At 44.3% G+C, this 72,089-nt stretch overlaps 1 protein-coding gene and 1 pseudogene across 5 annotated transcripts; one reads left to right on the top strand and one right to left on the bottom strand.

Annotated features, from left to right (window-relative positions):
• Positions 1-27,572: 27,572 nt before the first annotated feature.
• On the top strand, positions 27,573-40,260 carry LOC142365576 (serine/threonine-protein kinase NIM1-like; annotated as a pseudogene).
• A 213-nt stretch (positions 40,261-40,473) lies between these two features.
• Positions 40,474-53,956, bottom strand: LOC104337695 (hydroxymethylglutaryl-CoA synthase, cytoplasmic). 5 transcript variants are annotated; one of them, XM_075446468.1, is made up of 11 exons: positions 53,835-53,956; positions 49,513-49,731; positions 48,573-49,030; positions 48,108-48,233; positions 47,438-47,602; positions 46,540-46,708; positions 46,259-46,429; positions 44,641-44,747; positions 44,181-44,306; positions 43,733-43,896; positions 40,474-43,316 (listed from the first exon to the last, which is right to left on the bottom strand). In XM_075446468.1, exons 3-11 carry the CDS (start codon positions 49,018-49,020, stop codon positions 43,224-43,226), a joined length of 1,569 nt encoding a protein of 522 aa, XP_075302583.1. In that variant the 5' UTR covers positions 49,021-49,030; positions 49,513-49,731; positions 53,835-53,956; the 3' UTR covers positions 40,474-43,223. The 5 variants fall into 5 exon arrangements, with proteins under 5 accessions (XP_075302583.1, XP_075302582.1, XP_075302581.1 ...); XM_075446467.1 differs by lacking the exon at positions 53,835-53,956 and adding an exon at positions 50,292-50,974; XM_075446466.1 differs by lacking the exon at positions 49,513-49,731.
• Between the last annotated feature and the right edge of the window lie 18,133 nt (positions 53,957-72,089).

The raw sequence follows: 72,089 nt of genomic DNA, 5'->3' as shown, positions 1-72,089 counted from the left end.
TGAATGCTTCAATTTATACCGAATTAAACTAATCAGCTAAAGCAGTGGGGTCTAGGCAGTGAGAAATGGAAAAGTAGGAATGAACAAAAACCTGTGAGGTGTGTCTGGATACAAAATTAAAAGTGAGCATTAAATTGAGACTGAGGTTAGGGGTAGACTTTTAGATTTATATATAATATTCATGAGAGGCCACAAGCTATTTCTGAAAGAAGGACAGGGAGGGGAAAAGGAGCTGATCAGTAGTTTGAGAGCTGCTGAATTATTCAGACAATATAAGAAAGGATTAGCTGCTTTTTTCAAAATCAGTTGCCAAAGCGCATTTCATCTGCAGGCTTATGAGGATGAAATGGGATGTCAGTCCTGTGTGAAATGGTCACCAGAGGAGGATCCTGCAGCCTTTGCTTTGTTTCACACATGCTTCAGTGTTTTCTGGATTGGGGTATTATTCCTTATATAGTGTAATCTGTTCATATAGCTTTAGAGTGGCTGGCACAGTTATTGATAAACAGAACAGTATGTGTCACAAGAAATTAGTAGTTTCAGGGCTTTCTCCTTTCAGGATGTAGACTGAAGTTTCAGTTGATTCACACCAAATAGATTTGTAAAATCATGGGTGCATATATGTTAGGGTGTGTTTAGATTGTCCCTCTGATATAGGGCAGAAAGGCTTCCACACTGGGTAAACGATCCCACTTTTGGGAAAGCATCTCTCCACAGTTAAGGAGGAAAATACAGTAAACTAAAACATACTCATTTTCAGGGAGAGAAGGGTGTTTGTGCACATGTGTGTAACAAACCAGATTTTTAAAAGTATCGTTCTATCAAAAAAGGTCCTAAACTATATATATCTCTATGTCTTTATTCCCTATTACATCTGTTACTAACATACTAACATTACCAGAGAGAAAGAATAATTTTTTTCTATTTTTTTTCTTCTTGCCACTTGTTTAAACTACTTTTTCTTGCACTAGGTAATTTCTTTTTAAGTATTTTCTCAGATCTAAAACAGTTCCAGGGGCTGAGCAACCCCATTGCTGTAAATGACAGGGAATAATTTGGCTGAGTTTATTTTTCCTGACACTTAAATATTATCATCAATCTTCTAGTGCATTTAATTCAGCTGATACTTCTTTTCTAAACAGTATCTTATCCCACAAATAGATGTGAGGACTTAAGGATTTTAGTTAGTTCTAGACAGTTGGTCTCTTTGGGAATCAGGAACTAAAGATACCCAAATATGCTGGTTTTACTGTTCTTACAGTTGCTTGTTTGGGATCTTTTGAGATTGTTGTTTTAAAAATTGCAGCTTCTAGGGTATTTTTTAAAATGTCCAGTTGTGGGGTCCTTAGCTTTGTCCTATGAAAATACCCAAAATTATTTTGTAAACTACCATAGGGCCTGCACTATTACAAATATAAATAATTTATTATAGTACATTCTGATCTAGTAATTCTGTTTTGAAGGCAATTTAGTTGCACTGGAAAAGAATTAGTTGCCCATATTGTAGCAAAATTACAATAAACTGATCAATTAGCCCTTTGCTAAAAAGGGTTTTTCTTTGGGTTCTGTAGGTTGAACTTCATGGGAGGATTTTTTGGACTTCACCACTGGGGAAATGAGACGCTCTTGGAAGTGGACGCATTGCAAGTTCCCACTCCGTGAGATACAGAGTGCTGACCCAAGCAGATACGACATTGTGGCAGCTGTAGTGCTTTGCCTGAGGGAAGCACAAATGATGGAGGTGTTTGTAAGATATATGTTCAACATGTGCTCTTTGTGGGGGGATTTTGGTTTTTTGCTTTTATTTTTTTTGGAGACGAAGTTACATTGGGGTGCGGAACATAACAAATGAGAGCACATAAATTTGAACAATGCTGACAAGCGATGGGATTAGCTCCTTACAGCTGGAAACACCACAAAACTTTTGCATGCGCAGTCTTGGCCTCTGGCATTATTCCAGAGCTCCATAAGTTGGAAGTGCTTGCTTTTCTTCCTGATTTTTACTGTGAGGTGGGGAAGAAACACCATCCTTTGAAATTCTTGTCTAACAATGAGAAAATCTCCAGCACAGCTCTTACAATCATAGAATCGTAGAATGGTAAGGGTTGGAAGGGACCTTAAAGATCATCTGGTTCTAACCCCCCTGCCATGAGCAGGGACATCTTCCACTAGACCAGGTTGCTCAGAGCTCCATCCAACCTGGCCTTGGACACTGCCAGGAAGGGGGCATCCACAGCTTCTCTGGGCAACCTGTTCCAGTGTTTCACCACCCTCATGGTGAAGAATTTCTTCCTAATATCTAATCTAAATGTGCCCTCTTTTAGTTTACAGCCATCCCCCCTTGTCTTATCACTACACACCCTTGTGAAAAGTCCTTCTCCATCTTTCCTATAGGCCCCCTTCAGGTATTGGAAGGCTGCTGTGAGGTCACCCGGGAGCCTTTTCTTCTCCAGGCTGAACAGCCCCAACTCCCTCAGCCTGTCCTCGTAGGAGAGGTATTCCAGCCCTCTGATCATCTTCGTGGCCCTCCTCTGGACCCGCTCGAACACATCCATGTCCTTCTTCTGTTGGGGGCTCCAGAGCTGGACGCAGTACTCCAGGTGGGGTCTCACGAGAGCAAAGGGGCAGAATCACCTCCCTCGACCTACTGACCACGCTTCTCTTGATGTAGCCCAGGATACGGTTGGCCTTCTGGGCTGCAAGCGCACATTGCCAGCTCATGTTGAGCTTCTCATCCACCAGTACCCCCAAGTCCTTCTCCTCAGGGCTGCTCTCGAGCCACTCCGCCCAACCTGTACTTGTGTTTGGGATTACCCTGACCCAGGTGCAGGACCTTGCACTTGGCCTTGTTGAACTTCATGCCGTTCACGCAGGCCCACCTCTCCAGCCTGTCAAGGTCCCTCTGAATGGCATCCCTTCCCTCCAGTGTGTCAACCACACCACACAGCTTGGTGTCGTCGGCAAACTTGCTGAGGGTGCACTCAGTCCCACTGTCCATGTCGCCGACAAAGATATTGAACAGTACCGGCCCCAGTACCGACCCCTGAGGCACACCACTCGTCACTGGTCTCCACCTGGACATCGAGCCGTTGACTGCAACTCTTTGTGTGTGTCCGTCGCGCCAGTTCCTTATCCAACAAGTGGTCCGTCTGTCAAATCCATGTCCTTCCAATTTAGAGACAAGGACATCATGCGGGACAGTGTCGAATGCCTTGCACAAGTCCAGGGAGACGATGTCAGTTGCCCGCCCTTTGTCCACCAATGCTGTAACCCCATCATAGAAGGCTACCAAGTTGGTCAGGCATGATTTGCCCTTGGTGAAGCCATGTTGGCTGTCCCCAATCACCTCCTTGTTATCCATGTGCCTTAGCATGGTTTCGAGGAGGATCTGCTCCATCATCTTGCCAGGCACAGAGGTGAGACTGACTGGCTTGTAGTTCCCCACGTCTTCCTTTTTTCCCTTCTTAAAAATGGGGGTGATGTTGCCCCTTCTCCAGTTGGTGGGGACCTCCCCAGACTGCCACGACCTCTCAGATATGATGGAGAGTGGTTTGGCAACTTTGTCTGCCAGTTCCCTCAGGACCCGCGGATGCATCTCATCAGGCCCCATGGACTTGTGCACCTTCAGATATCCAAACACCCTCTTCTGGGTGTTTGGATAAAGCTAGCCCTTCGTGTGTAAATATCTGTCTTTTAGGACATTTAGCAAATATTATTAGCTCAGCCTCTGTTCTTGTAAAGAAGGTAAATGCCTTTTTTTCCTTTTTTTTTTAAACTTTCTGTATTTTATTATGGTTACACAGATTAAATAATACTACAAGCAGGCAGTAGTGGAACTGAAAACACTGTCCAGCTTCCTGACTTTCTTTCCTGAAGCATAAAACCAAAGACTCTTCTCCCCATAGCAAGGAAAACAAGCTACTGAGAAAGATAACTCCAGAATAGGAATTGGTGTGTCTCTTGCCTGAATTATGAGAGGACTCTACCTAATGTGGGAAGCATAGGATAATAGTAGTTTTACTATGTTTATAAAATAAATACATATTTGTACACTCAGTACCCTTGAAAATTAATTGAAAAACACTATTGTTTTCTAATAAATTATACATTTCTGATAACATCCAAGGATGTTTCATTGCTTCCAGCATTCATTCATAAATTGAGCTCTCTCCTTTTGGTTGTGAATTGGTATTTTAAGATGCAGAGAGAGTTAGATATTATACCAATCTAGATATCTGCAATGAAATCATTGTAAGGATATCTGTGCTAGTGATAAATCTTGTTAATGCTGCATGGAGACAGATCTGCTGGGAGAGGATTAATGGGATACATTTTCTACTGGAAGCATGTTAATCTGTGCAGTTTAATCCAGTTTCCAAATTTGATCAATATGGAGCTGCTAGATAACAGCTGGTTTAAATGCTCTCTATTCCTTTCTCTTAAAATAGCGCCCAGAGTTTAACTGATGCACATCCAGTCTTCTAGGAAAGACATGGTATTAAACCACGGAGCAATTTGTTGCTGTAATAGCAGTGTATGACTTGACTCAGTGTCCCAAGGCCAGTATCTTTCAGGTGTTTATAGTAAGTCATTGTTCTCAGTCTAAATTATGATGTCATTTATGTTTTAGAGATTGCATCAAAAGTTTAAGGAATCTTTAGTCCCTCATTAAGATAGTCTGGTTATTACACTGTGCAACAATGAGTGCTGATACTATCATGACTTTTAAAGCTTTTGCTGCAAAATGAGGAAGGATTTAATCTGGAAGGAAGTTAGAAAATGTGAATATTCCCTGCAAGGCGATTGGAGCGTGCTTGATAACTTGTCTGGCACTGAACAATTCAGGATAACTACTCCTAGTTTGAACTGATCCTCAGTTATGTATGCCTCATTAAGTTGAAATTGATATGTTATTACGTCCATAGTTTTTCCTATAATTTACTGAGATGTACTTGTGAACTTCAGTGTTTGTGAAAGCTTTCATGAAGTCAGTGTAACCAAGCCCAGTTCATGTGTGCAAGGTAGCCTTTTTGAGACATTGTATTTATGTAAAATGACAGCCCACTCCACCACAATAGGCCCATTTAGAATCATAGAATCATAGTAAGTTTTGGGTCGGAAGGGACCCCGAGAGGTCATCTAGTCCAACCCCCCCGCAGCGAGCAGGGACACCGCTAACTAGATCAGGTTGCTCAGAGCCCTGTCCAACCTGGTCTTGAATGTTTCCAGGGGCCTCCACTACCTCTCTGGGCAACCCGTTCCAGTGTTTCACCACCCTCATTGTAAAGAATTTCTTCCTTATATCCAGCCTAAACCTACCCTGTTTTAGTTTAAAACCATTACCCCTCGTCCTGTCACTGCTGTCTCTACTAAAAAGATTGTCCCCATCTTTCCTATAGGCTCCCTTTAAGTACTGAAAGGCTGCAATCAGGTCTCCCCACAGCCTTCTCTTCTCCAGGCTGAACAAGCCTAACTCTCTCAGCCTGTCCTCATAGGAGAGGTGCTCCAGCCCTCGGATCATTTTTGTAGCCCTCCTTTGGACCCGCTCCAACAGTTCCATGTCCTTCTTGTGCTGAGGGCTCCAGAGCTGAACGCAGTACTCCAGGTGAGGTCTCACCAGAGCAGAGTAGAGGGGCAGAATCACCTCCCTCGACCTGCTGGCCACGCTTCTCCTGATGCAGCCCAGGACACGGTTGGCCCTCTGGGCTGCCAGCGTACATTGCCGGCTCATGTCCAGCCTTTCGTCTGTCAGTACCCCCAAGTCCCTCTCGGCAGGGCTGCTCTCGATCCTTTCATCCCCCAGCCTGTATTGATAGCGGGGATTACCCCGACCCAGGTGTAGGACCTTGCACTTGGCCTTGTTGAACCTCATGAGCTTCACACAGGCCCACCTCTCCAGCTTGTCCAGGTCCCTCTGGATGGCATCCCGTCCTTCTGGTGTCTCGACCGTACCACTCAGCTTGGTGTCATCTGCAAACTTGCTGAGGGTACACTCGATGTCGCTGTCCATGTCATTGATAAATATATTGAACAGCACCGGTCCCAGTACGGACCCCTGAGGGACTCCACTCGTCACTGGTCTCCATCCGGACATTGAGCCGTTGACCACTACCCTTTGGCTGCGACCATCCAACCAATTCCTTATCCACCAAACAGTCCACCCATCAAATCCATGGCTCTCCAATTTAGAGAGAAGGATGTTGTGGGGCACCGTGTCAAAGGCTTTACAAAAATCCAGATAGATGACGTCCATTGGTTTTCCCTTGTCCACTCTTGTTGTTGCACCATCATAGAAAGCCACTAGGTTGGTCAGGCAGGACTTGCCCTTGGTGAAGCCATGCTGGCTGTCTCGAATCACCTCCCTGGCCTCCGTGTGCCTTAGCATATCTTCTAGGAGGATCTGTTCCATGATCTTCCCAGGCACAGAGGTGAGGCTGACAGGTCGGTAGTTCCCAGGGTCTTCCTTTCTACCCTTTTTGAAAAGGGGCTCAATGTTTCCCTTTTTCCAGTCACTGGGGACTTCCCCTGACTGCCGTGACTTTTCAAATATCATGGAGAGTGGCCTGGCAACTACATCAGCCAGTTCCCTCAGGACTCTGGGATGCATCTCATCAGGTCCCATGGACTTCTGAACGTTTAGGTTCCTCAGGAGGTCCCGAACCCGGTCTTCACTTACAGCTGGAGGGATTTTACCCTCCTGGTCTCCTTCATGCCATCCATCAACTCGGGAGGGGTGAGGAGAGAGGTTGCCAGTGAAGACTGAGGCAAAAAAGTCGTTGAGTACCTCAGCTTTCTCCTCATCTGCTGTTACCAGTTTGCCGGTCTCGCTCATGAGCGGGGGTACGCTTTCTTTGACCATCTTTTTCCAGCTGACATACCTGTAGAAGCCCTTCTTGTTATTTTTCGCATCCCTTGCCAAGTTCAGCTCCAGCTGTGCCTTGGCCTTCCTGACCCCATCCCTACACAACTGGGCAGCTTCCCTATACTCTTCCCAGGAAGACAGTCCCTGCTTCCACTGCCTGTGCAGTTCCCTCTTCTTCCTTAGTTTGACCAGCATCTCTTGTCTCAGCCATGCCAGTCTCTTCCCTTCTCTGCCCGACTTCTTACACTTGGGGATCGAGAGCTCTTGCGTTCTGCGGAATACATCCTTAAAGACCTGCCAGCTCTGTTCTGTTCCCCTGTCCCTGAGGACCGTTTCCCAGGGAGTCCTTCGGACTATCTCCTTGAAGAGCTGGAAATTTGCCCTCCTAAAATTTAGGGTCCTGACTATGCTCTTCGTTATTCCCATTTCCCTCAGTAGCATTAGTTCCACCAGTGCGTGGTCACTGCAGCCAGGCTGCCTCCGATCTTGACATCCCCAACGAGCTCACTCGCACTGGTGACCACCAGGTCTAGTATCGCATCCCCTCGGGTAGGGGTGCTTATTACCTGGCTTAAGAAGTTGTCCTCAATGCATTCTAGGAACCTGCTGGATTGCCTACAGCTTGCCGTGTTGCTTTTCCAGCAGATGTCGGGGTGGTTGAAGTCCCCCAGTAGGACGAGAGCCTGCGAGCGCGAAGCCTCCTGGAGTTGGAGGAAGAACGCTTCACCTGTCAGCTCCTCTTGATCTGGCGGCCTGTAGTAGACACCGACCACTAGGTTCCCTTTGTTGCCTCTCTCTCTGATTCTTACCCATAAGCTTTCGACCCGCTCGTGGTTATTCTTCAGGGACAGCTCTTCACTCTGTAATGTTTTCTTGATGTAAAGGGCAACGCCCCCAAACCCTCCTTCCTCGCCTGTCCCTTCTGAACAGCCTGTAGCCATCAAGAGCTACATTCCAGTCGTGGGATTCATCCCACCAAGTTTCCGTGATGGCAATCAGGTCATAGCTTTCCAGCAGCACAATTGCTTCCAACTCCTCCTGTTTGTTTCCCATGCTGCGTGCGTTTGTACAGAGGCATTTCATCTGAGCTGTCGGCCTCGTTACCTTCATAGCAGAGCACCCCTTTTTTCCCTTGAGGTGTTTCATGGGTATTTTCTTGTTGGCACCTGATACCTCAGGTGCCTCCAGCTCCCTTCCGCAAGACTTCCACATTGCTGCAGTGTCCCTCGCATGCTGCTGGGCAACGGGTTGAGGGCTGCTACTAGCCCCCCCCACCTCTCTAACCATTGTGTATCATCCCGTAGCCTGTCGCTGGCAAGCCTGATAGGTTCCCCTTCCCCCTTCACCTCTAGTTTAAAGCCCTGTCAATGAGCCCCGCAAGCTCCTGGGCAAAGATCCTCTTCCCCCTTTGAGAAAGCTGGCTCCCATTTGATGCCAGCAAGCTTGGTGCTGTGTATGTCGTCCCATGGTCAAAGAACCCAAAGTTGTGGCGGTGACACCAGTCACGGAGCCATGTGTTAATAGACTGAGTCTGCCTATGTCGCTCAACGTCTCTGCCCACCACTGGAAGGAGCAATGAAAGGATAACCTGTGCTCCAGATTCCTTTACTAATCGTCCTAGGGCTTTGAATTCTTTTTAAATTACCCTCGGGCTACTTACTGCAACTTCGTCCGCATCCACGTGGAAGAGCAGCAGAGGATAATAGTCTGAGGGTCGGACCAGTCTAGGAAGTTTCCTAGCAATGTCTTTGACCCATGCTCCCAGGAGGCAACAGACTTCCCTGAGAGGAGGGTCTGCCCGGCATATCGGACCCTCTGTTCCCCTCAGCTGGGAGTCTCCTACAACTATGACTCGTCTCTTCCTCCTTGTGGAGCTGGTAGTAATACGAGAGGGAGGTCCTTCTGATCTTTGTGCCTCCTCCGATGTGGATGGGTCAACCCCTGCACCATCCACCGTCTTGTCCTCCACATCTAGAGCCTCATACCTATTATGCAGAGGCACCTGTGGAGATGTGGTGGTCAAGGGAAGGGTTCGCCTCCTGCCCCGATTGCGGACCCGCTTCCACTCGCTGTTTTCCTTTGCGTCCCTTCCTTCAGCCTGATGGGGGGAGGTTACTAGTGCACTTTGGTCCCGGGCCTTTTTTACAGGTTGTTCCTGGGTAGACTCCTGGGTTGTCAGGGCATGGCTCCACCAGTCGATCTCCTGCTCGGCCTCCCTGATGCTCCATAGCCTATCTACCTCTTCTCTTAGCTCTGCCACCAGGCAGAGTAGATAGTCCACCTGGTTGCACCTTATGCAGTTATTCCCTTTGCTGTTGTCCGTCTCCAGCGCTAGCTGGTGGCACTCACTGCAGCCAGAGACCTGGACAGCTGCGTGCTTTCCAGGGACCTCAGTCTGGGTTGAGGCTTCCTTTCTGACCAGCAGAGAAGAAGCAGCCTTCTGACGGTGGGGTGCCATGGCTGGGCTTCCTTCCTGCAGATGAGTTTCCTGAGCTTGCCTCGGGAGCTGGGGGAGGGCCTCTGCCTTCCCTGCACGCCCTGCCTGCATGCCCTGCCTGCGCGAACTGCCGCGTCACACCCTTCTGACACGCCACACCCTGTTTGCCCATCCTGTTCGCCGCGCTCCTGGTCGCTTGCGCTCCCTAGGGTTTGCTCTTGTACTCAGGAGGGTCACCCCTCTGTCACCGCTGACTCTGCCCCCGCTGAGTCAGAGCTGCCTGCTCATTAGGCACTGACTCCTGCCTGCTCTGAGGGGGGGGGGGGTGCCTTCTCCCTCCCTGCGCTTTTGACTTTGCGATTCTGCCGCTTCAGGAAAGGGTTCCCCGGCGCGGTTGTCCACTCCGGAGCCCTTCGCCTCAGTGGCTTTGCTGAAATGGCGATATAATGTTGGTTTTTATATAGCACAATGGAAAGAATGGGCTTTTCCGAGTCCTGCAGGAAGTGATTGCGCTGGCAATGTCTTCTCTGACCTGCTACACCACCATGAATTGGGTTAATTCTGGGCTGAGAGAGGGACAGCATGAAACTGTGCTACTAGTTATAGAGGGAGAATCCACCAATGCTCCTTGTTTTCAGTTTTGTTTTTTTACACGATGGAGTTGTGTAAGTTTTTTTTCTTATCGGTTACAGGTTCCACAGAAGCCTGATTTAGAAGCTTGGTTTTGCAGAAGTCAAGTTGCAGACTCTCTGTCAGTTCAAGCCCAAGTCTGGTCCAGTATTCAGAACAAAAATTCGGGTACAAAACTTATACTGTAGAATTGAGCCTGGGGCTCTACTTTTAAATAAAGTTCTTCTTCTCTGGCCAAACATGGCATAATTGCACCAAAGGAAAGTTGATTACTTACCATCATCAATATATGTAACATTTAAAAATGGGTAGTCAGTGTTTAAATCCCAGTGGCTCGTTTTCATTAGCATTTAATAGGGAAGTCTTGCTTTTCCAAATGCAGTGAAACAAATAAGAGGAGCAGGAATAAACATTAAGAAACCGTTTATATACTTGCTGCTTCAGCCTGGTGATAAGCCTTTTAGTCCTCTCTCTTCCCCCCCCCCCTCCGCCCCCTTCCCTGGAGTGTCATGCTGTAGCATGTACTGGCAGCCTTGGGCTGCTCTCCCCAAGGTTCCCTCATCTGCCTATGTAGGCAGCTCTTTCCACTGTGTTTGCCTACCCTATGTTTGCTTCATCCACAAAGCATATGGATGTCACTGATCTCACACCCATGTCAATTTTATTAAGGTTTTGTTGACCTTAAGCATAGAAAACGTTCTTGACAAAAAGTACTTGATTTAGATCTGTAGAGTGAATAAAACCTTCTGCTATCAGTCATTAGTGTCAGGTTTTCATCTATAAATTGTTTTTGTTGATTTTATTGTCCTTATAGTTTATACCTTCATAATGCCAAAATTGTACTTTTTACTAACAGCTTGTCCATCACTTTACTCCCAACACTCCTGCACTGTACAGTAGAATCGCCTCTTAGTTTTACAGCTGCACCTCTGAGCTGGGAGTGATGCCTGGAATGAGCTCAGGTGAGGGTCAGTCTCTGGATACCCCCTTAGACCCATCACCCTGGTAGGTGCCTGGCTCCATGAGGCGGTGGGCTGCTGCATGCAGCAGCCAGGTCTGTGTTTTCTCTCCCAGCACCCGTATTCAAGTCCAGGATAGCTCTATAGTTTCATCATTTTACTATTTTGTAAGTCAAAAAATGTAAGATTATTGCTTCTGTGTCAGTGTTGTTTCCTTTTGGATGCTGATAGGCTACTAAATGTCACAGCCCGGAGGCCTGAGTTTATAATTACAGATTTGCTTTATTGTAACATCTTTGGAAATATCTATTCTTTAGGCAACTATTTATCACCTAGTTAAAGTGGTGCTTCTCTTGGAGCACAATATTTATTGATGATTTAGTTAATTTTTGTATTTTGAAAGTGTTGGTATTCTTTACGTACTTGTGTTTGCATACATGTTTTTCTTCTTTATAATTGGTGTTTGACATTTGGAAACATCCTGAGACATGTGCTAGTGTAAGTGATTGCCCCTACCCCAGCTTACATTGCAGAGGGAAGTGAAGAGTGGGAAGCAATGAGACTGTGCAATGGTTTTTCTTGAATTCTGGTTTCTAGAGTTACAGTAGCTTAGGGTTTTCCTTCTGAGAATGGGGTGGAAGGAGAAAATACTTCTCAAACAATTGTTTTAATCTCCTGCCTGTAGCTTTGACGTGAATTTCTAATGTGTCTTACTAGAGAGTAGTTTTGGGAGTAAAAGTGAAAATAGTATTTAAAAGCTTCTAATGGCCTGGAAGGTATAAATGTTGATTTGTGAACACAATGTCAGCTGCTGTTTCATATTTTCCATTTTAGTAGCTTCTTGAAGGTGTTACCTTCATGAAGACAGTAAAGCACAATATTGTAGGCCCTAATAGTGTGCGCAGGTTATCTGGATAAAGAGCTAAAGCTTCAGAGGGAATGGCATCTGCTGTGGTTACTTCTTGTTTAGGTTTCTACTGTACAATTCTATCCTCTCTTGAAAAGCACAGCCTTAGGATGAGCCAGGCAGTAAATCTTTTGAGCCTTAGTACTCACTCTCAGCAGTGCACAAGGTTGTTTGAGCTACCAAAGAGTGTGCCACAGGGGCACGGGGATTTGAATTTTCCAGGAATGATCAGCAACTCTGAGTATCATGCCTTCCACTCTCGTGAAGAGTTGCCTGGATTGGTGGTAGAGCTGTAAGGGATTTACCGACATCTTGTCCTTTGTCTTGTAGTCCGTAGCTTGTTTATGTGTGGGTGCATTGCACAGCTACACCATCACACTAAACACGGACATTGCAAACCATTTTTCCCATAGCACAGCATGAGATGTAAAATAAAACAAAAGATTCAACAGAAAATTAATATTCCAGATGTTTTTATATACATTAGTTACTGGATAGGAATTCTTAAGCCATTTAGTCCACAGTATCCTGTGCTTCTGAAGCCTAACTTCTAAAATTAATTCTTCCTCTTTCTCTTATTTTATGGCTCAAATCCTATGCTCTACCTTGAGGGGAACACCTACAGAGAGTATTTTGAGTTCTGGAAGGACTCCCTTTCCATTAAACTACCCATTGATTTACAACACACTTTCAGAAAAGGAAACAGGACAGCAGACACCAGTTTGTTGCAATAATCCACATAGCTGTAATGCATCTGTGAACTGGAAGATCCCTTCTTCTGGAAAAAAAAACAAAGTTTGATAGCTTGAGTTTCGCATCTGGAGCAAAATGTACAAAAATATGTCCTTTAACATGTATTCCTGACCACCTTCTCTCTTTAAACATTAGATTGATCCCACTGACTAGATAAACATAACTAAGTCTGACTCACAAAAGCCTTATTATCTCTCTACAAATCCTTTTTAATGAAAGCTGCTATCCACAAACTCTAAAAGCATCTATAAATTTTCTTTAGACTGAGAAATATACTCACCTTGGTGTTTTTTTCCAGTTTTGCTCAATATTTAAAATTTCTCTCTCTCAAGTTAAATTTATTATCAGAATGCGATGACCAAAACTAAATAACTTGGGCACCCTCACAATCAGTTAAAATATATTCAAACACTGTAAGTTACCTAGAAAAAGCCAGGTTAAAGACTTCTCCCATACTGATGCAAGGATGCATGTAACAGTTGTTTATACGAGCAGTTTACCTAAAATTTTCTTAGGTTTTATGACAGCAATTCATTCTGTAAATTAATTCCGTCATAAGATTTGTGATTCTAGGTTTAGTATTCATTTCTTTCATTCTGCATGTCATCAGCACTTCAACATTTTTTCCAGTATTACTTGGAATTCCTTTCTCACTTTAAACCCCGCAAAAGAAATCAGCTACTAAAATAAATAATTTCTGAAACCTCGTTCATTCCCACAATGTAGAAGCATTGGAATTCTGTCACATTTTTGAGTATTACTACATTTTCTATTTGCCTGTATGTTGCAGAGTCATTGTGAGTTCCCAAAAGTTATTCTGCACTCTCCTCATCTCAGTCTTTCTTGCCCCTACTTTGCACCAGTATAAAAGCTTGTGCTTCTTAAACCAAGTCAACAGTCTAATTCAGATTATGACCTGTCCAAACATTAATTTCTTTAAAAAAATAATAAAAAAAACCCCAAGCAGCTCCCCAATGTAATTCTCCATTTGGCTACACAAAAACAAAGAACATAGCATAGGAATCACTTTAAAGAATCCTATTTTAGTCACTTGTCTCTTGTTTTAGAAGACTTATCAAACAAAATGGCCTGTCATCATGACATGCCAACACGTTATTGATACAACTCCTTGAAGAAAAATGACCTTTGCATCCTTTCACTCTAACGGCAAACAAGGTACATCATAGCCTTCAGTTTTGTAGTGTCAGAACGTTTCACGTGAATGAATTTTATCCTCAGAAAGCTTCTATGAAATTTGGAGGTATCGCCTCATATTTTCAGTGAAAATTGAGGCAAAGAGTATTGTGAGAGAATTGCCTTTGGTTATGTAAAAAGTCTAAATTAGAAATTGTGTTCAGGTCACCCAAGTGTCAGAACACAAGGAAATCATCCTTCCTGTTGTGTTATTCTTTGTCAGTTTTGTCTTTTACTGAATACATAGATTGTGTGTGATCATGAAAATTAAGGCCAAGTGTTTTTAAATTCCTTCTGAAGCAGGTTAATTTCTTTCTGTCTTCAATCACACAACTTTGAAAACTAGCATTTCACTGTTAAAATTATAAGGAAATTGCCTTTGGCTGGAACATAGATCTCCATTTTTTTGCTTGTTCGGGTTATTGCTTTTCCTTTGAAAAAGGCATTTGGAATCATAGCCATATGGATGCCTGGAATTCTAGCACATCACTGACTCTGAAGATGCATTTCAATATTGCACCTTCAGCTTTGTTAGGAAGAGTTTGAGTCACTTTGGACAGGCAAAAATATTGCTGCTTTTCCACTTGGATTTCTGTTTCATTACCCAAAACACAATTCATGCAGCAATCAGATATGGAATATGCTTTCAGACACTCAAAACTCTATAGTTCTGCCTCACTAAAATTTATGACTGTCTTAAAAAGCATAAGATGTAATAAAATGCCTTCTGGGTTTTTATGTCTTCTGCTGCTTGAGTCTTCTGACTTCACATGTCCAAGGTTTTTCTGTGAAGGTACAAATGTGCTAAAATAAACTTGCTTCTTAAAGAAAAAACAAGGTTTTAACCTCTTCCTTTGATTCCCCTAACTGACTCTATGCCTGAGGAAGTGACAACCAATACTGCAATAATGCCAAGACATTGGTACTTTTAAAAACAAATATCTTAGTATTTTCCAGCACAAACCATCACAGCAGCATTTGCTGGTCCTGTTATCTACTGATGAAAATTACAGGTTTTTCTTTTGGCAGGTGTCCTGGGTTCAGCTGAGATAGGGTTAATTTTCACAAGAAGCCAGGAGGGGACACAGCTGGGATGGCTTTCCCAAATTAGCCAAACAAATATTGGATACCATGTGATGTCATGCTTGGTTTTGAGTGAGGGAGCTGGTCAGAGGGGAGAGGTTAATTAGTGTTTGGGAGTATGCTGGGCATTGGGCGATGAGAGAATTGCCCTGTGTATTCCCCTGTTTTGTATATTCTTCTTATCAGTGTTATTTTACTGTTTGATTCCTTTTCTGTTCTGTTAAACCATCCTTATCCCGACCCATGAGATTTGACTTTTTCTACTGATTCTCCTTCCCACCCCACCAGCAGGGAGAGGCAATAGAGCAGCTGCGGGGTTCTTTGTTGCCAGCCAGGGCTAAACCATGACAGCAGGTTTCATGTAAACTTACACATTGCTCATAAACTTTGTGTGTCTCTTCCCTAAAAATTGTTTGTGTATCAGAGCTGCCACTGTCTGCAATAATCATTGGTGTTAGTTGATTGGTGAGCTAATGACAGTCCATATTTTTTAGTACTAGAATCTAGACCATGTACACTTAAGTTTAATCCCTCCCTTTTTAATGCTTTTCCTCTTTAGTGTCATATCTTGCTTGTGAACTTAAGAAGACGGACAAACCCAGGAAACGTGTTCAGACAATTATTTCTTTTTGCTACTTCTTTGTGTAGTTTAAAATTATCATTTTTTTTAGGGTTTTACACCTGAAGTTATGTCTGTTTCTGTTAGCTTGCTACATGCCCAGCAGTGGATACCTAGGCTGAAGTGTTTTTAACTGTCTCACCAAAAAGAACCTTTCCTTACAAACTTGAATATAGTTTAGTTTCCTTAACAAATGTGAAAATTTGACTAAGTCATATTCCATAAAAATGTCATCGATTTTCTGCTATTGGAAGTCCAGATAACGGAATCATAGAATCATTAGAATCATTAATGTTAGGCAATATAAGGAGCGGTTTGCAAACAGAGCAAATCATTTAACTGTGGGAGTCTGATGTATTTGTTAAAAATCCATATAAGTCATTGATTTTATCAATAAATGATTGTAATTGTGCTTAGAAGAATAGAAATTACTGTAAAGTCACCTGAACCTCTTAAGCTTTGAAAAAGTTAATCTTTTTAGATGGTGGTTTGGATTTACTGCTGCTTTATCTGCTTTATTTTCCAGAGGAGCAAGTGCATCTATACATATTTATACTTTTTCTGTTTCTGTAGTATTTTGCAGAGCTATGCAACAAGAATTGGAAAGGAACAAAATTTTTTACATATGTAAACAGGGCAATGAAAAATACCCTCTGTCTGCTTTTTTGGATAGAAGTCCAAAGTCACATATCACCCACAGCAATGACTTTGCATTCCTTTTCTTTCATATTTTATCTCTGCTCTCTATTTTTTGTATTTTATGACTTTTGCTTTAATTTGCCTTATGGCCATCAAACAAAAGTGAACAGTTATCATCAATTCATATCTAATCCTGATGATGTGCTTATACTCAACTTTATGTATACGATGTGAGAAAGTTGTAAAACTCAGTGAGGATTTTCTAACGTGTGGAATCAGGCATAGTGAAAAATGGCTGTAGAAACTGATCTGGTTTTGGCAGAGTGTCCTGGGTTCGACCAGCACAGGGTTAATTTTCACCAGAATCCAGGAAGGGGCACAGCCGGGCGGGCTGACCCAACCTGGCCAAACAGAGCAGGGTATTCCATACCATGTGCCGTCATGCTGGGTTCCGGTGGTGGCGAGCTGGGTGGTGGGAACTCACTCGCGGCTCGGGAGCGCGCAGAGGTGGCGGTTCGGGAGAGAGGCTCTGTTGTGCGGTCTGTTTTGTTTTGTGTATTCCCCTTCTCTGTATCATTGTTGTTCCTGTTCCCTTTGTTTGCTGTTCTGTTAAACTGCCCTTATCCCGACCCACCAGTTTCTGCCTGTTTCTTTCCCTTCTCCTCCGCACCCCGGCTACCATTGGTCTTCTTGGCAACCAGGGCACCCTGCTGACTCATGGTTAACCTGTCATCCACCAGCACTCCCAGGTCCCTCTCTGCAGAGCTGCTCTCCAGCAGGTCAGCCCCAAGCCTGTACTGGTGCATGGGGTTTTTCCTCCCCAGGTGCAGGAACCCACACTTGCCCCTCCTCTCCGCCCAACTTTCCAGCCTGTCCAGGTCTCACTGAATGGCAGCACAGCCTTCTGGTGTATCAGCCACTCCTCCCAGTTTTGTGTCATCAGCAAACTTGAAGTGAAAGGCACAGTCCTCAGAGAAAAACCAAGAAGCCAAGGAAGGCAGACAGAAGTGATTCAAGTTGACTCTTACATGCAGGGTCATTGATGAGTGATGGAAACTAGACTAATTCAGTTATTTGCCTGGATTTTCTTGGAAGATGAATACTAACTTAACCTTATCAACTTCTGACAGTGGACGCATCTCAAATGAGATGTAGATGGTATGGAATAAGGGGTGGATAATGTCCTGGGTTCGGCCAGGACACGGTTAATTTTCAGTGGAATCCAGGATGGGACACAGCTGGGTGGGCTGATCCCACCTGGCCAAACAGAGCCGGGTATTCCATACCATGTGCCGTCATGCTGGGTTCCGGTGGGGGTGAGCGGGGTGGCGGTAACTCACTCGCGACTCGGGAGTACGCAGCGCCGGTCCGGGAGAGCAGCTCTCGATATCGTGCGGTTTGTGTTGTGTTTTCTCCTCATCTGTATCGTTGTTGTTCCTGTTCCCTTTGTTTGCTGTTCTGTTAAACTGCCCTTATCCCGACCCACCAGTTTCTGCCTGTTTTCTTTCCATTCTTCTCCGCACCCTGGCAGGGGGAGGGGCGGCTGCGTGGCACTTTTGTTGCCGGCCGCAGCCAAACCATAACAGGTATGGAATACCTTGCTCTGTTTGGCCAGGTTGGGTCAGCCCGCCCAGCTGTGTCCTATGGGATTTCTGGAAGAACAGGGACATATTGTGAGCAACCCAGACCCTCTGAATATGGACTTGATCGGTCTGTAGCAGCACAGGCCTCAGGGCCGTCGAGAGGCCGGCTGTGGATAAACAGATGCCCCAAGGCCGGCTGCAGGTAAACAGATGCTCTATGAATAGTAACCAATCATAGTCAAGTACTGCCTATATAATCCGGGTGTTCTATTTATATATGCTTTATGAATAGTGACCAATCATAACTGAGTGCTGTACCGAGTGCTGTCTATATAATCCAGATTCTCTGCTAATAAAGTGAACTGTTATGGATCATATTGGTCGAGTCCTAGAGCCCGCCGCAACAGTGTCCCTTCCTGGATTCCGGTGGAAATTAACTCTCTCCTGGCCAAACCCAGGACAGCTGGGGACATTCACGACATCTTGAAAAATGCTTAGATTCTAGCAGAAACAGTTTTTTAAAAAGCATCAAAGGAAAGTATTTCAGAATTAGTGCTAATGCAAAGTGTCAGCTCTTCTGCAGCATATCAATGACTGATTTTTGTCTTAATTTGAAGTGTAATCAGCTCCATTTGGTGGAGGAGATTTCTCTTGACAGCAGTTCAGTTTTAATTAACATGGACAACTTCTTGCATCAGTAATGAAGATTTTTCAAAATATTTTATTTCTAGGCCTTCTTTCTTATTCTTCCTCATGTTTTTTTAATCCGTCATGCTCTTTTCTATCCCAGACACCTTTTGGCTGCTTGATGCTGTTTGAAACAGCTGATATCTTGCTAAGTGGAAAAAAAAGATGCAGATTTCCCTTCAGAATCAAAGAGTTGGAGCATCAGTAAGAGCTGGGTTTGGCCTTTTTCCCAGATGTAGATTATATCATCCTCTTTGGTGCTCTTGGTCCCTGGTGACCAGGATTTGATGACCTCCCAAGGACGTGTTCGGCAGAAAAATGAAAGCTCTGAAGTTAAGAGATACCCAGAAACTAGCCCTACACTTCACATGAAAATATAGTCATCAAACAATATATATTGAATATACATGGGAATATAGATTGGAGTTGCCAAAACTTCTATACTCAGCAAAAGAAACACATTGTAACTGAGACTTAATTCTTACTAAATATTACATTGCCTCATCTGGGTATCTTGCACAGAGCTATTCCCATGACCCTGATGCTGAGAAACCTTTTTTTTTCACTTTTCTTCATGTGATAGGGCAATAGTCTGGTACATAAATTGTACCAAAGAATTGCTATACGGGACTACATCACAATCAGTGAATTGTCATCCCCCCACCTCTCTAGAAACTTGCTTTAATGGTGATTATGGTTTTCAAGGCATGCCTGTAGGATAGCTGAGCAGTGACAGCATTCTCCCACACTGTGAAAGACTGCATCTGAAACCCTTCTTGAGGTTCAGTCAGAGACCAAGCTTTGGAGTAGCCAGAAGGATCTGTTAATCTTTACGTTACAGGCTGAAAAGCTTAGTGCCAGCAAAGCAGGCAGCTCTAGCTCAAGGCAGTGTTGACTCTGTTCACATGTGGTACATCATCAGGCAAAATTAAAGATGGTGTCATGTCTACTCTGAGCTGCTTGCTGGAGAATTGCTTCCAATACACCTCTTCAGGAGTTGATCCATCTTTTAAAGTTTCTGCTTCCTGAGGGATTTCAGACTCTTAATGGAATGTGGTTTCTAGATTGAGGGGTATAAGAGATCACACAAATCAAAGTCCCCTCTTAGCAGTAAATATAGCTAAGATTTCAGGGCAACATTAAGCATTTCTCATCTCATTTCATCTTTCTGGCCTTGTGGTGTTAGCCTGCTCAGTTTGGGAAATCTAAACAGGCTACTCTTTTGTATCTCATTTCCGTTTTCCTCTATTCACAAAAGCTGTCCTAGAAACCTTAGCAGATCTTGCAACTTTATATTTTTTAATGTGCAATCATTTGAACTACAAGTGAGACCATGATGGGTGTTGCCTTTAGTATTACAGAAAAGTATCATTATGGTTTTAAAGTCAGCTTTTCTTTCTCAGTATGTTTTCCTGCAAGCATATAATTTCATGTGCATGCCACTTAAACAGCAGTTTCATTCATGTCTCTTGACAAAAATACCACCCAATATATTTCATGTATTTTCTAGTTTAATTATAATGATAAATGAAAAAAAAATCTGTTGTGCTCAAGCAATTATCACCATTATAGTAGTACAGACCCTTATAATACTTTGACTTTGTACATTTTCTTTCTCTTTTCTTTCAAGATAGTTTTAGGGATATGGGATGTAGCAACTTTTTAGCATGATCCTGACTTTCAGTGAATCAGTGGTGAGCTGTGTATTGCTTGGACCTCTGAGGTGTTCCTCTTCTGGACTTTCCTAGTCAGAAGGGTATTGGTCTGTGCCTGCCCTCAAACCCTGGCAGCCTTCCTTGCCCTCAAACCCTGGCTTCCCTGCTGATCCTTGCGGCAGGGCAGTTGCCTAGACGTGTTGGGATACAGGCTCCTCGGCACACACTTCTGTATTTGGATATTTGGTTTGAGAGACAATATTATGAACTTTTCAGGGCTCCAAAACCAGACAAGTTAAAGGGGGAGGGGGGGAGGGAAGCTTATTTTAGTAGGATGCATATCAAAGCTTTTAGCTGCAACACTGAAACCAAAGTTGTGAAAGAAGAATAAAATCTAGAGTTGTGCTCCATCTTCTTTGGGTTAATAACCCTCGCTTAAGATCCTTAATGTGCGCCACAGCAGATGAAGCTGAGAGAAAAGTTCAATTCACAGTAGGCTATCTTGAATGTTGCTCACTGCAATTAGACTGTTACTCTAGATCTCATTTTCAAAAATACCCATCCTAATTTCATTTTTGTTTTCATTCTAGTGCAAGGGGAGTCTTTAATGGGCATCATTTCTTTGATATTCAGAGATTAGTAACTTATGACCTGTAGGATGTCAAATAAGATCAGATTGCTTCCTGCTAAGCTTCTTGCCAGGACTTGAAGACTCACTATGCATTAAGCAGTTTCCAGAAGTTAATTGAAGCCTCAGTGGTTCTAGTGAGCCTGTGATTAGTCCCCTGCATGGATCTGTGTCTGCAGAGGCTGGGGAGGATGTACAGATGGCAGACGTGGTGGCAGGATTCTGTGCAGTGCAGAGGTTTCTCAGTACGTGGTGTCCGAATACAGGGTCAGAGGCAGGAGCCAGTGTGAGGAGTGGGTGGTCTGTATGGTGAGAGGACCACTGTATTGGGTTTGCGTGGCAAGGTTTTGGTGGGGGGGGGGGGCGGCGCTACAGGAGTGGCTTCTGTGAGAAGATGCCAGAAGCCGCCCCCATGTCTGATAAAGCCAGTGCCAGCTGGCTCCAAGACGGACCCACTGCTGGCCAAGGCCAAGCCCATCAGCGACAGAGGTAGCACCTCTGTGATAACATATTTAAGAAGGGGGAAAAATGCTGTGGACCAGCAGCTGGGAGAGAGGAATGAGACGATGTGAGAGAAACAACTCTGCAGACACCAAGGGCAGTGAAGAAGGAGGGAGAGGAGGTGCTCCAGGCACCAGAACAGAGATTCCCCTGCAGCTTGTGGTGAAGACTATGGTGAGGCAGGCTGTCCCCCTGCAGTCCATGGAGGTCCACAGTGGAGCAGATATCCACCTGCAGCCCATGGGGGAACCACACTGGAGCAGGTAGATGCACCTGAAAGAGGCTGTGACCCCGTGGAGAGCCGCGCTGGGGCAGGTTTGCTGGCAGGATCTGTGACCCCATGGGGGATCCATGTTGGAGCAGCCTGTTCCTGAAGGACTGCACCCCATGGAAGGGGCCCATGCTGGGGCAGTTCATGAAGAACTGCAGCCCATGGGAACGACTCATGTTGGAGAAGTTTGTGGAGAACTGTCTCCTGTGAGAGGGACCTCACGCTGGAGCAGGGGAAGAGTGTGAGGAGTCCTCCCCCTGAGGAGGAAGCAGTGGCAGAGACAGCGTGTGATGAACTGACCGCAACCCCCATTCCCCGTTCCCCTGCACCGCTCGGGGGGAGGAGGTAAAGAAACAGGAGTGAAGTTGAGCCCGGGAAGAAGGGAGGGGTGGGGGGAAGGTGTTTTAAGATTTGTTCTTATTTGTCATTATCCTACTCTGATTTGATTTGCAATAAATTAAATTAATTTTCCCAAGTTCAATCTGTTTTGCCCATGACAATAATTGCTGAGTGATCTCCCTGTCCTTATCTTGACCCTCGAGCCTTTCACCGTATTCTCTCCCCCGTGTCCAGTTGAGGAGGGGAAGTAGTAGAGCAGCTTGGTGGGCACCTGGTGGCCAGCCAAGGTCAACCCACCACAGCCACATTGGTCTGAGAAGGTGGCGTGCTCATATATAGCTAGAGAAATGACTGGGACTGTTTTCCATTTCAGTGTTTTTTTCTGATTGGTTCTAAAGATTTCCAATCTAATTGTCAATTTGATAAAAAGTACAAATACATGCCTTTCTATCTAGATTGTTTTTCTCTAAGTGTTCTGAAAGTTGGTGGAATGATTATTGGATCAACAAAACTACAGTAGAAGTAGGAACTTGGGATTTGAAAGGGACAGGCGCGATATATATAGATTTTTGTAACAGAACCCAATTAGAAACCTATAGCCCCTCGAACTGGGATTATTTTAGGAATGTACCAATTGGCTGGGTAAACCGTGGAACATTTTACAGAGCTAATCTCACAGCCACTGACGGGCCCTGTAAATTACCCGACGGGTATTGGTGGCTATGTGGTGATGGCATTAGCTGAAAGCAGCTCCCTGCAGGTTGGAAGGGAATGTGTACCATAGGTCATCTAGTCAGCCAGGACCGAATATATAATCAGTCCCAAATACCTAAAGGCATATTAAGAACATAATGGAGATGAGCCAAACAGGAAGACAACCCACTTGTAAATAGGGGAACAAAATTTAACCTCTTGGCTCCCCAATTTAGAGTGGTTAAAACAATTGTTCATGGGAATGATCACACTGGTCATTTTAGGAATACTTGTTTGCATGTCTCTCAAATGTCTCCTTTGGTGTTGTCAGGATTCAGTTGAGACACACAGTGATTGGAAAAAGGAATAAGATTAGGCACCAAATAGAATTATTTGAAAATAATACCTACAAAATAGAATAGTGAGGATTCATAGCTTTCTAGCTACAAATCCTCAAAAGAAAAGGAGGGATTGATAACTGTAAATGTAACAAATGTAACATGTAGGGGATGTTATCACTTCAGGTGGTCAGAAACAAGTCTTGGTTCTTTGTGAATAATTCAGACGGTTGCAAGACAAGGGACTCCTGAATAATCCCTTTAGGCGCCTGGGCCTTGGGAGAACAGGTATGCAAACTACAGAGATAAGGAGGCTGCAAGATAATCTGAAGACCCCTGCCGAGAGACGCCAAACAAACATGTGCGACGGACATTACCATATATTAATGAATTCTCAGAAAAGCCATTACTATGATAAACATTTCTTGGAAATGTAATGAATATGTATGTTAACATAGCATAAATACCTAGTAACTGTGTCTCTTCGGTGCACACGTTTGGAGGAGAGATCCCCCGTGTGCCCGGCGCCGTAATAAAGAATACCTGCTTAATAGTCTGCCGACTATTGAGTCTTCAATTCCGGCTTTTCACGGCATCAATAGTCTGCTGTACAGGGCCTGTCTCCCATTTCACCATCCTAAATTCCATCTGGTACAACACTCGTGTGGTTATACTTTCACATTTCTAAAAGTGTGTACAGTGTTGTTTTATATTGCTTTAGCCAGGGCTGCTGCGTACATTAATCTTCTGTGTGTGGAAAAACACTGTCGTGTCTTAGGCAAGGATATTTGTAAGGTTAAAAAATATGTTGATCGTGTCTGGTTTTCATTGAACAATAATTGGCAAACTGAATGCTATGCTACCTAACAGTAGCAATTCTGGGATGTACTGAAACAGGTGGCATGTGGACCCGAGCAGAGAGCACAAGTTGTTTCTTGAGGCTCTCCACAGTCCATGCTGAGCACTGTTTGTATTTCCTCCTACCTCAGTTGGGAATATACAGATCTGAGTTCAGTCTGTAGCTGTGTTATATTGTGCATTTTGAATCTTTTTTTTAAACTACTCATATGAAGCTCTGGGGTGCGTATTTTATATAGTCACTCTGGTTTTCAGCATTCACAGAAATAACACTGAGAGTGCTTCTTAGTCAAATCCAAAAAATGTGCTCAGGGCAAATCTTGAACAAACACTGATTTCCTTTGGCGATGACAGCCATGCACTGAACCAATATTACTTGAGCAAAAGTACAAAAGTGGAGCTACTACTTTTCCTGTGTCAGTGAACATGGTGTGTGGCTGCACAGGAGACTTTTTGTGCTGTGTTTGGTCTGTGGTACAGGTCTTGTGGACTGTTCTGCTGGGCTGTCATCTTTTATAAAAGGTAGGCCTTCTAAACATAGGGATATACTAGGTTGTTGGTATTTCCTTGCAATAACTGAACTTTCATAGCTATGGTAAAAAAGAAGGATCGATATTTTCTTACCGATGACTTAAAAAAGCCCCACTGCTTTAAATTCAGCTAATATTCACAGCCAGCTCACAGTGCATATAATGTACTAAGGAGACAAGCTGTTCTTCAAGGGAAGTCAAACAAACCAAGCTAACCCCCTACCCTAAGGAAATACCTCCAAAACCCTGCTCTTCTCAGGCTAGACAGCAGAGGGGCTGAAAAGGGAACTCTGTCTAGTGAATATGTTGCAATATCCAGTGGCGTTCTCATTTAAAAATACTGTTACTCTGAGGAGACCATCCAGTGTGACTTCTTTCACAGTCATTGGAATATAAGCTGCAGCAGTTTTAAGTACACAAAGCTGAATTTTTTTTGCCTCTTTGAATGACAGGCTTAATAAAAGAGACCAATTTGCAAAGCACAGTGCTTGAAGCCCTGTTCTAGCTGCTTCTACATTTCCATGTGCTCCATTCAAAGCTCCTTAAAACTAGGTCACTCTTATTTACCTGCCAAGATGGGATTTCAGGACCCAAAGTCTGTATATCCAGTGAGCTCTTTTTTTGGTTTTAGCCTTTTTCCTTTCATTCTAAATTACCTGGCCATAAATAGATGGTATATATGCTGCTAACACCAGGAATACTGAAATAGCTCATCTTAAAAGACAAGGGAAACCTAGCCAGTTGGCCAAGTGCCAGGAGATTGCAAGGTTGACAATTAGTGGGAAACCTGAAAGGGAGATCAATGGTAGGCTGTGCTCTAAAAAGGAGCATGTTGGGCACCAGTAGACATTTTTCAGGAGCAAATTCTGGATGAGTCATGCACTAATGCCTTAAAACAGTTTTGCCTTTCTCTTGGCACCCCTATCCCCGCAAGGTCATGGCATTCCCATGTGGTGTGTTTGTGTTACTGACCATTCACATAGACTGGGCTAGCTGCCTTCTCTTTGCCTTTACCAAATGTATTCAGGAGGGGCTCATATAGGTCTGTTTGAAGGAAATGCTTCTTATGTAGTCAGCCCTTTCTGTACAGCCAGTTAATTGCAAAGGCCCTGATTATTTTTACATAAGATGGTCTTTAGCTGGGTGACTTCTAATGCTGAACAGGCTGGCGTTCGTAAGACTCATCTATGCAGATCATACTCCCCCCCCATTAGTAGCAGTTTTGTGTTTCCCCTTGTGCAAGGGCAGAAGTGTCTCTACCTGCCACTCTGGAGTGCTCAAGCTATAGCCATAAGCAACAGCTGTTCTTTGGTAAGGTGATGAGGATGTCATTGCCCATCCAAAGATAAATAATAGCTTGTACATGGCACTTCTGATGTTGCTCACAGAGTTTTCCAGACCTTTCATATGGACAACATGAGCTGCTGAGGTTTTCCTCAAGATCAAACAGCAGAATGGGAACAGAGTTCAGCCTCTCTAATATCTGAATCACTGTGGTGTTGTACAGTAGACAAGTGGCTTCCAAAAGCCTTGCTCTGCCAAAGTGCTGTCTACCATTAAAACTGTGACACACAGTTGAGTTTCATATATCAAGTTTTTTGTTACCTAAAATACTCTTAAAATTGTGATGTGAAACAGGATAAACCAGAAAATAACTATGGGCCAGAATTCAGGCAATCCTGCAAGAAATTGTCCTTTCCCCAAATGGAAAAGGAGAACAAATAGAGAATGTAAGGCGTGGGTTTTCAGTTTGGGGGGGGGTGCTGTCTCTCCACATAGCTGTTTCTTCCTTGGTATCAAATAATAAAGTTAGAAGGAACATTTGGTGCTAAGTGAGGCTGAGTTGATGGGCGAATCCTGAAGACTTTGTTTAGTTGCTACTCAGTCTCTCCCCTACTAACAATTGCAGGATTTGGGAAATAGTTGTTGTGCACACACAGTATTTGTCAGGGTTCTGACTCTATTTAGACCCAGAGAATAAAATATGAAAATATTTGAATACTCTGTCTTAAAGTTAGAGCACTGTTTACAAGTAGTTTGCTTCACAGCAGTTTTCTCTGCATTCATTGAATGCGTGGTGATTTCACAGTACCACATGATGCAAGAGCTAACTGAATATTTAATATTATTTTATACTTTTTCTGTCAGCCATGAAAATGGCTCTTTTCTTTGCAGCTGCTTGATATGTAACATTCAAACAAAAGAGTAACAAGAGTTCAAAGACACCATGAAACAAATACATTTTCCCTCCATTCCACTTATGAACTGTCAGCCATATGTTTGCACCACACACAGTAAGAAACATTTCTGTCTCAGAGAAGCGATAGATCCTCCTGTACCCTGAGCGTGAGGAGAAGCCAGACTCTCTGCCTCTCCCCGGATCACGGAGGCCAAAAACACTCATGTGCATTTCAAGGCAAGGAGCAGCTTCCCAGAGGCTGGGTCTGTTGCCTCAACCTCTCTGTAGAAGCAGCCAAATGCTTCTGTGCTACTCCAATTGCTATTTAATGAAATACGTTGTCAGGTGCCTTTTCTTCGCCCTTCTGTTGTGCCTTTGGCCTCTCCTCTTGCTCATGCAGGAGATGGGGGTTTAGAAAACAGCTCCTCTGTCCCATGCCCTCTTCTAGTGCAGCACCTTAGGTGACTGTCTACCTTCCCTAAGCTCCAGGCATTGAGTTACTGGTCTACTTCTCACCCCCTTAGTCTGGTGAATCTGTACACAACAGCAGTGAGGTGTCTCCCACATTCATCAGTTGGATGGTGCTGCAGGCTGAGAGCAGGAGAGGTGAGCATCACCACCTGTGCTATCTCAGAGCTTTTGTGCCCAGCTCACCACCCTCAGGCAAATGACTGCACGATTATCAGTTGCTAATCAACTCCTATTTTTCAAGGTTAAAGAAAAAAGGTAAAGAAGAAAAAAATGCTGTACTGCTTTAAAGGTGATTGCTTGTGCATTTAGAATAAGGACCTCTTTGTCTGTGCTGCCAAACAAACAGAGTTAAATTGGTGAAATGGTACGTGGCATGCTGTCATTTAGTGAAGTGCATGGCTGTTATGTAAAGGTTTTAATGACTTTCTTCATCTGTCTGCTTAGGAACACCATGTGTCTGGCAAAATTTTAAGAATGCTCAAGGCATTAAAGAAAGCTCATCTAAATAAAGGAGGATTAACATGACATTGGAGTTACTTAATCCTGTATTGTCCTGCCATGTGACTACAGGGATACTGAGGCACAGTGTTTCTTTTGCCTGGTGCACAGATTATGTTTTTCTTGTCATCTTCCAGGATCAGTTGCTTTGTTAAACTCACCATGGGAAGGAAACAGAGGGGCAACAAACTTTTTACAGCAAGGCTTCGAGGCACAGCAACATTTCCAAGGCACAGTGACAAGCTCACAGGCTGAAGAATGAATCAAAGACAAACCCTACGTTCAGCTCAGACTGGTACCAGAATCAATGAGAACTATGCTCTTAAGGTCAACTATTCAAAATGAACTGGAAGCATCTGGATTTTTTCAGAGCAATTAATCAGCTATTTGTTTGACCTTTATCTATCAAGTTAGTTTTCAAAACAGCAAACTAAAGCCTGAAAATTTGTGTCAAATATTTTGTTAGTCAAATGTACTGCATAGACTGTGAGCAACTCCTTTCGTGCACAAAGTTTACAGTTTTAATTGCAAATCCTCTTTTACCTTGTAGATGAAGATCCTGACACACTAAATCTGTTAGTGAGAGATGGTCATAAACAGCTTCCAGTTTTATCTCTGATTTTGAACAGAACTGAAATATGTAGATATGCCAGATTCATTTTTGAAGTAATTTCCAAACTGATCCTTGGACTCTCAGTAAGCTGGTTTTTTGCTAAGTTTGTCACAGTGGCCATTATGTGCAGGATGGCATATTCATACAAAATTATTTATTTTAAGCTCCTTATTGGGACAGCTTGTTAAATGGGGACACGATTACCCTACAGACTTTGACAACATGATATGGGAATGGTGGAGATCTTGCAAAACACCACTAGGCCAGGTGGCATCACGAGGACAGCAGAGAGGACAATGTGCGCCTGGTAGGGCTATGGAGATGAAGAGTGCAAGCAGCACAACCCACATTAGTTTCTCAAGTGGGGTCAGCCTATGTCCCAGAAGGACAAAGGGGTGAAAGAATTAACCCTGGGAAAGATAATTTATTTCTATTGAATCAGAGTAGAAATAGGAAGTGGAATTTCTCACAAGCAAAACTTAAAATCCATTCCCTAACCAAAGGTAGGCAGTACTGTGTGGGTCATCTGCATACTGAGCACCTTAGTTTTATACATATACAAATGGACCTATTTGTGAAGAAAGATGCTATCTGAACTTAGGTTGTTGTGGGCCTCAGCAGGGCCCCCAGCGCGGTGCAATTGATGAGGGAGGATGTGTTGGAACTTGTGGGCCATAAACCCTGAGAAGAAGAGAGATAGTGCCGAGCCATCCTGAGGGAGGAAGCAAGGCCTTGGATAAGATAAGAAAAGAATGTGTCTGCATGGCCTTAGTTTAGATGAGCTTAGGAAAAGAATGTGTCTGTATTAGCAACTGTGTTAACCAATCAATAGGTGCCTAGTTTGAAACTTAACCAATCAGTTTAAAACACGCTACCTTCTGATCTGTATAAATGTATGTGTGTAAGAACAATAAAACGATCATCCTGCTTGCATCAAGCGGTGTCCCGTCTCTCAATCGCGGCAAATTGGTGACCCCGACGTGATTCGGAGAAAAACCACCTATCTGCGTGGCATGCTGCGAGTCCCACAGGACGTTGAATGAGCTGCTGAAAGGAAGCAGGAGCCGGCTTAAACAATCCCTCCGGAGCTGAGAGGTGAGCTGTGGGAAACATGGGAAGTCAGACGTCTTCCCCAGAGAGAGACGTATATGAGCTTATGAAAGCTCTCCTTAAAAAACATGGAAAGAATATTTCTGGGCATGATCTTAAACTAATGCTTAAATGGGTACAAGTGAAGATGCCCACCGTAACTGCGTCTACTATCTTTACGCGGGAACTTTGGGACAATGTGGGGGTGAAACTATGGGACGCGGCAACAACAGGGAACGCTGAAGTGCAGCATATGCTCCCCTGGTGGAGGAGTGTTTTTGAGACTTTAAAAGCGCAAGAGAAAAATCATAAAGACAAAGCAGGGGAGGAGGATAACTCTCCCACGGCGCCTCCGGTGCTGCCGGAGAACAAACCCTTAAGAGTGTGTGCTGCAGGATACCCCCCGGGGGGAGATCCTTTTGACCCGGGTCCGGTGGATCCTGAAAAAGAACCAGATCTCTACCCCCCTAACCCGCGCGATGTGTGGGCTAATATAAAACGCCAAGCCTTGAAGGAGGGGGAGTTAGAAATCGCTAAAACAATTGTAGCCCCTGTGATCTATCAGGGTCGGGGGGCTCAGTGGGAGGCTTTATCTTTCTCGGTAATTAAGGAACTGCGTCGTACTGTTACTGAGCACGAGCTTTCGTCTCCGTATTTTGCAAGTTTGCTGTCTTCTGTTTTTGACACTTATGTTATGACTCCGCATGATTTAAAATCTTTAGCGCAACTGTTACTGACTCTGACACAGTACTCCCTGTGGGAGTCACACTGGAGGGGGGGACTCCAGGCACTCTGTCACGACTTACGTGGGTCACGGCAATGCAGCTATAGCTGCGCTGACTATAGAGCACCTTACTGGCACGGGTCAGTATTCTGATCCGGTGGCTCAAGCCCGGGATATCCCACGGGAAGCTCTTGAGGCGACTCGTGAAGAAGCTAAAAAAGCCCTTTTTAAGGTCCCTGACTCACAAAAACCGCAAAAAACCTTCACTACGATTACCCAGGACCCCCGGGAACCTTATATGCAGTTTATTGACAGGCTGAAGCAAGCTCTGGAGCGTCAGATAGACAACACGGAAGCGCGGGAGATTTTGTTGTTAAAATTGGCTGTAGAAAATGCTAATGTGGATTGTAAAAAGTTACTGAAATCTCTCCCAAATCCAAACCCCACACTGGTGGAAATGGTAGAAGCTTGTAATAGAATTGGCACTATGGATCATAAACTTGAAGCCATGGCTGCTGCTTTCGCGGCCATGCACAGCTCTGGGGGGCCCAGGAATTGTTATGGTTGCGGCAAACCAGGTCATTTGAAAAGGAACTGTTTGGCTACCAATGCTGGTACCAGGCCCCAGGCCCCTGGGGTCTGCCCTAGATGCCGAAAAGGGCGTCATTATGCTAATCAATGTCGGTCTAAGTATGATTTCCAGGGTCAACCGATACAGGGAAACCGATCGCGGAGCGCGGGGCAGCGACGTGCGCAGACACAAGTACCGCAGCCGACATTTCAACCCCTACGGAGGGAATCAGCAGTGTCTCAGGTCTCCACCCAACAGCAGCTGGTAGCGCCGGATTGGACCTGGCAACCTCTCACACAGCAACGTTGCTCGATTCCTCGGTTCACTTATTGTTAACAAATGTTTCGGGGCCCCTACCCCCAAAAACCCAAGCGCTTTTGTTAGGAAGATCATCTACCACCTTGTCAGGACTTTTTGTAAAACCAGAGGTTATTGATTCTGACAGTACTGATGAAATTAAAATCATGGCATGGACCCCATTTCCTCCTTGCACGGTACCAGAAGGCAGCCGTATAGCACAATTGATATTGATTCCCACAGTGATGGACTCCCCAATTCCTAACCAACCTCAACAAAGGCAGAGAGGGTTTAAATCTACGGGGGACCCACAAATTTTATGGGTACAGTCTATTTCTCAGAAACGACCTGTGTACCAATGTACCCTTATTCGTGGGGGGCAGCAAGTAATATTAAATGGAATTATTGATACTGGAGCTGATGTCACAGTAATATCCCAGGCCAAGTGGCCTCCACAATGGCCTCTGGCTAACGTTTCCCAGACATTGGCTGGAATTGGGGGAACTGGTAAAAGCCACCAAAGCGTAAAGTTAATCCAAATCCAAGGTCCGGAAGGGCATACAGCTTCTGTTAAGCCTTTTGTGTTACCTGTTCCTATGGTCCTGTGGGGGCGCCACGTACTGTCTCAGTGGAGAATGTCTATTTGGACCCATTTTTAGATGGGGCCATTGAAGTGCGCGACACCCTGAAATTAACTTGGAAAACCGATGACCCTATTTGGGTAGATCAATGGCCCCTCCCTCTGGAAAAGCTTCGCGCCCTCCAGGAATTAGTCATGGAGCAGTTGACAAAAGAACACATCGTGCCCTCCACTAGCCCTTGGAATTCACCTGTCTTTGTCATCAAGAAACAAACTGGCAAGTGGCGCTTACTCCATGACCTTAGAAAAATTAATGACGCTATGGAAGACATGGGAGCCCTTCAACCAGGACTCCCGTCCCCTACTATGATCCCTCGAGATTGGCACTTGACTGTTATTGACCTCAAAGACTGCTTTTTTAATATCCCACTGCATCCAGACGATGCTCCTAAATTTACCTTTTCAGTTCCAAGCGTCAACATGCAAGCCCCGTTGCAAAGATACCAGTGGGCTGTGCTGCCACAGGGAATGAAGAATAGTCCTACGATTTGTCAGTGGTACGTGGCTAAAGTACTTACCCCTGTTAGAACTACAATGCCTAGTGTCTTGTTGTATCACTATATGGATGACATCCTGGTGGCTGCACAACTCCATGGAGTCATGGAGGAAGCCGTAGCTCTTGTCATGGCTGCCGTTAACTCGGCAGGCCTCTGTATTGCGCCGGAAAAAATTCAAAAAATATCTCCATGGAAATACTTAGGTTGGCGCATCAGGGCCCAGACTATAATTCCCTAACCTCTGCAGATACAGACAGACATACAGAATTTACATGATGTACAGAAATTGTTGGGAACAATCAATTGGGTCCGACCACTGTTGGGGATTTCTAATGCAGATTTAAGTCCTTTATTTAGACTGCTAAAAGGGGACACTGACTTACGCTCCCCCCGCAGTCTTGACCCTGAAGCCACTACTTCCCTGCAAAAGGCTGCTACAGCAATTAGTCTTCGACAAGCACATCGATGGGCTCCCGAGCTACCCTTTTTTCTGATTATTTTGAACCCCGCTCGACAACCTCATGCGCTAATATTTCAGTGGGATTCTCAAAAATCAGACCCACTGCTGATTATTGAATGGGTTTTCTTACCGAATCAGTCTTCAAAGACTATTTCAACACAGCACGAGATGTTTGCATCTTTAATCATTAGAGCCCAGCAACGTTTGCTGACACTATCAGGAATGGACTTTGCCTGCATCTGTTTGCCTGTGGCAAGTACTTACTTACAGTGGCTCCACCAACAATCCGATGCCTTCAGTATAGCAATAGCTGGCTATACAGGACAACTTACCTCTCACCCGCCATCTCATAAGCTACTCAATGCTGACTTTCGTCTTCTGTCCAGGCCAAAAAGAAGTGACCAACCCTTGCAGGCCCTCACCGTGTTTACGGACGGCTCTGGAAAGTCACATAAATCGGTCATCTTATGGTGGGATGACCAACGTGGACAATGGGACTCGGATATAGAGACTGTGCCTGGTTCTCCTCAGATAGTAGAACTGAACGCGGTTGTTCAAGTTTTCCGAAAGTGGTCCACACCGCTTAACATAATTACTGGCTCAGCTTATGTTATAGGAATTGTTGAACGGGCTGAAGCATCTGTGTTACGTGATGTCTCACATTCTGAATTGTTTGCTTTATTGCAGGAACTTATTTTCCTCCTGGACTCGCGCCCTCATCCCTATTTTGTCATGCACGTCAGGGCACATACTGCTTTACCTGGTTTTATTGCAGAAGGGAATCGACGAGCTGATATGCTTATGTTACCAGTGCAAGTATTACCGGATCGCATAGCACAGGCTAAACTCAGCCATTCTTTTTTTCACCAGAATGCTGGAGGTCTTAAACGGCAATTTGACCTCACTACCCAGCAAGCAACTAACATTATCGCCGTGTGTCCTGACTGTCAAAAACACTCCTTTCCGTCGATAACGGGAGGGGTTAATCCTAGGGGACTGCAAAGCTTACAACTGTGGCAAACTGATGTAACCCACTTTTCAGAATTTGGTCATCTAAAATGTATTCACTCTTCCATTGATACCTTTTCGGGTGCCCTATTTGCCTCCTGCCACACAGGAGAAAAGACACGTGATGTTCAAAAACATTTAATGCGTGCCTTTGCCACTTTAGGTATACCCTCTCAAATCAAGACGGACAACGGCCCTACCTACGTGTCCGCCGCAACAAAAGCCTTTTTTAACTCCTGGGGTATTACTCACGTTACTGGCATTCCTCACTCCCCTACAGGCCAATCCTTAATTGAACGCTCTCATCAATCTCTGAAACGTTTATTACAACAACAAAAAGGGGGAGTAGGGACTGCTACCCCTGAGGAGCGTCTACAGAAAGCCTTATATGTTTTTAATTTTTTAAATTGTTCTCTGTTAGACAGCAACCCTCCGATAGTTCGTCATTTTAATACAAACGCTTCGTTTGAAGCAACAATCAAGGCCCCAGTATTGATTCGAGATCCTGAAACAGGTAAGATCATGGGACCCTACCCCCTTATCACGTGGGGCAGAGGTTATGCTTGTGTTTCCACAGAAAGAGGCCCCCGATGGATTCCAGCAAAAAGTGTGCGGCCTTTCCGTGAATCGTTACCACAACCGTCTGAGGACGAATCGGATCGCACCCGGGACCAACCTTCAGAGCAGCAAGTTGGTGAACCTCCTCCAGAGGTCCGGGACAATCAGGACGGTTGAATCATAAACATAGAAGGACTGTATGAACCAGCATATAGAAACACCAGTCACGAAAGTTTCGTGTCTTTTCTGTAACACTTGCGAACCATGGGTTTTGTGTACATGCTATAAAGACAGCAGTGTATGCTTTAGCTGTTTTTATTTTTCTGTTATTACTCCTTCCATGCCTGTTGCAGTGTTTGCAAAAACTAATAACACGCTCAGTAAAAGAAATTCTTATTGTACAACAGGAAGGGGGAGATGTGGGCCTCAGCAGGGCCCCCAGCGCGGTGCAATTGATGAGGGAGGATGTGTTGGAACTTGTGGGCCATAAACCCTGAGAAGAAGAGAGATAGTGCCGAGCCATCCTGAGGGAGGAAGCAAGGCCTTGGATAAGATAAGAAAAGAATGTGTCTGCATGGCCTTAGTTTAGATGAGCTTAGGAAAAGAATGTGTCTGTATTAGCAACTGTGTTAACCAATCAATAGGTGCCTAGTTTGAAACTTAACCAATCAGTTTAAAACACGCTACCTTCTGATCTGTATAAATGTATGTGTGTAAGAACAATAAAACGATCATCCTGCTTGCATCAAGCGGTGTCCCGTCTCTCAATCGCGGCAGTTGTATGTGCCTTTTTATTGTTGTGTGAATCTATAGGCAGAGTCACAGATAAATGATTAGGTTTGGATTAGTCTTTAAAGCAGACAGAATCATTTTCTTTAGATGGCAGCTATTACAAGAAAAATTAGTCTCTGCACTTTGGGGAGTTAACACATCTTGCCCCACGGCTCAAGCACCAATCAATGTTGTGCTTCCTCTCCTATAACTTGTCCTGTCCATCTGTCATCTTCCCTGCCCCAGCTCATGGGCTGCAGGGCTATAGGTGCTAAAACCCCAGGGCAGGCTAGCTAGGCATGCTCCTGCCTGCAGCCAGAGTTAGCAAGGTTTCCTTTGTTTCATAACAAATTTTACTAGTATGGATGAGGCTTTTATTTGGTCACAGCAATTTTGGTGAGAAATTTTATGCCTGCTTTACTGACTCATTTGCAAGGAGTTCATTAACGTACAAAGCTGGGACAGGGGATATAGGTGTGGGCTGAGCAGGTACAGGAAAACAAGCTTTAGTACAGCCAAATCAGGGTAGAAGGTTGTGGTGAACTGTCAATTATTTTTCTTTTTGTAAGTAGAGAAAAGCACCCTAGAGACTGCTTCTAGGAAGACCTAGCCTTTCTAGTGAACTGCAGCAAACACTTCAATTATAGGTATAACTAAGAACCTGCCTTCATCTATCTTTTTTCTTCTTCTGCCTTTGGCAATAATAGAAACTGTTCTTGTTTCCCCTCAGGAATAACTAGTTTTACCTGCATCTTTGTACACTACTATCTCCTGTTTGTCTCATAGTCCTTCCTTTCCAATTTGATTGATTCTCCTTTTCTCTATCATCTTAACAGGTGAGAAAACAAGATACGCCCCAAAGCCTTCATGCCATATTATCTGTTGTTATTTTCTCTAACCACCTCTTTCGGCCCAGACTGCAGAGGTGTAAAAGCTCATGTTTACCCCCCCAACTCCCACCCCCCAATACTCTTTCCTCTTGGTTTACATGATCAATATGCTACCAATGCGACAAAGATTTTAGTCTTTCACCCCCAGGGTCAGCAGTCAGAGCTCTCCCAGGAAGAGCATCATATGCTGTTACTGTTCAAATTTCATTTCCTTCCAATTCATCACACCACCATCAGCACCACATAAGAGTAGGTACTCTCTTTCCTAGAGGGCTCACTAGAAAGCATGAAACAGGTCACAGAAAAGCAGCATAGGGAAGACTGCCTTATACTCTGCACAAGCTCCTTCTCAGTGCATCAAGGGATAATTCAGCACCTTTTACAAGAACCACATTTGCTTAGAATATCTGCTACACTCTAGCAGGGAATCAATTTATGCATTTTTGTTACTAAGAAATGTAAATATAACAAACATGGAGTTTTCTTGATCTGTACAGAGATACATGCATATATCTTCATGTGCTAGAAACCAAGGTGAAGTATTTTTCTAAAAGATTTGATAAAAATTATTAATTGCTAAGAAATCTGTGAATGATTGACTAAGATATTCTTGGTGGAAAAATAAAAATCCAAAGCTTTTCCCCAGAAATAACAGTTATTTTCACCATGATCCAGTTTAATTTTGCTATCTTGATAAGTTATACAAAGCCACTGTAAGCCTATTTTAACCACACTAATCCTTCAAATATCAGCTGTATTCAATAGAGTGAATACAAAAGCCATAACCTACCAGTTAATACAGAAACATAAGGACAGTTGTGATTGACCTATTCATACAGTTCTGAGTTACCCTGGTGATGTGGTGCAGCTGCAGATGTGTATCTGCTTTGTGGCCCTTGGCTTCACTGTAGATATGCTACAGAAACACATAGAATTTAACAGCAGCTTTGCATTACCAGGACAGTGTAAGACAGCTAGATTTGCTGTCTTACAGGATCCCTGGAACTTATTCTACTTCACTGTTGTTTTTGGTTTTTTTTTTTTTTTTTTTTTTTTCCCCCTTTCTCAGAATAAAATGTGTGGTGTGGAGTCATGGCTCACTGTAGCATACAGACACACTCCACCCCAAAAAAACAAAAAGTACTTTTCCTGTATTCTGTATAGCACCAAGAACTACTCGTACATGAACACATTGGGAAAAACTGGCACAGCTATCCTGACAAAGACAAATCTCTATAACGCTGATTTTGATAACTGAGAATTTGTGGGGTAAGAAGTTTGGGAAAAGTTGCACCAACTTAAACACACCTTTCCATTATAAGCTTGCAGAGTTATAGCCAGAGCCCCTAAATTACCCCCAAGTTGTCTACTCTAAAACAAAGTACCTAAATTTGACACCTCCATTAGTCTGCAAGTACCAGGCTCAGGCCTAGGCTCATCTGAACAGCACTGAGCTAACAATGAAAGAAAAAGCACGACTTTCTTTACCAGTGTTAGACACCAAAAGTAGATGCTGTAACTGTGGCCATCAGACATATTAGCTTGACAGCAGGGGAGCACAACAAGACAGCAGATGATTTGATTAGCCCTCACAGTACTCTACCAGCCTTTAGCTACATCAACAGTGAACAGGATGCTGGAGACAGAAAGGAACATAGGTGTTTATGAAAGTTTACAGGGCTTAGTAGACATCTGCAGCTTATCTTATACTGATCAGAGGTGAAATTTTATTGCACTTCTATAACCAAGTATTGCCATTTTGTATCTATTGCACTAACACCTGAAAAGAAAAATGCTTTTCATGAGAAAGCTGCAATTAAGATTTTGGACAAGATAAAGCTAAGATCAGAAGACTCAACATTTGCCATCTCATGAAATATCCAGCATGGAAAAACTGCACCACCTAAATATCATCAGACCATATGATGAGGTGGAGACACTCTCAAAATTGAACCTGGTGATGGAGTATGCAGGAGATGCGAGCTCTTCACTAAAATCAGTACAGAAGGGAAACTGCTAGAAACAGAGTGTAAAATAATCTTCTCCCAGATTGTGACTGCTGTGAAGCACATGGTAAATTGCTCTTCTTCTACAGGCATGTTGCCCCTCACTACTCTAGCAGATTTTATGGATGTATCTTTTGGTGTTACCAAGATTTCAGGCCCATGTTTCTGAAGAGCAAAACAGCTAGAGAAGAGCTAACTCAAAGGTATCTAAGAGAGCTTTCACATCCACCTTGAGTTATTGCCTCTCTGCTGACAGCTTTTGGGAAGAGATTGAACTGGGAACATCTGGTGGGTGGAACCAACCCTTTAGCAACAGCATTCTCCTGGTCTGCTTTAAGTTGCTGTAGGCACCAACGACCAGAGTTTAATTTCTTTCCTCCAGCTATTTTAAAACATAGGATCAGTCACTCTTCTGCTAGAAGAAAGTGTTCTAGAAAGAGGCTTGTTGTTAGGCATTGCAAACATCCAGCTTGCTTATGAATGAATGTGGGAGACTAGCACTTAAGACCATTAATTCCCAATCCTCGCTTTGGAACAAATCTGTGAAGTTAACAGCAAATCAGTCACTTCCCCTTGCCTAGTCTTCAGTATTGCAACTGGATTTAGGATGATGCTATTTGTGTAGAGCCCAAAGCACCTTATAAAGGCAGAAAAGGGCAATTAACTACTTCCAGTACCATCTCCTCTGAACCTTGCATAGTAACTACAGCTACTTAAAACAACAGCATAAAAACACAGGAAGACTATTCTGCAAGTTTAAGTAGTAAAACTAGTATTTGTTAAAGTTGGCTCAGGGTGCCCTCCAGCAGCTCATATTCTCATATGCCACGTAATAGCCTCAGGCTCTGAAAGTTAAAAGCAAGAATGTTCCCAGATCAGATGTCTAGAAACTACATTACAAACTACTCATAGTATATGTAGACAGTAGGCATTTATTATGTATTTTGACAAAACACTCAGATGTCCTGTAAGCGATGGATTAGCTTCAACACCTTTTTCATAGGACAGATATTCAGGAGCTACTGGAACTTACATTTCAAGATCGCATCTATTTCTTAGCATTAAACCCAGACTACCAAACTGGCCAACTTCTTCACTCATACACAGACTTCTGCAAAAACATTTTCTTTTTGCTAAGCCATCAAATCCAGGGTACTTAAATCCCATCTCACTGTTGTCAATCCATACGAGGGCAGAAGATCCCTGCGTGTTATTGGTGACAGTTTAAAAAACTTAGGATGCCAAAGGGTTTCCTTATTGCCTCCATATACATGCACACCTTGTTACTTCAAAGGGTAGGGCAGAGAGTGCTCAAACACATCTGTTCCTCCTAGTTATTTCAAAGATGAATCTAAACTCTAACCTAATTAAAACAGATATATCTTTACTAAGCAGAGCAAATTCAGTTTGAGTCCTTGACTGCCATTTTCAAGGGGGGGGGGGGGGGGGGGGGGGGAGAGAGTACAAGTTATATTAGATTTCTAAAACTTGAAGACACCACTAAACTTGGGTGTCCTGCAAGGCACAAGTCTGTGGTCCTTTTCTCCTGCCACCACCAGTTCTTCATAGGACATTAGATCACACAACAAAATTGTAGCAACTTTCTTACTTTATATGCAATTACGTTCACTTCATGGTCTTGATAAACTAAAAGCTTTCACTTCATGAGTCTACAAGCTTACAATACATACAAAAATTGAATTAGTTAAAAAGAAATTATTTTGTTACTTGCATCATTACAAAAATGTAGTAATTGCAAAAGCAAGTGTTCTGAACCCTGAAAAAATAAAATACACAGATTTTGCACACAAAGGTATCTAGTCTTGTAGGATTAGCCATGATGCCATCACAAGTCTGCTTGATGAAAGTAGTTTATATTAGTTAACAAGAGTGATATTCTTATAAAAACACCATCATTCTTATCTTCTCCATCTACTCTATTGTTTCTGTATCAGTAGAAAATTAAGTTAATTTGTTTAAATACTTTAACTTTTCAGTTTCATTACAATGCTTATTTCTGACTCTGCCCAAGGTAATTCCCTTTATCCTGTGCAGTAATTAATCAATTGGGGATAGTCACTTGAGACCTTTCCTATGAACAAACCAATACCAAGTTTTCCTCTTGTTCTACAGCATGAGAATAATATCATTCACCAGGACTCAAAAGCAGAAAATGTATTTTACACCAGTAACGCCTGTGTTAAGTTGGGAGGCTTTGGATTTAGCGAAGTAAGAGATGAAACTTTAAATACTTTCTGTGGCTCTCCTCCTTACGCTGCTCCTGAACTCTTCTGAGATAAAAAAATTACATTGGCATTCACATAGCTATCTAGGCACTGGGAATCCTGTTATACATTATGACAGGTATCATGCCATTTCAGGCAGATACAGTGGCCAAACAAAAAACGCATTCTTGAAGGGACATACCATTTGCCTCTCAAACTTGACAGAAACTGATAAAAGGAGTCCTTTGGCCAGTACCAACCAAATAATACTGTCAAACTTATTATGACCAGTGAATGGATGAAAGGGAAAACAGCACCTCAAACACAGCCATTTAAACTTGATCTAAAGTAATTATCAGAGGTCAGTACACTCAAAGAGAAAGAAAGCAAAGTGAAAAATATTCTGAAATATCTGGGAATCACAACACCACATTCAAAATAGCCAGGAGAGAGACACACAGAGCTCAATAACAGTACAGAAAAGGGTACTTGACTGTGTTCTTGTAGTGTCCCATCCAGACCCCAAAGAACAAGACTTGAGGAATCTGTTCTTACAGCAGGATGAAGCACACATCCAAGCTGTGTTCTATTTTGTAAAGTGCACTGCAGACTTTTCTTCAAAGTGTTTTATTCACTTTTCACAAGTTTTAGTGTTACTTTTTTTTTTTTAAATAAACCAGAAATGCCTTATCTCCTTTGTATTTCTCAAATCACAGTGAAGTGCTCAAACACAGAACTCTCATACACTTATTTGCCCCTTGGTCCAGAAACTTGATATAGCCAGTGCAAGAACTCAAAACAGGGAAGAGATCATTTGTGGATATCTTTATTAAAAAAATCAAACAGCATTGCACTTAACATGCTTGGGAGATTCTCAGCACAGGCATAGAACAGCTAACTTGAAGAGTTTTACCTTAGCTTGACACAATTTTACCACTGTAAACCAGGGCAGTTTTTGCAGAGAACTAAATTTAAGCAGAAACCAGATGATCTAAACTGCAAATTCTTCTCTAAGATTTCTTTAAACAAAATTTTAAAAAGGCTCCAATATACATCTTATGTTTAATTTGTTAAAGAAACAGCAATGCTATTATTGACTATTGTTTCTAATTCGTCACAATTCAGAAAGACAAGTTAAGATATGCTGGTTTTACCCTGTATGTGTGGTTGCAATTCCCACCTTCCATTACTCATACAATTCTGAGAGTCTAGGACTGCTTGGACTCCCCTTGCAATCAAAAAAGGAAAGATAAGCATACACCAAAACTCATGTAGTTTAATTCTTGCTTTAACACTAGGTATCACAGTAAGTTGAATACAATCAATAACAAAATCCACTTATATACTGAACATTATAGGCTTATACTAACTTCTGCCAGCACAAAGCTGATTTTGATGCTCTTGACCACTGCAAGTTAAAAGTAGGATAGCCTGACACTTCCAATTGTTCTAAGTATCACCAAGATGTAGATACTCCTACCCTCAGCTTTAATCAGGTATTTTATACTTTAATTTTCAATATCATCAGTTCCAATACAAATGGTGGAAGAGTGCAGTAGCTGTCCTTCTCTGAACAAGCACAGTTGAAATGCCTAAGCTAAGAGGAAGAGCCTATATTTTAGTTAAGGCAAGTAAAGCAATACAGGGTTTAGAGAGGTACAGCTGGTGCTTTCAAATTTAAGGACAGGGATGCCTTATCTATTATGGGGACTGATGAGATTGTCAGTTGACTTCAAAAGAAATAATTAAGGTAAACGAGCAGAATGACTAAAGAGCCACCCATAGGAATCTGGACTCAGTGAGGCTCAGGTAAGTACAAAGCAAGAACCAATTCCCTTTCACAGGGGAAATGAAAATTTCCCCACCAGCCTAAGCAACCTTTTCTTTCCACTTTTAGAACAGAACAATATTAAGAGAGATCCAGAAGGTCCTCACAGATTATGAGCCCACAAATTTTTTGTGCCGGTAGCTCACTTCTTGGCTTGTCCACTGCCAGTAATGGACTTTGTTCCATGGCACTGTTTTTTTCCTAGTACCAAGATAAGTTTCACAAGGGCAACCTAAACAAAAATACTTGTAAACACTATCTTCATGCATCATTGCTCCATCATTTTCAGCAGAACAAACTGATTAGTATTCATCAATTTATTATAAACAGCTATTTTACAAAGGTTGACTGTACAAATACAGTGTTATCAAATCCTAGTGAGTGACATAATACAAACACTTCACTGCATACAAAAAAAAAAATGTAGTTTCAGCCAAATTTTTTTTGCTACTTTACATTAGATAATGTAGCTTTGTAGAATTAGCAAAGAAATAAAATTCAACAAAAAACTTAATTCTGTACATCAGGTCAATTTAAATATAAGGCTCACATCATAATTAATTTCCAATCTGGGCTTTAAAAAAATCTACCAGAATGGATGCCCCATTAGCATTGTATATCTATCACTTGCAAAATGGATAGCTTTTAGCTTGCATGGGGGTGTGTGTGTGTGTGTGTGTGACACACAGATGATCGACACCCCCCCCATTACCAACAGTGAGAAGGACTTCAAAGTACAAGCCAAATTCAAAGTTATAAATAGTGTTAGAAATGTGTTATATTAAGAATAGCAAGAGGCCAGTGTTCCAAAGTGATCTTCCTCCCCTTCCTTAGTTTGCCAATTTAAACAGCTCCATAATAGCCAGAAGCCTTATTTGAAAATTCTGCTGCCTTCAATACTTCTATTGCAGTTAAACAATCCTGAGAAGGTGTCAAATCAATGAACCCAAGAAATATATCCTTTTTGTTCTTTAGAAGAAAAAACTACTACCTCCCTTCTTGTTGTTCTTTCCTCCCAGGCTGCTGTGATTTATAATGCAGGTATATAAAACAGGTAATACGGATGTTAGGAGGAATTACATAGTAACTAATAGTAGGTCAGAGTTTCTTGGAAAAGATACACCTGTCAGTCTAGCCATTCTTGATCCAGTCATTTTGACCAGGGAGATAGATTCTAATCCAGTAATGAGTGTTACTTAGTTCTATACCTTTCCCAAAGCAATGGTGTGATGGAAGGTGGACAGGGAGAAGAAAGGGAAGGTGATAAAAAGGAAAGACAAGGGCAGTATTCAGAAGACTGACTGCTTACTGTCAAGGCACTGAAAACCCCAACATTAAAACCTTGGACTACTTTGCCACCTGCTTTTGAATACAAGTAGAAGAGTTAACTGTAGATTTCAAGTCATTTTACATGAAAAAAGTAGAAGATACTTTTTTTTCTATGTACAAAGACCTTGTAATAGATTATAGCTACTATGTAGCAACTAATTCAGATATGTTAAGGAATCCACAAAGCCCCTGGCAAGTTCCTCCATCTCCAGTATATTCATGATTTGAGTGTTCTGAAAATCATTCAGCACACCATATTACAACAAATCTTTAAGGAATTTAAACAGTTTTTCCATGCTCCAATGAAGTACTACTTTACACTGGAGTTTCAGTACTACTGCAATCCTTTCTCTCTCACCCTACCCTCACACCTTTTTTTTATTTCCCACCTCACAGAGGTATCTTAATGCTCCCCATTGGAAACGGCAACAGTAACACCTTCAGATTCTGTTGCTGCAGGGATTCTTGGCACTTTCTTAGCAGGGCTTGGGATCTGCTAAGGGGGAAAAAAAACACCACAAAACAAAGCATTAAATATGGTTTTCTAATTCACAAACATTCATACTTCACAGCTAGTTCAACTCTCAAACAACATTCATGCTGCACTGGACATCTTGGTCTTAAGTCATTCAAATCTGTTATGCTTCATGCAAACTAATTAAGTGAAAAGAGACTTTTGTTTCATTCTTGTGCAGTTTCTTTCTTGTTATGATGAAATTTATTTTTTTTAAAATTGCATGCTTCTTCCTCCCTCCCCCCCCCCCCCCACTTCTGGCTTATATGTTTCATCTTTTAACAAAGTACCTGTTATATATTGTTAAACCACTTCCTCTTAACATATATGCACATGCCAAAACAAACACATAAAGTGTTCCACCATTTATATCAAACTAAAGAGTGCTGAATGTTCACCTCATGAACAACACCTGAGTGGACAACTTCAACTCTTGCCTCCAGAGGTCCATCAACCTTAAGCGGGTGTCGTGCATAAGTTCTTCTGTGTTTGTCATCCACACACACAAGGTACCATGTTCCTTCAAAGAGATCTTCTACTGAACACTGTGGAATATAGCTGGCTGTAAAAAAGCCAACAACATACTGTTAGTTGGTTCCTGGTGAGAGTTTTATACGCCACAGGCCTTTACAGTTTGGAAGTAGTAAGACAGGAATACCAAGTCTGTATTTTCATTTCAACCATACTGGGCCAATGAACACAAGCTACAGAAAATCACTCTATGAGCTATTCAGAAGTCGAAAGAGTCAGATATTTCCTTTATTCTACACCTTAATCATTTAAGTCATGCAAATTAAGTGACGAGTATTTTTCTGTAGGACTAGGAGTTATTTATGACATTCTTACCCAAATTATGTGCTTCCTGTCTAATCTTCATGTTTTCAGCAAAGACATCAGGTGCAATGCACTGTCTTGAGTCAAGTCTTGTTTCAAGATCAGAAAGGCTGGCAGTTACTTTGTCAAGTGCAGAACCTACAATATAAAGCCATCACGTAAGGTAGCACCAGTGCTGAGAACTATACACCAGCATGTTAGCATTTCAAGCCTATCCAAAATATTTTGCATTGGAGAAGCTAAAGTTTTAGTCCTTCAAAAACATTCCCAATTACTCATGCAAAACACTTAAAGCATTTGAAGAATATTACCTATTTGCCCAAAGAGATGCTTAAAACATTCCTTGGAGCTGGAACATCTTCAGTTTAATACTGTCATTAGGCATTGTTCTGCAGGTTTACTTAAGCTAGTGGGCATAAAGCATTTAGAAGCGAGCTGTGCAAAGGAGTTAATTAACATCTCTTTCACTCACCAGGAGTGGCATCCTGTGTAACTCTGATGGAATACATCGTAGCAGCAAAACCAGAGCCATATGAGAACACACTAATTCTCTGTCCTGCGAGCTGCTCTGGGGAGTACCTGCAAATCAAAAACAACAGTTGTTTCAAGTGAGAATTAAGCCAAGGTGCCAATTTTAAATAGCTAGAAAGCACAGCTAGCTTAGAAAAAGCAGCCAGCAAAATTATATTGACTACAATATGCATTTAGTACACTAAATGTGTAAGTGATGACTTTTAAAACCAGGATTTCAAACACTGCTGTCACACAATTATTTTCGAAGCTACCTAAGCAAAAGGGAACAAAAAAACACCCAGAATACGATCATCTAGAAGGCAGGCAATTTTCATTCCTAAGTGATCTAAAGCCTAAAATGAACCACCACATTTTAGAATGCAAAGTCACAGTAAGAAAAAAGGACCCAAGAGGAGTTGTTCAATTTAAACTTAACATTGTTTTGTAAGAGTCTGTCATTGCAAAAAAAAAAAAAAACACACAACAAAGTTGTTAAGTAAATACTAATTTAATTTTGATTTACGTGTTATTGTTGGGCAATGAGTGGATTGAGAGCAGCCCTGCCAAAAAAGGACTTGGAGGTTTTGGTTGACAGGAAGCTTAGCATGACCCGGCAATGTGTGCTTGCAGCCCAGAAAGCCAGCCATATCCTGGGCCGCATCAAGAAAAGCATGGCCAGCAGGTCTGCCACTCTGCTCTGCTGAGACCCCACCTGGAGTCCTGCATCCAGGTCTGGAGCCCTCAGCACAAGAAGGACATGGATGTGTTGGAGCGGGTCCAGAGGAGGGCCACAAAAATAATGGAAGTGCTGGAACACCTCTCCTAAGCGGACAGGCTGAGAGAGTTGGGGCTGTTCAGCCTGGAGAAGGCTCCGGGGTGACCTTACAGCAGCCTTTTAGTACCTGAAGGGGGCCTATAGGAAAGATAGGGACAAACTTTCTGGCAGGGCCTGTTACAATAGGACAAGGAGTAATGGTTTTAAACTAAGGGAGGGGAGATTTAGGTTAGATATAAGGCAGAAATTTTCTACAACGAGGATGGTGAGGCACTGGAATAGGTTGCCCAGAGAAGCTGTGGATGCCTCCTCCCTGGCAGTGTTCAAGTCCAGGTTGGATGGAGCTCTGAGCAACCTGGTCTAGTGGAAGGTGTCCCTGCCCATGGCGGGGGGGGTGGAACTAGATGATCTGTAAGGTCCCTTCCAACCCAAACCATTCTATGATTATTATAGTTGAACAGAGAAGGCATTCAGTTTCTCTTTTCCACTGGGTTGTTTGGGAGGAGGTTGGGGGCAGGGTGTTGAGGCTCAGAGAAGATATACCACCTTACCAATAAGATCCTACTTTGGAAAGCATTAAGCTGTTGTTTCAGATCAGCTTCTGACACAGAAATTTTGAGTCTGCTTGTCACTTGACCCAATTGCCTTAAGTAGCAAGACTAAACTTAGAAAATTATTCTGCGTACACAATCTAATAGAAAAAGGGTTGCTAGATGGTGCTTTTACAAAAGGCTTTCTGAAACAAAAACCTTTTATGCACTTACATATAAAAAGCTATGACTTTTTCCAATTTTATGCTTACTGGGCTAGAAGAGAGGCAAGGCAACCATAGACTGAAGGGGTATACATATTTCCATTCTGATTGGATACGAGTAACGAAGCTTTGGTTTTCTGACTGAAGAGCTCTGCACTGGCTTTCATAAAAGCTTTTTCCACATCTCTGTCAAAATATGTATCTTCAAGTTTTACATCCCTAGTAAAAAAAGGTTCAGAAATAGTTACTAAAATGGCAGCAAGGAAAACCACCTTGTATGTTTAACAAATTAAGACCATCTGAACAAGGAAGACAGCAGCCATTCTCACCTGAAAGATTCCAAACCACTGAAAACACCATTTGCTGTTTCTCGGTTCTGGTCACAAAGAAAGTCATTCAGCAACAGTCTAGCCACAGATTTCTGTACCAGTTTACAGTAGGGAGAATGAAAGATCATGAATCCAAAGTCATTCAAAGTGAAGTGTCTTTCTGTCCCCTCTGGAAGTGGCAGAAACATTGTGTTACAACTTATGTTTAGTACTCACTTCAAATATTAAAATAAAATAGGGGGATGGCAGGATACCAGTCATCATAACACATCAGCATACAAAAGACAAGCATAAGACTAGCTATTGCTAGCAAGTTCATTTAACACACTGCTGCTACTTCTATTTGAAGATTAGTTTCTTACTTATCTTGTGTACCAGATAGCAATTTTTGCCCCTTTTTCTTCTAGAAGTAGTTATAAGCTTAACAGAATATCAGTATTTCTACCCAGCATTCTGAAATAAGAAATAGTTTACTTCATCTAGCTATCTAATTTTCAAACCTATGCTTCTTAATACAGGTGAAGCAATTACTAAACATACAGGGGTAAAAATAAAAATAAAAATCAGTATCCTTGCACAACATTAAATATTAACCTCAATATCTTAAGAGCCTTGGTAGAGGAGGGAACAACACACTTAAGCAAGATATTATATATTACTCCAACAAAAGCTTTTATAGACTACTGCTTATTGACTATTGGGTACTTAGCCCTATCAGAACAGAAATAAGACTTTTCTTTATGGGAGAGCACAAACATTTCAATTGTCTCTGAACACACAAAGAAAGGGACCATGTACTAGTCTTTAGATTGGATGCTAAAACTTGAAAACACATTGTCTGTGTAGCTATACATTCCAATATTTGCCAGATCTTGCAGTATCATGCGAGGCTACGTACCCTTCTGCCACTGGGCATGGATTTTGTTGCGATAGACAGTATAGCAGCGATCTAATGCACTGAGGTAGCACTGTATAGATAGTTTACCATCAACTACAGGATATTCAGAGACCATATCTGGTTTATAGAAGTCATATGCATGCTGCATGTGGGTTCCACGCAATCCTGTCAGAGAAATTGACAAGAGCTGAAAATTACTTTATTCAGCTACTTAGTTTGAACACATTACTTCACACATGGAAAACAAGTAATATTTGGCCTCAGTCAAGCAGGTTTTCATAGCACTTCAGGCCCTTTAAGGTAACGTTTCCACACAGTTCTCAATCACCTGTTACTCAAGTACAGTAGGACTCAACATAAACACAAGTAACAAATGATTTTCATCATTTCACCTTGGAAGTAGAATGCTGTGTTATTCAGCTCTAGTCCACTCTGTCAATTTTATTGGAGAATCCCCAAGGAAAAACAGATAGAAACATCTCTAGTTGTTTCTTGCTGCCTCCTGTAATAGGACTCGGCCAAGTTAGCCCAGAGCAAGAGTAGACAAAGTACAATTTCTGACATTAGTAAGAGTTAATCCAGCCCTCCAGCAATCCACAAAACCAGGGGACAGACTTCAGAACAGATACAGTATCTGGATGAACGGTATTTGTTTTCTCAGAGGACTAACCTCTCTCAAAAATTAATGGAGCATTTGGACCAACTAGCATAGCAACAGCACCAGCTCCACCTGTTGGCCTTGCATTTCCAGTGGCATACACAGCTATGTCTCCAGCAACAACAAGTGCATAACGCCCTGTGAAAAACACAAATAAGTATGAAAAGTAGCCAAGAATTTAGCACATTTTAATATCCATCAGCAATTTTTAGACTTTGGTTATTGAGTAGATGACTCCAGTATTAAGGGGCTCTTCAATCCTGGCAGCCACCAAAAAGACCAGTGATGATTATCCATGTCGTTATTTTTCGCATGTAACTGAACTAGTGGCAAATGCCCAGAGCATTTAAGAAAAAGACTTCAGAAGCATACAAGAGTTTACCCTCTGTGTTTTATATAGTTAAAAAATGAACACTGTAATTGCAAGGCAGACTACTCAGACTGACACAGTTTTTCAAGAAAATACCCTGAACTTACCATCCCAAGAACTGGACTCAATCCAATTAATAGCATTAAAAAGAGCAGCAGTGCCTCCATAACATGCATTCATGGTGTCAATTCCTTCTACATCCACATTACCAGATTCTTCAAAAAGCTGCATCAGGACGGTTTTCACAGATTTTGATTTATCAATTATTGTCTCTGTTCCAACTTCTAATCTCCCGATACAATCATAGGAAAGACTGTTCCTCTCCATGAGCTTCTGAACCACAGTCAAACAGAGAGAATTTATATCCTCCCGGTCAGAGCAGAATCCCATCTTTGACTGGCCTAACCCAATGGTGTATTTGCCAGCATTCACACCATCATACTTCTCCAGTTCTGTCTGGTCAACATACTGAGAGGGAAAATATATTTCCAGTGCAATAATTCCTACATCTTTGGGCCAGCAGGATTCAGCATTCACTGGAAGAGACCCAGGCATCGTGGTAAATCTTTAAGAAAAAAAGAAAAGAAAAAAAAAATATCACAAAACCCAGCTGATTTATTCACATCCATTTTTAGAGACCTACTTCATACATACTTTAACTTTCTATAGTTTTACAGAAAAGGTTAAGTTTCAGGTATTCTACAAGTTCATTTGCAAAGGGCAAGCCTTTGCCTCCAGGTGAAATATTGGTCTGAGCATACTGTAAACATCATTAGAAGTTTTATAACATTTTATATTAAGAAGATCTTTTAAGTAAAAGTACAATTTCAGTGCTGGAGATGAATATACATAGCTTAAGCCCATTATTTCACTGAAGCAAAACACATGCTTAACAAATGTTAAGTGTTCGAGAAATTAATCTTAATGTTCATTATTCTACTTTTGCTTATACGTAAAGTCTCAATTTTATACAACCAAGCTGGAAACACTGGGTGGTTTGTTTTAAACATTGCTAGTTGAGACATTAAGTTTAAAATTTATACTTACCAGGAAATCTCAGCCTTAAGACAGACCAGGACTCTTCAAAACTGTTTTTATTTTTAAACTAAATGGTCCAAGTTGCTTCATTTTGTTTATACTTGCAACAAAGATACAAGTATTTTTGGTGTGATGTTTTTTGGTTGGGTTTTTCCCGTTTGTTCATTCAGGTTTTTTAAGCATAGTCTGTTTTGGCATTCCTGAACACTGGAACTCCTAAGACCAGGTCTAGAAGAATATTTCACAGGCCAAGATAAACACAGAGAGATTCTTCCCAATAGACCAAGTTTTCTTGTTTTAACCCTATAACGTTACTGTCACTATACTCTAGGATATACTAGATCCTATTACTTCAACCCTATCTGTGTTACACAGACAGGCACCATCTTCCTGTACATTTGCTTACATCTTTACAGAACACTTGTTATTTAAAACTGCTTACTGGAGTGCTGCAGAACAGCTGTACTCATATTGCCACAAGATTTCAAGCAAGAAAACCAATTTCGAATTGTGTGCTCTGCTACCACCCCAGGCTCACGATTTCGTATCTGCTCACCAGAAAGCGCAGTGCCCGCAAACGCCCCACTACAGCGTCCGGATAAAACCGAGCGCCACAGCTGATCAGAACTCTTTTTTCCTAATCCATCCCGTTACTAAGCCCCTCAGCTCAGACTATCGCGCCGCGGGCTGCAGCGCCCGGCCGGGGGCCTGCTACCCCACTCCATCCGCCGAGCCGGCCCCGCGACACTGCCAAGGGCACTGAGGGCGCCCCCACGCCTCAAGGTTACCCGTGACCCAGCCGGGGAGACTGCGAGGAGCCACCGGGGTGGGGATGTCGCGTCGCGCACCGCCCGGCTTCCGCCGGCCCTTACACGTTGCGGAATCCCATGGCCGGCTCTCGGTGCGGAGAGCGCGCATGCGCGCAGCAGCGTCTGGCAGGCGGGCAGCACACAGGCGCGGGAAGCCTGTCCCGCCCCCTGAGGCGGGGCTCCAGCTGCAACGCTCCCGCCGTGTCGGCCCCAGCCCACATCCAAGCGGGGCGGGGCCAGAGTGTTCACCTGCAGACTCCCCCCATTCTAACGGGGTCCCTCAAGGTGAGGACAACGTCATTGTCTTAAGCGCCTCGCACAATAAACCCAGCAGCACCAGCATGGAGGCAAACCGAATAACAACTTGAAATAAAACCCACCAGCATCCAAAATTTCTGGTTTTGACAGTCCCCGACCACAGATTAGCCCATCCTGCAGACACCTCACCTCTATTAGCATTTCATTTTTAAAGTTTCTCAAATGCTTTTAAGTTGCACCTTTTTGCACACCATAGCAGTAAGGGCAAGCAGTAGCACCACTTTTTAAACTAGCTTGACTAAAAAAAAAAAAAGGAAGACAGAATAATATCTGCCTCACGGAAGTGGACCCTGGCAGACAGGATTAAGGATTTGTCATGGCACAGCAGCAGGCTTACACTGTGAGAAAAAGAGTGGCAGTCACAGCTTTCCTGAAGCCACAGCCAGGAAAGGGAGCATGGTGGCCTGGAGACACCTCACCTCACCACCACCCCTCCCCCTCCCCCCCCCCCCCCCGGAGCCGTTAGGGAAAGTTCACATCTCTTCTCAGCAGCACAACTAGCAAGTTACACACCTCCTCAGGACAAGGAGCAGCACTGAACTTCAGACCCAGCTCCAAGAGCTGCATTTTACCTCAAATCTGCACAGGCACTGAAGAGAACAAGGGTGGTTTCCTGCTCTCTGTATGAATGCTGACAACGTAGGTCAAGGTCCCAGCTGAGAAAAGGACTTGGAGTCCAGCCCTCTTTGTGGCATAAAGGAGAACAAAAAGAAAGAGGACAAAAAAAAAAGGGGGGGGGGGGACACACAAAAAAAAGGAAAAGGGACTAAAAGAAAACACAGACAGCTGCTAGCAGACTTCAGGTAGGTCCCAACTCAGCATGGTGTCTGGCAGCCACCCTGAGGCTGAGCCTTCTACCCATAGCAGAGCTTGGTTCTGCTCCAAGAGCCAAAAAGATATAAGCTAGATGCTACAGAGACTCTTAGATGCTTAATTTTAATTAGGTTATATACTAAAAGACAATGCATGACAGCACATAATGGACTTGACCTATAGCAGCCATAGAACAAGAGTGTTTTTTAACCAGGCACTGAATTATTAGAAAATTCAGTGTGCCAACAGGATTGGCATTATTGGTGAGGGCTGAGGAAAACACTCTGCTCTGTGCTTGTTCATTACAGAACTTCAAGATCAAAACTGGCATATAATTCCATACTACTTACTGCAGTTCTGCAAAAAGTTTTCTGATGAGAAGACAACTAAAGGGAGACTTTTTATTGTATTCGTATGGCTCATCAAATACACCAATGTAGCAGCAGTCAGGGCTATCAGGTTACAGCACAATGAAAAAAAATTTGCTTTATAAGCTTGCTCTGACCACTTAAGAAAATGGGACATATGACATCTTAAGTCAGTTAGTCATTACAGGGAAAAAAAAAAAAATTGTTTACTTGATGCAAAACAAATAGCCTTTTGTGCTCTTGGTCAAACTGCAAACAAAATCCCATTGCCAAATTTTTACTGAAAATGAAAAAGTACTCAAAAGTACCATTTCTTTTAAAACATTGAGAATCCAAAATGCTTAATATAAAGAAATAAGAAGCCTGCTTTTTTGTGTCCCTTTAAGATTCTGTAGGGAATGATGAGCAGCATAAAACAGCCACTACTTTCTGCTAGTGCTTCCAGATACCAGAAATAGCATCTCCCACAACAACTGGTGGCTTTTATTGTCTTTAAGACTTTTAGAATGTTCTGTCAATAATTTGACTACATTATTTCCTAATTAAGTTTTTAACTCATATAAAGTTAGAAAATAAAACGCAAGCTTGTTTGCTACATTCGGCAATTCCCTTTGGCTTTTTATTTCTGGAAGACTTATAGAACAGACTTCGTTCATGAAAGCAAAGCCACTTCAGGCTGTTTTTTAGAAGTTAAACAGTGATGATCTGGTAGCTTCAGTTACAACATTAACTAAATCTAGTTATTCCCACACAGCTAAAAGGTTTACAGGTATCGAGTTCAAGTACATGCAAAACACTTGTCATGCCACGAGAGGTCGCTGCTTTTACCCGGATTGCTGCGACTCACCACGGCATAGGCCATGCATGAACGTGGCATCACCATGTCCTCCCCTCACCTCTGAGCCAAAAGAATGAGACTAAGCGAGAAACAAGCAAACAGCGTAAAAACCCACCAAACTGCAAAATACAGTATCTTGGATTCATTCATAAAGACCTGTCCGAAGCGTCTGTCCCCGTGGGGATCAACATGCTGCAGGGATCCGAGGCACCCTCCCCTCTGGGTTTAGCCCTGAACACATCTGTGACCGAGACTCCATTAGCAACAAGGATGGGCTGGCAGGAATCCCACACCTATACAACAAACGTTATTATGAAAGAAAACGATGGTATCCCTGGGGGCAGCAGCAGGCTGCCTTTGCCCTGCGCGATGAGGGGGTGGCACGCCCGCCCCACCATCTCTGGCGTGGATGGGCACCTCTGTCGCGACACAGAGATGATTAAGGGACATGCCTAGGGCACCGTCGCTTTCAGGCTTCTTTAGTGACACTCCGCAGGCAGGGGAAGAGCCCAGAGGAGCCCCTCAGCAACAGCCCACGGAGCCTCGCTGTGAGAAGCAGCAGCAGGGACGCGCTCACCATACCTTCACCCAACCGGGGTGCTTCTTTCAGGAGGCGGGAGCGCAGCACACGAGACAGAATCATAGGTTGGAAAAGACCTCTAAGATCATCAAGTCCAGCCGTCAACCCAACACCACCATGCCATATCCCGAAGTGCCACATCTACACGTTTTTTGAACGCCACAGCACCCAGGGTCCTCGAGCACCAGGGTCTTTCACGATGCATTTTGCCTCGCCAGCTACACTGGGTGAGAGCAACACTGCACACAGCAGCCACGCTACGGGTGCTGCTCGATGATGCTCCAGACAGCACTCAGCGCCGTTTGCAGGCTAACACTTACCTTAAGTGACACTCAGAAAAGCCTTTTTTTCCCTCCTCTCACTGCACTGCGAACACTACTTCAAACGCACTTACATCCACTGAACACACCACTCCCAGCTACGCCGACCTATCCCCACGCCCCGCGGGCGGCTCCAGCTCCACACGATGCCGCAGACCCAACCCCAACTCTAGCCCACCACGCAGCCCACGCGGATCCGCGCACCCCCCCCCCCCCCCCCCCCCTTGAGGAGGGGCAGGGGACGCCACGCAGCCCAAGGGCCTCCGGGGGCCAAGCTACCCTCACCTATCCGAGGCGAAAGCTTCCGGTATCGCTCACTACTCCACACCTTCGCTCGCATGCACGGAGAGAAAAAGTAGCGTCCTGATGCGCGACGCCTTTAAACAGCCCCACCGCCCGGACTCCGTCTAGCACCCTGAGCGGCAGCTCTCCTGGCCAATCACAGCTGCCACCGCCCAGGTCCCGCCCGCCGGCCGGCCCGCAACTGGCGGAGAAGGCGGGGGGAATGGTGTGAGAAAGTGACGCAGCGTGGCCAGAGGGCAGCGCGCCAATGAGGATGCGGTAGAGGCGGTGGGTGCTCAATGGGAGCCGAGCGCAGCACAGGGGCAGCCAATGGCAGCGTGCTGCTGACCGCGGGTGAGAGTAGGACGGCTGCCGGTCCCCAGCGAGGCGAGGAGGCGGTTGCCCGGCAACAGGAGGCGAGGCCCGCGATGCCCCGGCGAGAGCTGGCTGTCGTGTCGCCTCGGCCCCGGCCCGGGGGCCCCAGCTCTTCTCGGGACTGGGGCCGGGCGCGGAGGGCCGCGGGTGAGGGGCTGAGAGGAACAGTGGGGCTGATGGGGATGCCGAGGCTGTGAGACGCAGGCAAGGGGCGGGCAGGGCGCCCGGTGCCACAGCCTGTGACATCTCCCTTGCCTGTAAAGCCTACCCTCCGTCCTTTCCCTTGGTGGGTGAGGACGAGGCACTCGGGACATGCACGGGGGCTTTGCCAGCGAAATTGCTTGACCGAAGATGTAATGTCCTGTCCTACCTGCCCCAGATCCTTCTGTAACAGTCTCTTCCCAGCTTTAACAAGCTATCCACAGCATATCTCATGGCATTATTGTTATTTGACAAATTCACAATTAGCTAATGTATTGGGTTTCACATGCCAACTTCTGTAGCCTTTAGGCCCCATGATGATTTATATCCAGCTAATCTATTGCTGCACAGGTTCCAGAGGATTCCTTCCTGCCGGTACTGGGAGTACAAATGTTTGTTGCAGATGGGAAACTGCTCGATAATGTGAGCATTTAGATCACACTTTGCTGCTTTTGTACAGTATGCATAAGAGGAGGAAATGCAGCAGTGTTATAATTTCAAATGCGAAGCAGTAATTTTTGATCACTCAAGAATCTAGGATTTGGAGGCCAGAAAAGCTGACAGTATAAAAAGAGGTTACCACTGGAAGCAGATACTGCTCTCCAAACCAGAGGGAGAAATGAGTGAGCTTACAACCAACAGAGGACAGGTCTGCAAGCCAGGATTGTATGGAGCTTCCCAGCAGCCTGTACCTAAACCAACAAGGACTTCTCTTCCCATAACAGACTGAGTATCCAGGGGTTCCTACTCTTGATGGCAGTGCTGCTGTGGTCTCATTTAGAGCCTCAGTTTCACTTTTTCTTAAATTTACTGTCAGTTTGACTTTGTTCCCTTCTTTCTCCAATCTCCCAAACTTTCCTGACTTGCCTTTACCATGTGGGAATATTTAATGATTCTGTAAGTGAAACAGATGCTTCACAGGGGCCTCAGACATGCCTGCATCAGCCTGGAAAGTTAGTTGCATAGCTCTAATCCTCTGAAATGCTGAGTATCTCAGAACAGGCACGGAAATTAGGGTACACTCCATACTTTACTCAATACTTAGGGTATACACAATACACTCAAAAGGGCACTGGTTGCATTGATGGGAAAGCTATGAGGAACTGAGATGTCATCATAAACCCACCTAGAAATCTATGACTCAGCAGGGAAGCGTGAAGGTAAAATCTGGAATCATTAGCAGAACATGAGGAAGAAAATAAATAGAAACAGTAAGATACTGATACCATAGTGTAATATATTTCAGCAATTCAGCGTCTTGGTGCTCTGCTTACCCAGGCCCACGAGGACTGGATTCATAGAATCATAGACTCATTTAGGTTGGAAAAGACCCTTAAGATCATCGAGTCCAACTGTTAACCTAACACTACCAAGTCCACCACTAAACCATGTCCCTGAGCACTACGTCTACACATATTTTAAATACCTGTGCAGCCTGTTCCAGTGCTTCATAACCCTTTCGGTGAAGAAATTTTTCCTAATATCCCATCTAAATCTCCCCTGGCACAACTGGATGCCATTTCCTCTTGTCCTATTGCCTGTTGCTTGGGAGAAGAGACCAACACCTGTCTCACTATAACCTCCTTTCAGGTAGTTGTAGAGAGCAATAAGGTCTCCCCTCAGCCTCCTCTTCTCCAGACTAAACAATCCCAGTTCCCTCAGCTGCTCCTCGTAAGACTGTTGGAGTGGGAAGCCGGACCCAGAGTAACGATGAAATCTCAATGTGAGTATGGTCGTTCTCCTTTATTAGTCAGCAAAACAAGGTTTATATAGCAAAGCAGTTACAGCCTCTGATTGGTTAGTTAACCATATATAGTCAAAATAGCTACAACTCGCTGTGATTGGTGCAGAGCTGCATCTCGATGCGGAAGCGACGATAAGGCAGGAAGCAGCGACGTGGCCGGAATCGGCTAAGGCAGGAAGCAACAATGTGGCAGTCCCCCTGCTCCAGCGTTCCGTGTTCGCCACTCTACTTCTGTAGCAGTGTTCCGTGTTCACTACTTTCAAGGTCTATCTCCGTTACTAAGCCTGGGTTGCTCAACAGCACCAAGCTATGTCCCTTCTAGTCCAGCCAGGACTCCACAATTCCCCTTTCTTGTTTTTGAGCAAGCCAGGTACAGTCGATCATCCTGGAAAGAGGTTTCTTAAGACAGTTAAAGCAAATACATATTATAATTCCAACAACAATGAACACGATACAGATACGCAAACTTTCTACAATTAAGCCCTTAAGCCAAGCGGGCAAATTACCAAAGAGCGAGGTGAGCAATCCGTCCAAAAACCCCTGGTTTTGTTGTATCTGGTTAGCATGTTGCTTAAGCCACTGTAATTGCTTGTGGATGGACTCATTATGATCAGACAAGTCCATACAGCACATGCCTTTGAAATCTTCACAAGCATGTCCTTGTGCTAAAAGCAAAAATCAATTGCCACACGATTTTGTAAAGTCGCGTGTCTAATCAAATCAACATCTAAGAACAAACTACTTAAGGCCTAAGAAGTAGCATTAGTCTTCTTGGTTAACGCATATCCCAGTTTCATCAGGGCAACTAGAGCCTGAAAGGCTGCAATCCTGGGGGCTAAAAATGATGCAGTGATTATTTCACCGCTATTCTAAAATTTGATATTGTGTTTGCAATCTGAGGTAAAAGCATGAATTGCTCTCTTCCCTCGGTATCGTGCATTTCGGTGGCCAATTATCATGATTTGATTTGGTGTTAAAAGCAATAATCTCCCTAGACTACAGGGACCTCCCTTTACATGGGATGGGATGGACGGCTAAGCATGGTCCCTACAAATGATAAATACTCTATGGGGTAAAGCAAGTGGTTGATTAATCGATTTAGATATGCTCAATGTATTAACGCTCCATGCATGTGTTTGATTTTTCTTTGTATAGCTAAAAAACAAAACAAAAATCCTTTGGTATGGAGTCAAGTAATTCTATCTCTTGAGGCTCTAACTAGGCCAACGGCGGTTGAACAGTTCATAGGTCCCACATATCAGTGACTGTGCTGTTGTTTGGGAGGACCACACTGGTCAGTGCCGATGGTACGGGCCATGCATCTAAAGGGACACCGACAAGGCATGTGGGAAAAGGGGGTTCCCTGGAGATGCTATGGACAGGCAAATAGAATCTGGTCTTGTCAGGTCTGCTAGCGTGACCCACACACTCATTTTGGTTGCGGTGGCACCCATGCTGCTTGCATACACCCAATCAAGCTTAAGACGATTGTTATCATTTCTATCTTATATACCGGTCTGTGTTACAGAGCAGCGTCCTACCTGGGTACCCAAAATCTATTACTATAAAGCAGCAAAATAATTAACTTCCTAAAACTTAATGTTGGAGTTCTAGAAAGCAGGCATTCTTTACTGCAGTACTGAACGCACAGGGAATAGTTCTACTCAAATGTGTGTACCGAAAAGACACTCCTACTAGATATTTATGCCATGCTAACATACATAATCATTACATTTCTACGAAGTACTTATCATTCTCCATTTCTCCCCCCCCCCCCTTTTTTTTTTTTTATATATATATTTATATCTTTTGTACATGCATATTGGCACCTCTGGGCAGTTGTCGGGAGCCCTCAGGTGAAGGTTCATACTTTTCCTCACGGTGTCTACTAGTTGACCTTTGCTCTTGTGCAGACGCAGTTCTAAAATCACGTATACCGTGTCCTCCAAGATTGCTTCGTTATACAAAAGCTGTTGTGGGAGATAATTGCCAAATATGCAAGGAATGTATTAATTGGTGTGGGTGGTGCACCCACTGCAGTCATCAGAGTACTTGCATTTGCTGTAATTTTTTCAGTGTTCCCTGTGTAATAGGATCATCCAGAGTGGATCTCTTCTGCTTCCACGTCAGAGGTTGCTCCCTGAGAGTGAGCGTGGTCACCTCTGGCATCGAATTCTGCGTTACGTTCTTTCAGCTCATGATATGGCTTCACATATTTTGCCAGTAACCATCGAGGGCCTGTTGAAAGAAGAACACACGCATACCCTCTTCCCCACGTTATTAGTTCTACAGGACCTGTCCATTGCGATTCCCAAAATTCTTTATACCATACCTTTGGTCGAACCACAAATGGAGTGACCATCCTGAATTGATGGTCAGCTGCTGTTGTAAATAATTGATCATCAGAACGATTTTAAAAAATAAGTACATATAATGCTTTGTCAAACTGTTCCTGTGGGGTAACACTGCCCATAGGATTCCCCCTTTTTTGTTTATTTAGCATAGCTTTGAGGGTCCCGTGGACACTTTCGACAATGGCTTGTCTAGTAGAAGAATGCGGTATACTTGTAACATGTTGTATACTAAGCAGGTCCATTATCAGTTTTAATTGTTTTTGGAACGCCCATAGTGGCAAAACATCTTAGCCAGTGGCATTTCACATCGCGTGCCTTTTCTCCCGTATGTGTAGTGGCTACCAGAAATCCTGAGAAAGTATCCACACTAACATGTACATAACGCAGTCGACCAAATGTTGATATATGTGTATCATCACTTTGCCACAACTCGTTAGATTGTAAACTACGAGGGTTCACTCCTGTATACGATGGTACGGGTGTAATACGTGGACAATCAGGGCATGCACGAACAATTTCTGTGGCTTGCCCCTGGGACAAAGCAAATTGTTTATGCAAGGAAGAGGCATTTTGATGAAAGAAGTCATGAGATAATCGGGCTTGCTTAAAACTGTGTGTCAGTACTGCTGCCATTGTCCATTTGTCTGCTACAGCCTTTCCTTCAGTTATTGGTCCTGGTAGAGTAGTATGTGACCATATATGCATTATAAAGCATACATGTACACGATTTTTAAGTAGTGTAGCTAATTACAATAGCAAGGAAAAATAGTTGTTTGTTATTGACTTCTCTTATCATTGCATCTTCGATACGTTGAACAATACCCACAACATTTGCAGAATCTGCGACAACATTGAGTGGTTCAGTCAAAAACAATTCAAAGGCATGCAAGGCCGCTGATAGTTCACCAATTTGTGTGGATCCTTCAACGACTAAAATAGATGATTGCCAATCTGACGAATCTGTTTGTTTCCACACAACTATAGCTTTCTGTGTTTTCCCTGATCCGTCCAGAAACACTGTTCGTGCTCCTTTAATAGGAACAGGAACACATCAGTTTTTTGGCCACAATGGAATTTGAGAGAGGGAATGTAACAGCTTATGTTGTGGAAGGGTATAACGTATGTCATTTAAATAATCAGCTAGAGCGGCTTGCAGCGATAAGGATTCCCTGTTTAATACCACAAAGTCATTTTTAGCCAGCGGCAGGTAAATAGCATCAGGATCACGTCCTGTCAATTGCTGACAACGATTCCGACCTTGTGCTATTAAGGACACTATCATGTCTACCTTTGTGGTTAATGTTTTCATGGGCGTATGAGACAAAAAGATCCATTCCAGAGTCTTCAACTCCTGTGCGTTAACACACCACTGACCTAAAAGAGGATAAGGCTGGAAAAAGGCATAAATTATATACAAATCTGTTGGCAAATTGACATTAATTCTGGAGGTAAAGGTAATTGCAATTTTATCTGAAACCTTTTGTAAAACAGTTTTTGCTTTTGACATTGATCTTCAGGAAAATAATAAATCTGAGTCCCTTTTAACAAAGTAAATAGAGGCGACAACTCTTCAGTTGTAATGTCAATATTTTCACCTTTCAGCAAAGTGAATAACATCATCTAGAAAGGCCATCTGAACCCTGGAAAGATAATAAAGTCCAGCTGTTTGTTCACAAGGAATTCTACTGCAGTAATTGAATTGTATACACTTTTTCCAACCAAGTCCTTGAATGTCAGGAAGATGGTTCTCGCCGCGCCGCTTCTGAGCTAGGCCAGGCCAGGCTGGAGCGCTGGGCTCGGCAAGGGGGCAGGGGGGGGTGGGGTGGGGGGGAACCGCGCCGCCGGTTGCCCGGGGGGGCCCTGTACCTAACCAGGTGTAATGTTTGCTGACCCGTCCACTGCAGTGACTGCTGGCACGGCGGCTGTACTGCGTCTGAGGGACTGTGCAGTTTTATGTTGGAATTCACCTCGTTTTGATCTCAGGTTGGGTATGCCAATTGCTGTAGAGAGACCCTGTTGTACACTTTCAGGATGCCGGATTTTTGCACCCCACTTCCCATTTTTCTGGATTCAAAGGATCGTCAGGTTCCGGCAGATTTACCTCCCACATTTCTCATGTTGGGTTAGGAATTTCGTCGTATGTAGGGTTAAATTTCGAAAGACTGCTGCTCTGTCCTTGCTTTTGAGATAACAGTGAAGGAGTAGCAGCTGCTTCTAAGATAATTTCTGCAAGTTTTAGAGCATTTGAGGTTCTATGCACTGATTTCCAAGTAATGATTTCCTCAGGGATTTTAAGTTGCAAGACTTCGTTCTTTCAAAATTCTCTGTAAAATCTTTTAATGGAGCCTTCGCTCCTTTTCTCGGTGACTGTCCCATTCTCCAGCGAGCCGGAGGGGGGGGGGCAGACCCGATTCCCGTTCAGGGTCTGTTGGACCCAGCCCCTGCTCACGGCTTTCTTCAGGTGGTACATTTGCAACAAAAGGACTGTTCTGAATGACTCTGGCCACTTTTTTCTGTGCTCACACATCTTTTAACACTTCATAAACCAAACGCCAAGTTGTTAATACTCGACTCGCATTCACATCACCCCTTGAAGTATGTTTAAAAGGTAACTTTCCTGACACCTTCCAAGTCAAAACATCAAAAACACGCGGTGATTCCACGGGCACTCCATTACTTCTAACAACAGCTCGAAAAATAGGAGCTAATTATCGCTCCTCTTTGTTGCTGACCTGCGTGCACAGAGTCCATGATTCTCTGCCACACATCCAAGTCGAACAACTGATCTGTTTTCCAATTTTTTTACACTCGCTGGTATTGTGGTTATCTCGCTTACAGTTCACACACCACTTTAGCTACCCCTCTCCACCGTACCCCCGACCCTCCCCCGGTTCCCAACCCCCCATTCCATGGCACGGCGCAAGTTGGGGCTGGAAGAGAAAACAGGTTATATGGGTTAGGGACTGGTGGCTCCGGCAGCAAAGTGTCTGTAACCTTCTCATCTGTATAACGAGTCACTGGAGTCCTTGGAGACGGCGGCGTAGGCGGAGGAAGTGGAGGATACCGCGGTATAGGATTCGGGGACATGGGACGATCGGAAGGGGCAGCAGCAGCGCCCGGCCGACCTGCGGGTGGTGGCGCCTCAGCGCATCCCTCTCCGCGGCGCGGTGGCGGTGGTGGTGACTCTGGCGGCGGGGGTGGAAACCCCTGTGCCAGTGGGTCTCGCCGCGCGTGCTCCTTTTCCTGGACCGCAGGTTTCCCTACCTCCACGGGCTGCCGACTCGGACCCCCTCCTGCTTTCACAGGTGGCATAGGGAGGCTAGGACCCTGAAACAGCAGAGTTGTCGCCAAGCAGGTCCCTCCCTCGGGTGTTAATGTAGCGAAAGCAGAAGTAACGGCTTAAGTCCTTTCTCTGTGCAGCAGCAACAGAAACTTCAAGGTAGCTGAGTCATATTGTAACCCTCTCACGGAGAGGATGGGCTGGAGGAGCTTAACCACTGCTGACTCTTCCTATATCAGTGTGGACCCATCTCCTCCCCGGCCTGATCAACTTCACGAGTTGTTTTGCCGTTGCCTCTATCCCTCTCTTAGAGAGAATACCGACGAGCAACCTTGCTGCAGCCTCTACTTCCATGCTCGCGGCTCCGGCCTCCACATTAAATTGTGTCTGCTCCAAGCAGCACCGGTGGGCCCGTTTTTTCTCTGGGAGGCGGCCGTACGTGTCTGCCCTGCGACTATGCACCCAGGAAGCACCACTCCCAGCCGTTGTTTTCCCACTCCCCTCCTCTTGCTGCTTACCGCAGTCTCGGAGATTCTGCGGGGAAATCGAACATCCTCTGCTGCAGGGAGATTAACTCATGAACCATCTAACCATCCTCTGCTACCAGTTGTAGGAGTGGGAACTCGGAAAACGGCAGTAACGATACAATCCCAATATGGGTACAATCGTTCTCCTTTATTAGTCAGCAAAACAGGGTTTATATAGCGAAGCAATAACAGCATCTGATTGGTTAGATACCCTTAACCATATATAGGCAAAACTGCTATAACTCGCTGCGATTGGTGCAAAGCCTCATCTCTCGATGTGGAAGCAGTGATATGACAGGAAGAAGCAGCGTGGCAAGAAGTGGCGACGTAACAGTCCCCCTGCTCCAGTGTTCCGAGCTCGTCGCTCTACCTTCCCAACAGGGTTCCATGTTCGCCGCTCTCAAGGCCCATCTCTAGTTTGAAACCTGGGTTGCTCAACGGCACCAAACTATGTCCCCTCTCGTCCAGCCAGGACTCCACAGTACCACACCGGAGAAGGCAGTGCCATGCAGTGGGAAGGAGGCTATGGAGGGGGTAGCCAGACTGGCAGCATCATTAGTCTTCAAAGAAAGGCCTTGACAGACACACGCAATCCTCAATGCTAATTATGAGAAATTCATCAAAGAGGGTAGGAAGGACCCAGCTGAAGGATTTGAATAGGGAACAGAATGAACAAAAGCAATAGAGATTATTTTTATTGCATAGCTTTGCTGCCACACTTTGAACTCGATGAACAGGCTTGGTTATTATCACTGAAATGATATTTCAGTGATAATAACAGCTGGGAGCAGAGATTGTTTGGAATAAGTCAAAGATATGTGGTTTTGGCCAACTTAAACTGAACTAGTATCTGGAAAGGTATCTGTAAAATTACATAAGAAAAAAACCCACAGATTTATGACTGGAAGAGTAGAAACAAAATAGGCAACAGCACAAAGATTACTGCAAACAGGAAAGAATAGGGACCAAGAATGGGACTGGAAAAATGGAGCAATGAGAAGGAACTGTATACTGGCATGTTAAAATAGAAATCACAGGGGAGGTAGCCATGAAAGCAGGGTGGGACTGTGGAGGATTTAAGTCTACCAATAGAACTAGGAGGTACAGCAGAGCACTTGCTACAAGACATTGTCATGAACACCTTGTCATTTGGCTGGTAATCTGACCAGCATCATTCTTGCGTACAGATGATGTTTTCTGCCACTGCTTTCTCTAGCACATAGATATTTGAAAAAGTCATCGATGAAGTCTGGTATCTTTGTTCGCAGTACCGTATGCCACAGGTATCTTCATCATGGACCTTGCTTCATCATATTACTGTTTCTTTTTTTTTTTTAATAATTTTGATTCTTCTCTGGTTTTCACCATGTTGCGGCGGCATCAAGGACTCGACCAATATGATCCATAACAGTCAACTTTATTAGCAAAAAATCTGGATTATATAGACAGCACTCAATTATGATTAGTCACTATACATAAACACTCGGTACAATACTCAGCTATGATTGGTCAGTATTTATAGAATGACTGTTTACTTGCAGCTGGCCTGAGAATGATAGTCTTTCCCACAGCCAGCCTGAGAAGGGTCTGTTTTCCCGCAACAGGCCTGAGAATGATAGTCTTTCCCACAGCCAGCCTGAGAAGGGTCTGTTTTCCCGCAACCGGCCTGAGAAAGGTTTGTTTTCCCACAGCCGGCCAGAGAAAGGACTTGAGGCCTGTGCTGCTTGAAGCCTGCACTACTACAAACCGATTGAGTCCATATTCAGAGTGTCTGGGTTGCTCACAATATGTCCCTGCTCTTCCAGAAACCCCACAAATCCCCATTTTTGTTTTTGAGCAACCCAGATACCGTTAAACGTCTTCTTAACCACCTTTATGGCACAACTTATCAAACATCCAAAAATGCCTAGCATGATCAGAATCATAATCAACATCGCTATTCCCTGTTTGACCAGATCCAACACACACTGATGCCCAGGTGACTGAGCCAGTCTGTCAATCTTGACTCTGCCTCTACAACGTTCAAATTTTTGCGTAGTTCACTCAATTGTTGATGTATCAATTTTGAGTGGTCACACAAATTCATACCACGCATTCCTTCAAAATCTTCACACTCATGTCCTTGTGCTAAAAGCAAAAATCAATTGCCACACGATTTTGTAAAGTCACGTGTCTAATCAAATCAACATCTAAAAAACTACTCAAGGCCTCAGAAGTAACATTAGTCTTCTTGGTTAAACAATATCCCAATTCCTTCAGAGCAACTAGAGCCTGAAAGGCTGCAATCTTGGGAGCTAAAAATGATGCAGTGAGTATGTCACCGCTATTCCAAAATTCGATATTGTGTTTGCAATCTGAGGTAAAAGCATGAATTGCTCTTTTCCCTCGGTATCGTGTATTTCGGCGGCCAATTATCATGATTTCATTTGGTGTTAAAAGCGTTTATCTCCCTAGACTACAGGGACCTCCCTTTACATGGGATGGGATGGACGGCTAAGCATGGTCCCTACAAATGATAAATACTCTATGGGGTAAAGCAAGTGGTTGATTAATCGATTTAGATATGCTCAATGTATTAACGCTCCATGCATGTGTTTGATTTTTCTTTGTATAGCTAAAAAACAAATCAAAAATCCTTTGGTATGGAGTCAAGTAACTCTGTCTCTTGAGGCTTTAACTAGGCTAATGGCGGTTGAACAGTTCATAGGTCCCACATATCAGTGACTGTGCCGTTGTTTGGGAGGACCACACTGGTCAGTGCCGATGGTACGGGCCATGCATCTAAAGGGACACCGACAAGGCATGTGGGAAAAGGGGGTTCCCTGGAGATGCTATGGACAGGCAAATAGAATCTGGTCTTGTCAGGTCTGCTAGCGTGACCCACACACTCATTTTGGTTGCGGTGGCACCCATGCTGCTTGCATACACCCAATCAAGCTTAAGACGATTGTTATCATTTCTATCTTATATACCGGTCTGTGTTACAGCAAAAATAGCAGATTGAATAGCTCTTACTTACAGTATCGATTCTTTTACAGCGAATGCACAATGGTGTTAAGGTACGATAAATGTGTTGATTACCATTAAAATAAATCAAATACCTTGTGCGAAATATACAATGTGCGATAATATATCCATAACAGTGCTTACAGACTAAACATATAGAGACCTGCGGCCTAGTGAGGCCTGATACACCACTCCTTACATTCTCAAACGAATCACTTGCCATCAAACAGTGTGTTAACACTCAAAATGTCTTCTGACAGTTCAGCAGGCGCTTTAGAGTCCTTTGTGGTTGTCTGTTGCTTGTCTAGCGCCGGCTTAATGCACTTCGCTGGGAATCATTTAGGTCCTACATCTGTGGAAACACAAGCATACCCGTGCCCCCACATTAATAGTTCCCACGGTATTGTCCGAGATCCCGATTGCAAATCCCGTGCCAGCACCTTTGCCTTAGGTCGTTGTTTTGGTTTCGGCTGCCGCCGGCAACAAAAGCGCCACGCGGCCACCCCTCTCCCCGCTGGGGTGTGGAGGAGAATGGAAAGAAAGAGGCAGAAACTGGTGGGTCGGGATAAGGGCAGTTTAACAGAACAGCAAACAAAGGAAACAGCAACAACAACGATACAGATAAGGATAAAATATGACATAAACTCGCACAACAGACCCGCTCTCTTGGACAGGACCGGCGCCGCGCGCTCCCGAGCCGCGAGTGAGTTCCCGCCGCGCCGCCTGCCCCCACCGGAACCCAGCATGATGGCACATGGTATGGAATACCCAGCTCTGTTTGGCCAGGTGGGGTCAGCCCCCACCCCCCGGCTGTGCCGGCTGTGCCCCTTCCTGGAGTCCGGTGAAAATTAACCCTGTCCTGGCCAAACCCAGGACGGTCGTATATCAGCATTCTGTAATGACAGAAAATGAGTTAGAATAGGAGGCGATTCTCGAGACACCGGAAGCATTAGGTGATTCCAGCTGAACACGGTTTTGTGCAGACAATCATGTACTCGGACATTAGTTCCTAGGAACTTTCTATCCCGATCAGGCAGCTATTTGCACGAGGGTCTCTGTTTTACTTTTGTCCAATCCGTAGCCAACTTACACGCCAGGTCAGCTGATGAGGTTGCTGCTGCTGATGAGAGCTGACATAATTTTGGCCTTCAGCTTGCTACCACTTTCTCAGAGGCCCACACAAACTACAACACTAAAAACAGACATAAGAACACAAATGCCAATTGAAGACATAGAGATGTGAAGTGTATAACTTAACCTTCTGGGTATAAAGATCAAATTAACTTGAGAATGATACGTATTGATGGTAAATCTGTTACCTAGCATATGGGTGTAGATTGATTTACTTGCATCCAATTTTCTTCCTGTGTGGATGGTGGGACCCAAGCACCGCCTGACCATAACATATCATTATTGTCAATTGGAGGGGATGCATCTCATCGCGTCAGGCGTCGAAATAACAGTGTATCAATAATATGACCTCAGTAAATTTGCACTTGGGTTATAGGTATACTCATCACATATACAAACATCCCTAACATTTAGTATTGGCTAACCATATTAATCACCTAGCGACTCATTAACCTTGTATAGCTAAAATTAATGTATATAAAAGCACAAAGCTGAAAACATCAGCACATCTAACCCCTGTTGCATCAAATGCTTGCAGTCCTGCTAAATCAGAGTCCAAACCCAAGAGTCTAAAGCCAAAAAAAGAAAAACAGAAAATAATCAATACCTACAGAATTTACCAAACCGGAAGACACAAAACCTGTTACTTAATCCAAATAAATCCATCAGATCACAGAAATACAAACACTGTAACATAAAACCACACGTTCATGGTCGCGATCACATGCACACACACAGGCACACCAAGTTTTCAGCATAAATCCAAATATTGCAAAGAGTTATGAACAGACAAGGACTTACAATAATATTCAACATTTACCAGACAAACTCCCAAGCTTCAGTTTCAGGAAGAGTACTCTCTTTTCAATTCTGTTTCAGGAAGGACGTTTTCCCTTCTACTCAGGGATATAGCCTAATGTTGAAGCTTTCACTACGACTAACAAGCAGGTGTCCTGGGTTTGGCCAGGACAGGGTTAATTTTCACCGGACTCCAGGAAGGGGCACAGCCGGGGGGTGGGGGCTGACCCCACCTGGCCAAACAGAGCCCGGTATTCCATACCATGTGACGTCATGCTGGGTTCCGGTGGGGGGGGCGGCGCGGCGGGAACGCTCTCGCGGTTTGGGGGGGCGCGGCGCTGGTCCTGTTTCGGGAGAGCGGCTGTCTGGGTCGTGCGGTTCGTTGTTGTGTTTTCTCCTTATCTGTATCGTTGTTGTTCCTGTTCCCTTTGTTTGCTGTTCTGTTAAACTGCCCTTATCCGGACCCACCGGTTTCTGCCTCTTTTCTTTTTTTTCATTCTCCTCCGCACGCCGGCGGGGGGAGGGGCGGCTGCGTGGCGCTTTTGTTGCCGGCGGCAGCCGAAACCAAGACATTTATTTGGCGCCCAAGCGTGGGGCAGGGATAACGGTAGGGCTGAGCAGCGGGTGTTAAAACTGCTTTCTTAGATTTTGTTAAATTTTGTTATAGGCATTTTTCTGTGTTAGTTAAATAGTCGCTGGTAAAAATGTTGCTGACTTTGTTCAGATGGCTGTGGTTTTTGAAACCTTATTTGCAGTATGTGTTTACTGCCATGCTGTTCATCATCACTGGAAAAAGGATTAAGATGATGATTTTGCTGTACTGTACGATATCGACTTATGATATGATAACATCACTGTGCACGAAATTAGTCTTGTATTTGCATGTGGCACTGCGGTCATTTCCGTACCTCGGATCCTATGTCTTAGATCTTGTTAATAATCAAACCCAGCCTGTGGGGAAAACCGAAGGGGATACCTTCCCCCACTCTTTCGCCCCCCCTCTCTCCCTCAGGCTGGTCCTAACTGCTTTTGAGAATTTCGAGTACCAGTGGGATGCTCAGGGAAGCACTCTCCTTTAGTTCTGCCTCCTGAATGGGTTCTGGGTTTTGTTTAGGGTTAAGCAAGTCGTTAAGAACATCGTGCAGAGACCTGCCCCGGGGCTGGATAGCTGTGAGTGGCTGGGTGTGTGGGACAGCATGGGCAGATGTCTAGAGCAGTGGGCACCTGCGGTGTGTTTTAAACTCACCCCTGAGGAAGTACAGGATCCGGACAACCTGGTAAAATATCTGAAAAAAGTGTGCTGCCACCCTGGGAACTCCAGAGAGACACAGATCACAGCAATGTGCTGGGGTCTGGCCCATGCCTACCGAGCCATGTTCAACCTGATTCAGTGCCTTAAAGGGGAAAGGGGGGGAAGTGAAGCGGCAGGCACTGCAACTGGTGCTGCCCCCCCAGCCGGCCCTGCAGCCCCTCCAGCCCAGCAGGCAGTCACAGACCCCAGACCGGCACCGCCGCTGCCACAGCTGCAGGGTCTGCCTCGGTTTCCCTGGCGGGCACAGCAGCTGCTGCAGCCCCAGCTCCAGCTGCAGGCAGCGTGGGTGAGCCCAATGACCAACCTGTGCCAGTAGCAGTCGCCCCTGTAAAACTAAAGAAAGACGCAAAGAGAGCAGATCGCTCCGGGAGGGATGATGATGAGCCAGGGTCATTGCGGGAGACAGAGACAGAGATCATCACCCGGTCCCTGTCCCTGGGTGAGCTGCGAGATATGCGGAAAGATTTCAGCCACCACCCAGGCGAGCACATTGTCACCTGGCTGCTGCGGTGCTGGGATAACGGGGCCAGCAGCTTGGAGTTAGAGGGCAAGGAAGCCAAGCAGCTGGGATCCCTGGCCAGGGACGGGGGCACTGACAAGACCATTGGGAAAAAGGAACAAGTCCTCAGCCTCTGGAGGAGACTTCTGTCAGGCGTGAGGGAGAGGTACCCCTTCAGTGAGGATTTTGTATGTCATCCTGGCAAGTGGACCAATATGGAAAAGGGTATTCAGTACTTGAGGGAATTAGCTGTGCGGGAGCTGGTTTATAATGAACCAGATGATGACCAGTTACCCACAGACCCAGATGAAGTCCAGTGCACACCATCTATGTGGAGGAAGTTTGTGCGGAGCGCACCCTCCTCATATGCCAACTCACTGGCAGTTGTAAACTGGAAGGGTAAGGAGGCACCAACAGTGGATGAGGTGGCTGTCTGACTCCGGCAATATGAGGAAAGTCTCTCTTCCTCCCTTGTCTCAGCTGTGGAGAAACTGGCCCGGGAGGTGCGGCAAATCAAAGAGAACATGTCCTACTCCCCACCTGTACGGGCCAGCATCTCAGCTATTAGGGGCAAGCGTTTCTCTGCTCAGGAGAGGGAATACAGAGGCTATACACCATGGGGCACCCTGTGGTTTTACCTGCGTGACCACGGAGAGGACATGAGGAAGTGGGATGGAAAACCCACCTCAAGTCTAGAGGCACGAGTACGTGAGTTGCGAGGTAAAACAATCACAAAAGGGGATTCTGTTAGGAAAAATGCCTCTCCAGTTTCCAGAAGCCAGCTCTCCAGACCAGGTAGACAGTTTGACCTTGATTCCGATCCTCTGGAGGGGACCTCCAAGTCATTTTTACAGCAGGTGAGCAGCAAATTCTCTGACCAGGATTAGAGGGGCCCTGCGTCCAGCCAGGTGGAGGAAAGGGACAACCGCGTTTATTGGATGGTGTGGATTCGGTGGCCTGGCACGTCAGATCCACAAGAGTATAAAGCTCTAGTGGGCACTGGTGCACAGTGTACTTTAATGCCATCAGATTTCAAAGGGTCAGAGTCCATTTGCATTTCGGGAGTGACAGGGGGGTCCCAAGAGCTGAGTGTACTGGAGGCTGAAGTGAGCCTCACTGGGCAGGACTGGCAGAAGCACCCCATTGTGACTGGCCCCGAGGCTCCGTGCATCCTTGGGATAGACTATCTTAGGAGAGGGTATTTCAAGGACCCAAGGGGGTATCGGTGGGCTTTTGGCATAGCTGCTTTGGAGGCAGAAGAAATTAAACAACTGTCCATTTTGCCTGGTCTCTCGGAGGATCCTTCCGTTGTGGGGTTGCTGAGGGTTGAAGAACAACAGGTGCCAATCGCGACCACAACGGTACACCGGCGACAGTATCGTACCAACCGAGACTCTCTTATCCCCATTCATCAGCTGATCCGTCAACTGGAGAGTCAAGTAGTGATCAGCAAAACTCGCTCACCCTTTAATAGTCCCATATGGCCAGTGAGAAAATCTACTGGAGAGTGGAGACTGACAATAGACTACCGTGGCCTGAATGAAGTCACACCACCGCTGAGTGCTGCCGTGCCAGACATGCTAGAACTTCAATATCAGCTGGAGTCAAAGGCAGCCAAGTGGTACGCTACAATTGATATTGCTAATGCATTCTTCTCCATTCCTTTGGCAGCAGAGTGCAGGCCACAGTTTGCTTTCACCTGGAGGGGCATCCAGTACACCTGGAATCGACTGCCCCAGGGGTGGAAACACAGTCCCACCATTTGCCATGGACTAATCCAGACTGCAATGGAAAAAGGTGAAGCTCCAGAACATCTGCAGTACATCGACGACATCATTGTATGGGGCGACACAGCGGAGGAATTTTTTGAGAAAGGGGAGAAAATAGTTCAGATCCTCCTGAAAGCCGGTTTCGCCATTAAGCGAAGTAAAGTCAAGGGACCTGCACAAGAGATCCAGTTTTTAGTAATAAAATGGCAGGATGGGCGCTGTCAAATCCCAATGGATGTCATCAACAAAATAGCACCTATGTCTCCACCAACCAGCAAAAAGGAAGCACAGGCCTTCCTGGGTGTTGTGGGTTTTTGGAGGATGCACATCCCAAATTACAGCCAGATTGTAAGTCCTCTGTACCACGTGACCCGGAAGAAGAATGATTTTGAATGGGGCCCTGAGCAACGACAGGCATTTGAACAAATGAAACGGGAGATAGTTCATGCCATAGCCCTTGGTCCAGTCCGGTCAGGGCAAGATGTTAAAAACGTGCTCCACACCGCAGCCGGGGAGAATGGCCCAACCTGGAGTCTCTGGCAGAAAGCACCAGGGGAGACTCGAGGTCGGCATCTGGGGTTTTGGAGCCGGGCATACAAAGGATCCGAGGCCCGCTATACTCCCACTGGAAAAGAGATTCTGGCAGCATATGAAGGCATTGGAGCTGCTTCAGAAGTGGTTGGCACTGAAGCACAGCTCCTCCTAGCTCCACGATTGCCGGTCCTAGGCTGGATGTTCAAAGAGAGGGTCCCCTCTACGCATCATGCCACTGATGCTACATGGAGTAAGTGGGTCGTGCTGATCACCCAGCGCGCCCGAATGGGATACCCCAGTCGCCCAGGAATTCTGGAGGTAATCATGGACTGGCCAGAAGGCAAAGATTTTGGAGCAACGCCAGAGGAGGAGGTGACACGTGCTGAAGAGGCCCCACTGTATAACCAGCTGCCAGAAGATAAGAAACAGTATGCCCTGTTCACGGATGGGTCCTGTCGCATTGTGGGGAAGCAGCGGAGGTGGAAGGCTGCTGTAGGGAGCCCTACACGACAAGTCGCAGAAACTGCCGAGGGAGAAGGTGAGTCCAGCCAGTTTTCAGAGGTGAAAGCCATCCAGCTGGCTTTAGACATTGCCCATCGAGAGAAGTGGCCAGTGCTCTGTCTTTACACCGACTTTTGGATGGTGGCCAATGCCTTGTGGGGGTGGCTGCAGCAATGGAAGAAGAACAACTGGCAGCGCAGAGGCAAACCTATCTGGGCTGCCCCATT

Source organism: Opisthocomus hoazin, chromosome W, assembly GCF_030867145.1.
Source record: "Opisthocomus hoazin isolate bOpiHoa1 chromosome W, bOpiHoa1.hap1, whole genome shotgun sequence".
NCBI lineage: Eukaryota > Metazoa > Chordata > Aves > Opisthocomiformes > Opisthocomidae > Opisthocomus > Opisthocomus hoazin.
Note: the sequence above shows the minus strand (reverse complement) of the source record. Positions and strands in the feature narration are given on the sequence as shown.

Excerpts from the sequence above, each read along its gene's own strand:
- LOC104337695 (XM_075446468.1), bottom strand. The coding sequence starts at position 49,020 with ATGCCTGGGTCTCTTCCAGTGAATGCTGAATCCTGCTGGCCCAAAGAT. Across the intron at positions 47,603-48,107 it reads TCCATTAATTTTTGAGAGAG|GATTGCGTGGAACCCACATG; the intron begins GTTAGTCCTCTG and ends TTTCTCTGACAG. Across the intron at positions 43,317-43,732 it reads ACTCAGGTGTTGTTCATGAG|CAGATCCCAAGCCCTGCTAA; the intron begins GTGAACATTCAG and ends TTTCCCCCTTAG.